The sequence below is a fragment of the Piliocolobus tephrosceles genome, chromosome 14, assembly GCF_002776525.5.
Source record: "Piliocolobus tephrosceles isolate RC106 chromosome 14, ASM277652v3, whole genome shotgun sequence".
Lineage (NCBI taxonomy): Eukaryota > Metazoa > Chordata > Mammalia > Primates > Cercopithecidae > Piliocolobus > Piliocolobus tephrosceles.
The window spans coordinates 31117999-31190087 of record NC_045447.1 but is presented as its reverse complement, the minus strand read 5'-3'; the positions used below and the strand labels follow the sequence as shown (position 1 = coordinate 31190087).

Sequence of the window (72089 nt, the reverse complement as noted above, 5' to 3'; positions counted from 1 at the left end):
CATTCTAATTTAAGCCCCTCATTTTAAAATAGAAAAACTGAGTTTCAGAGAGAGAAAGTTTCTTATCCAAAGTTGCATAACAAATCATAAATAGAGGAAACAATGGTCTGCAAAGTCCAGGTTTTTTTATTTTCAATCCTTCTTTTTTTTTTTTTTTTTTTTTTTTTTTTTTTTTTTTTTGCTACACTTTGCTGTGTAGCAAACATATGTTGAGAAAACATGTTGCTGGTGAGAGCTATTTCCATATTTCACCGGTTTTGACATTGGCAGTGAATAGCTGGTCCTTAGGGAAGCTTTTCTTTCAAAGGGAGATAAAACTGTTTTTAAATACTGAGCAGGAAAAGCTGTCACAGATTTTAGATATACTGTGAAAGAGGTTTTAAATAAAGACAAGTGTGTGCATGTTGAATTTTAATCGGGAAATGTAGCATTATTGAAATGCTTTCTTTTTCCTTTTTATCACCGTAGTTCTGAACTATTTAAAGAACATTAAATGATACTAATTTAGGTTGGAAAGTGGAAAAAGCTACAATCACTTCTCAGTAAACTAGGATCGGGGATTGGAGTAGAAAAATACAGAATATTGGTCGAGGGAACTCACAAAAATAAAAACATAGCAGAGACTTAAACAGTCATCACCCCTCTCCACCCACAGAGTCTCCCTAATATCTGGTTAACTTAAGTGAGAGACTTTTCTAAGACAGGAGTAAACTTTGGGGCTGGGCCTCTTGGAGAGGGACAAGGGGGAAAATCCCAACAGACAAAGCTCTGGGCTTTATCCCAAGCTTCCCTAGAACTGCTCCACTTTAATCTTCTCATATTTTGAAATATTTACTATGTATTAGGGACTTTTCCAAACATCATACACGTGCTAATTTATTTAATCTTTACAACCCTGTGAGGTTGACATTGTTATTATCCTCAAGGTCAAACGGCTAATAAATTGTAGAGCTGGAATTGAGACCAAGGCAATTCTATTCTGAGTGTATGTCCTCAACTGCATGCCACACTCACTCTGAAATTTGCAAGGATCATTTGGAGGCAACACTGTAGACTCAAGGCATGCAAGGATGGCTGTCTACATCACTTTATGGTGTTGCGTATGTTGGACAGCAGACTATGCCCTTTAGCCATGGGATGTGGCACTAGGGTAGCAGTGGGCATGGTATTTCCTTCTCCTTGAAATTCTTTTCTTTGGCTGGGGGTGGTGGTTAACACCTGTAATCCCAACACTTCGGGAGGCCAAGGCTGGTAGCATTGAGCTTAGGAGTTTGAGACAAGCCCGGGCAACATAACAAGACCTAGTCTCTACTAAGAATAAAAATAAAATCAGTCAGGCATTGAGGTGCACACCTGTAGTGTCCCAGCTACTCAGAAGGCTGAGGTGGGAGGATCCCTTGAGCCTGGAAGATGGATACTGAAATGAGCTGTGATCATTGCCGCTGCACTCCAACCTGGGAGACAGAGCAAGATCCAGTCTCAAAAAAAAAAAAAAAAAAAAAAAAAAAAGATTTTTTTGTTAATTCTTGCTCCTGAGCCTTAACCGTGGTGTATTTGGGAAGTAAGAAGAAAAGAAGTGTTCAGAGAGGTTGGTGATAAGCCCATTCTCCAGCAAATTCCTCTAGACTCTTCAGCAGATGTTGCAGTTTGAGTTAGATGGTAAGGTTATGAGATTGCCTGATTTCTGCTGTTTATCAGCTTTGAACTTTGTGGGTGATGCTTTTCTCTGAGCTGAATCTTGGTAGGGTATACAAACATTGACTTCCTGAGTATGTAAACCTGGTTAAACTTTTCAAACCAGGAATATAATAATTGAAAAATCTGTTTTACTCTGCTGTAATCACGCATTTCAGGAAATTCAGGAGCCAACAGAGAAAGATATTTCAGAATGGGAACAGATGTCAACCTTTTGCATTTTAAGAATAGTGACATAAAATGTTCATTTTACTCTGGAAACTAGCCCACAATGGGTGCTCAGTTAATGCTGGAATTAAAAAAATTTAATAGTCACAGACTCAAGTATTTCTGAAGGTTTTGATTGGCCGCTGACTTTAAGGACTATATTGACCATCCCAGCTATTTGCAATAAACAAAAACAAACAATGAAAAATAAATCTTAATAACAGTGTCCTCAGATTCCACTTATCTACTGTTTATTTTTTTCAAGCTTATCATTTGTGGTATATACGACACTCCACAGACCAGTGGCTTGGTATTCAAGGCCCTCACCATTTGATTTGCAACTGGTCTTACATCCGTTTTACATCTATTTAGTTAAAACTGTGTTGCCTGAAAATAACAGAAAATCCCACTGACAGTGGAACAAACAATTAAGGAATGTATTTGTCTCATGCAACAGGAAGTTCAAGGTAGACAATTTAGGGCTAGTATAGCAGCATGTGTACGCCACCAGCAACCCTGGTTCCTTTTTTTTTTTTTTTTTTTTTTTTTGAGACGGAGTCTCGCTTTGAGACTGGAGGGCAGTGGCCAGATCTCCGCTCACTGCAAGCTCCGCCTCCCGGGTTTATGCCATTCTCCTGCCTCAGCCTCCCGAGTAGCTGGGACTACAGGCGCCGCCACCTCGTCCCGCTAGTTTTTTGTATTTTTTGTAGAGACGGGGTTTCACCGTGTTAGCCAGGATGGTCTCAATCTCCTGACTTCGTGATCCACCCGTCTCGGTCTCCCAAAGTGCTGGGATTACAGGCTTGAGCCACCGCGCCCGGCCCTTGGTTCCTTTTATTCTCCTGCTCTGCCATTCACAGACTATAACGTTCTTCCCAGAAGATGAGATGGCCCCTGCACTTCCAGGCATGGCTTCGGCCTGGCTAAAATAAAGGTGAAGAGTGATGGGTAAAGGGCTTTCTCATAGTGGGGCTTTGGGAAAGAGTGTCCTGGACAAGAACTTCCACGAGATCTCATTGGTCAGAGTACCGTGGAGCCAGGAAGATCCACATATGTTTAGCTGGGACCATTGTCACTCAGAACAAAGTTGGGTTTTCTGTGAAAGGAAGAAGGAAATGGCAGTAGGAATGGTCATTACCAGTGTCTGCTGCACACAGCTGTGCTGCCAAAATAAATGCCTTGTAGTGCCCTGTTCATATCCATGGACCCCGCTTTCACATTTCTGCTTATACACTTCTTTCATCCTGAAATATTTTCACCTCCATTCTAATATTCTTTCTAATTTCCACAATTTCAAGTTCCCCCTGTCTCTGGGGTACCTTTTTTCTCAGCACCTTTCCTGACATCCTTATCCCAGTGGGTGGGGGTCTCCATCTTCCTGCATTCCCACTGCCCTTTACCATCTGAGAGCCTGAGGCTGTGATTTCCCTCCAGCCATCCCTACAGTTTGGGTACCACATTCAGCAAAGCAGGGTAGAGGGCTAGTTTTCCCTAGAGAAGCAACCCTTCTCCCACTGTGTTTTGTCCAGGAGAGACACTAAATGAGTGGGGGTAGATATTTACACATGACAACTAAGACACAAAATAAAAGGAGGCGTTTTTGTTTTCTATTGTTGGGGAGATCCTACTAACTAGTTTGCTTGGGACAGTTCTGATGTATACCTGCTATTCTGGAGAAATTATTAATAGCGCTCCTTTTCACCTTCAGAAGTGTCCCAGTTTAAAAAATAAATTCTGTGTTTATCAATAAATGACCTTATTTTGCAATGGAACTTCCACTCCCATTCCCTGGGGGATGGGTGGGGAGGAGAAGTTTGCCAATTAAGGGAAACTCTGTCTCTCTGGTTTAAAACACTTTCATCTGGATTAACTCACAGTCAATTAGACATGTACTTGGCTTATTCCAAATCTAAACTCTCTATCAGAGCTGTTTCTTCCCTTTGGTCTCAGGATCTTCTTTTTTCCAAAATGTGTCTGAGAGCAAGTCCCTTGTCCAAGGCACCAATGTCAACCATTTCTGAAAGTTGTCTGCTATGCCAACATTTGGAGTTCACAGCTATATTAAGAGTTTTGGTACTATCCTTTACTTCTTCTCCCATCTATTGCTTTTAATCTTATAGGGAGTTGGGGTGACATTTGACCTCCTCCTTCTCCCTCATCTTCCTTTGTTTTTGTCTTGTGAGCATCTTCTGTTTCTCCTCCTTTACCTTATAGCTTGTAGGAAACTCTCAATCCCAAGTCCACTAGACTTGAGTTTTGATAGGTAATGGAGAAGTATGCAATGTAGAAAGCCATTTTTTCCTTTCAATGAGGTTTAATTTATTGGTTTTTTTAAAATTTAATAAGGAATGTGTGCCTCTAGGCAAAAAGAGGGAACATCATGAACAACGGTGTGTGGGGTGAGAAGGGAAGGAAAAGACAATTCTGTATTTTCCCCAAAGGATGATCCCTGTTACAGATACTTACTGAGTGACTTGATAAACGTGTGACTTCACACAACTTTCCAGAAGCTACCTAATGCCGAAAACCATGAAGAAAGAGTATGTATGTGGTAATACTCTCATACCACAGTGGAATTTGGTGGCTCTACTGGCACTCCTCATGGACCCTCACCCTTTAAGAGTGGTTCTGGCTGTTGTTGGAAACCCAGATCATTTCACTCCTCAGCCAACTCTCTGGGCTTTGCAGTGGTTCACTTATAAATGTAGAAAACAGAATTTATTCTGCATTGACATATAAAGACTGAGCAGTGTAAAGAAAGTTCAATGCATTAAAACTGCTTTAAATCTTCCAGATTATGGCAAAATGGCTAGGTAGAGAAAAGAGGAGAGCTCTATTCTCTGTTTCACTGTGGCTAAACTGTGCACTGATTTCTAATTTTATTATTGCCTATAAAATAAGGGCAGTGTTATATGTATGTTTATATTTATGTTATATTTATGTATGTATATATTATGTTATATACATGTATGTGTTATATTTATGTATGTATATTTAATTTCCAAGAGAGCTTTAGAAAAATTCTGTAAGACAGCTGTGGAGTCGACGGAAAATACTGAACTTGAAATCTGAGGACCTGGATTTGGATCTTCATCTAACTCCCTATAAAATTGCTTAGTCTTGGTTTCTTCCTCCGTAATAAGGATTATACCTACCTCACAAAATTGCTACAAGAATTAAATGAGATAATGCAATTGGTGATGCATTGTAAAATAATTTATTAGATATGAAAGCATCCAGTGTTTTTAAGAGAGAAATTGATCTATGTAGCAAATGTTAAATCCAGACATTGTGAGCAGAAACTGTGAAAGCAGATCTAAGCGTCTAAATTTATAGATATACAATGGTACCTAGCAAGGGGGAATTGTGACAGCATGGAAGGTCATCTTTCCAAGGCTAAAAATGGGCCAGGCATGGTAGCTCATGCCTGTAATTTCAGCACTTTTGGAGGCTGAGGTGGGAGGATCACTTGAGCCCCGGAATTTGAGACCAGCCTGAGCAACATAGGGAGACTCTGTCTCTTCAAAAAATTAAAAACTTAGCCAGGTGTGGTGGCGCATGCCTGTAGTTCCAGCTACTTTCGGGGCTGAGGTGGAAGGACTGCTTGAGCCTGGGAGGTCAAGGCTACAGTGAGCCGTGATCATGCCATTGCGCTCCAACCTGGATGACAGAGCTGATTCTGTCTAAAAAAAACCCCAAAAAACCAAACCAAACAAAACAACAACAACAAAATGCTGAAGAGGCAAAAAGTTGATGACAAAGGTCAGAGGGGGACTCTGTTTTTTTTCCAAGCTCTGGGAAGGCAGTGTCTCCTGGAAAGAAGGATGTGTTCCTCTCACCAAATTGTAATTAAGGCAAGCAATAAAACAAAGTTCCCTGATGTTTGCACAGGCTTTTGTTTTTTTTTTTTTTTTTTCCAAGGACAGCCAGGGAGTCAAACCCTGCCTGTCACACTCCAAAACTTAAAATTGTCTTACTGTCCATGAGGATTAATACTTTTGTTTTCAAAGAGGCTATTGGTCCATGGAAGAAAGAGAAACTTCCTTTTTGAAAAGAAAACCTCAGTGCTGCAAAGAAAGTTCATGAAGATGGTATATCCATGAAGATCCTTTCTTATCCTAATAATAGCTAAGAACTGTTTCCAAGTGTGGATAGGGTGTCTGATCAATCTGGTGATTCTCTGAAGCTCCCTCTGACTGGGGTCTTGTCTGATGGTAGCTCAGCTTCTTGTATCATTGGCCTTTGAGACTGGCAATCAGATTTCATCTTTTCTTTCTTTCCTTCCTTCCTTCCTTCCTTCCTTCCTTCCTTCCTTCCTTCCTTCCTTCCTTCCTTCCTTCCTTCCTTCCTTCCTTCCTTCTCTTCCTTCCTCCCTCCCTCCCTCCCTCCCTCCCTCTCTCTCTCTCTCTTTCTTTCTCTCTCTCTCTCTCTCTCTCTTATGAGTTGGAGTCTCACTCCAACTGACTGGAGTGCAGTGTCGTGATCTTGGCTCACTGCAAGCTCCGCCTCCCGGGTTTACGCCATTCTCCTGCCTCAGCCTCCCGAGTAGCTGGGACTACAGGCGTCCGCCACCACGCCAGGCTAATTTTTTGTATTTTTAGTAGAGACAGGGTTTCACCGTGTTAGCCAGGATCATCTCTATCTCCTGACCTCGTGATCCACCCACTTCGGCCTCCCAAAGTGCTGGGATTACAGGCGTGAGCCACTGCGCCTGGCCCAGATTTCATCTTTTCAAGGAATCTGGATGTTTTGGGAGCTAGAGAGATGGTTTGCCTCAGTTTATTTGTGTGACCAAGGGGAGAGACAAAAGACCTTTCTTTCTAGGAATTCAAATTCCTAGAGTTCTGGGACTACGGAGAAGGAAAAGGAGAAGTACTAGTGGGCTACTTGCTCTTTACAGAGCTGGGTCTTGCTGCTCTTCTTGAAATGTGGTCTGAGGGCAGTATAGAGAGTTCTTTCACCTGAGGACCTGCAGACTCTGCGCTCCATAGGGGAATGAACAAATGATTGCATCCGCCTTGTAAACCTGTTTCCTCAAAGCCTGACCTCTGCGGCTGAGGCAGGAGAATGGCAGGAACCTGGTGAGGCGGAGCTTGCAGTGAGCCAAGATCGTGCCACTGCACTCCAGCCTGGGTGACAGAGCGAGACTCTATCCCAAAAAAACAAAAAACAAAAAACAAAAAACTGACATCTGGCATAGAGTAGGTGCTCATTAAATATTGAGTGATTGAGTGAATGAAATAATGCATTTCTGAACAGTTCTCAAAGCTGACATCCAGTGAGTGAGGTAGGGGACAGAGGCACTTACATTATTAGTAATATGTATTGTATTTGCATGTCTGTTACTTCATTCACTTTGGCTCAACTGCAGAAACAGAGAGAGAGACAGAGATAAAGATAGAGAAAGCATGTGTGTGAGAGAATTGCACATGATACATGATTCTTATTGACTAGATAAGGAAACTGAGGATTTGAGTGACTAAGCTTCTTGTTCAAGGTTACAACGAGGCAGATCTCAGGCTCATACATAGGCCTGTCTGGCTGGAAAGCCAGCACTCTGTGTCCCCACTCTCTTGTACTAAGTGATTCCCTTGGCGTGGAAGGGGAAGTCAACAGTGAGAGCAGAAAAATCAACATTCACGAAGATGGAAGACGAGGGGTGAAGTGGGATATAACCAGATACCCTGTGGAAGGGCAGTCATTGCATTTTCTAATTGCTTTGAAATCCAGGTTTACAATTCTTGAGAAGTGAATTTTATTTTTTGAGGCTATTGAACCTGCAGTTCAAGTGTGAGTCCCCTCAAGATCTGTCACTGATGTTTTGGCAGATATCTGGACATTTCTTGGCTAGCTGTTATATATCTAGAAGTGCTAGACTATTCCATGTACATTCTGTTATTCCATCCTCATAAGGACCCAGTGAGATATTTTAATCTCCATTTTATAAATCCAGGAACTGAGTTTCAAAGAAATAAGTGATTTCACTTGAGTTCTTACACTATAATTGGCAGAGCCAGTGTATGAATCAAGAAATGTCTGTCAGTTAAGTGTTCCTTGTTTATTTTTATTTTTTATTGATGTATCATAATTGTACATATTTCTGGAGTACATGTAATACTTGGATACAAGTATACAATGTATAATAATCAAATAAAGGTAATTAGGATATCTATCACGTCAAACATTTATCTTTTTGTTTTGTTTAAGACAGGGTCTCACTCTGTCTCCCACTGCTTGAGTACAGTGGCATGATCACTGCAGCCTCTACCTCCTGGGATCAGGCAATTCTCTCACCTCAGCCTCCCAAGTAGCTGGGACCACAGGCATATGCTACCACATCTGGCAAATTTTTAAAAACTATTTGTAGAGACAGGGTTTCCTTATTTTGCCCAGGCTGATCTTGAACTCCTGGGCTCAAGTGATCCTCCTGCTTCAGTCTCCCAAGTACTGGGATTATAGGTGTGAGCCACAGCACCCAGTCAACATTTATCTTTTCTTTGTATTAAGAACATTACAATTCTTCTCTTCTAGCTATTTTGAAATATATAATAAATAACTAACTATAATTTCCTTACTGTACTATCAAATGCTAGAACTTATTCTTTCAATCTGACTTATATCTGTACCCATTAACCAACTTCTCTTCCTCCTCCCCATCCCAGCTTCCCTTTCAAGTCTCTGGTAATTACTGTTCTACTCTCTACCTCCGTTAGATCCACTTTTTGTTTTTTAGCTCACACATATGAGTGAGAACACACAATATTTGTTTTTCTGTGCTTGGTTTCTTTCACTTAACATAATCACCTCTAGTTCTATCCATGTTGCTGTAAATGACAGACTTATTTTTAAGGCTGAATAATACACCATTGTGTATATGTACCATATTTTCTTTATTCATTCATTTATTGATGGATACTTGGGTTGATCTCATATCTTGGTTATTATGAATAGTGCTGCAGTAAACATAGGAGGGTACGGATACCTCTTTGATATACTGATTCTCTTTCTTTCGGAGATACATCCAGCAGTGGTATTGCTGAATCATATGGTAGTTCTATTTTTAGTTTTTTGAGGAACCCCCATACTGTTTTCCATAATGGCTGTTCTACTTTGCCATCAATAGTGTCCTAGCATTCCCCTTTTCTGCATTCTCACCAGCACTTGTTGTTATTTGTCTTTTTGATAATAGCCATTCTAACTGGGTGAGATGATATCACACTGTGGTTTTGATTTGCGTTTCCCTGATGATTAGTGATGTTAAGCATTTTAAGATATACCTGTAAGTCATTTATATGTCTCCTCATCCTCCTCCTTTTTCTTCTTCTCCCCTACTCCCTCCCCTCCCCCTTCCCTACCCTACCCTGTCTCTTTTTGCTTCTTGATGGGGTCTTGCTATGCTTCCCAGGCTAGCCTCAAACTCTTGGGCTCGACTGATCCTCCCACCTCAGCCTCCCAAGTAGCTGGGACTATAGGCGCACACTACCACTTCCAGCTTCTATTTCGATTTCTTCTTTTGAGAAATGTCTATTCAGGTCTTTTGCCCATGTTTAAGGAAGATTATTTGTTTTTTTGCTCTTGAGGTGTTTTAGTTCCTTATATATTCTGGTTATTAATCTCTTGTTGGATGGATAGTTTGCAAATATTTTCTACCATTCTGTAGGTTGTGTCTTTACTTTGTTAAGTATTTTCTTTGCTATGCAGAAGCTTTTTACCTGATTTAGTTCCATTTGTCTATTTTTGTTTTTGCTGTCTGTGCTTTTGAGGCCTTACACCAAAAAAATATTTGCCCAGACAAAGGTCCTATGGCATTTCTCCAATGTTTTCTTCTAATAGTTTTATACTTTTGGTTCTTACATTTAAGTCTAATCAATTTTGAGTTGATTTTTGTATATGGTGGAAGATAGAAATCTAGTTTAATTCTTCTACATATGAGTATCCAGTTTTTCCAGAGCCATTTATTTAAGGACACTGTCATTTCCCCAATGTATGTTCTTGGTGCCTTTGCCAAAAATTATTTGGCTGTGTGTGGATTTGTATATTGTTTATCTATCCTGTTTCATTGATCTATGTGTCTGTTTTTATGCCAGTACCATGCTGTTTTGGTTATTATAGCTTTGTAGTGTAATTTGAAATCAGATAGTATGATGCCTCCAGGTTTGTTCTCTTTGCTCAGGATCGGTTTAGCTATTTGAGGTCTTTCCTAGTCCAACATAAATTTTAGGATTATTTGTTTTATTTCTGTAAAAAATGTCACTGGTATTTTAATAGAGATTACATTAAATCTGTAGATTGTTTTAGGTAGCACAGACATTGTAACACTATTAATTCTTTCAATTCATGAATGTAGGATATCTTTACATTTTTTTTTCTGTCCTCTTCAATTTTGCTCATCAGTGAGAGATCTTTTACTTTTTTTGCTTAAATTTATTCCTAGGGTGTGTGTGTGTGTGTGTGTGTGTGTGTGTGTGTCTGTTGCAAATGGTATTGCTTTCCTGATTTCTTTTTCAGATTGATTGCTGTTAGTGTATGGGAACATTATCAATTTTTTTAAGTTGATTTTGTGTCCTGCAGCTTCACTAATTCATTTATCAGTTCTAAGGGTTTTTGGTGGAGCCTAAAGGTTTTTGTAAATATAAGATTGTGTCATCTGCAAACAAGGATAATCCTACTTTCTCCTTTCCAATTTGGATGCCCTTTATTTATTTCTCTTGCCAAATTACTCTGGCTAGGACTTCTAGTACTACGTTATATAAAAGTAATGAAAGTGGGAATCCTTGTCTTGCTCCAGATCTTAGTGGAAATGCTTTCAGTTTTTTCCCATTCAGTATTATATTAGCTGTAGGCTTGTCCTATATGGTCTTTATTGTGTTGAGATGTTCCTTCTATATGCTGTTCGTTGAGAGCTTTTATCATAAATCAATGTTGCATTCTATTTAAATTTTTAGCATCTATTGAAATGATCATAAGGTTTTTTTTTATCCTTGCTTCTATTTATGTGATGAAGTGTTCTTTTTGCTTCTCAGCTTGATGACATTGCAGTTGACTAAGAAAATAGTGAGAGAGAGAAAGAAAAAAGAAGAAGAAGAAAGTCTAGAAGCCCAACTAATTATTTGAGAAGCAGACAAACTGTGCCAGAAGTTATCTTGCTCCGACTTCTAGAAGAAACCTATCAGTATCTGTGGAATAAAAACACTAACATCCTTGTGGCTAATTAATGTTGCTTTAGTTTTCAAAGTTTCTTCTCACATGTTCATTCATTCAGCAAATATTTATTGAGTGCCTGCTTTGTGCTCGTGTTTCTCTAGACCTCAAGAAAATAGCTAGGACAGGCTGGGCATGGTGGCTCAAGCCTGTAATTCCAGCACATTTGGAGGCCAAGGTGGGCAGATCACTTGAGTCTAGGAGTTTTAGACCAGCCTGGGCAACATGGCAAAACCCCATTTCTACAAAAAATTGCTGGGCATGGTAGTATGCACCTGTAGCTACTTGGGAGGCTGAAGCTACTTGGGAGGCTGAAGTGGAAGGATTGCTTGAGCCTGGGAGGTGGAGGTTGCAATGAGCTAAGATAGCACTACTGTACTGTAGCCTGGATGACAGAGTGAGAACTTGTTTAAAAAAAATAAAAATAAAATAAAACAAAAACAACTCTTATTTGTCTCCTGGCAGGGGAGAAAGATGGCAACAACTTTTATTCTATTTTATGAAACAGTTATGTTGAGATAGACTTCACATACTATAAATTCTACCCTTTGAAAGTGCATAATTCAGAGGATTTTAGTATATCACAAAGTTGTGCAACCATCACCACTACCTGATTCCAGATCAATTTCAAATGGATATCTAATTTCAAATGGACAAGGTCAGTGAAGACAAATAAGTGGGATGAGGTGACAACATTGCTAGTTTACCTGCGGTGGTCAAGAGAAGGCTTGCCAGATACGGTGACACTGGAGCAGAAACCTGCATGCAGTGAGGGAGTGAGACCTGGATATCTGGAGAAAGAATGGTCCTTGGAGAAAACAGTGCCAGATCCCGAGGCAGGAGCACATCCAGTGTTCAGGGAAGAGTAAAGAGATCAGTGAGAGGCTGGGTGTGTCGTTCACACCTGTAATTCCAGCACTTTGGGAGGTTGAGGTGAGTGGCTCTCTTGAGTCCAGGAGTTCGAGACCAGCCTGGGCAACATGGCAAAACCCCGTCTGTACCAAAAACCTGAAAAAATTATCCAGGCATGATGGTGCACGCCTGTGGTCCCAGGTACTCTAGAGGCTGAAGTAGAAGAATCACCTGAGCCCGGGAGGCTGAGTTTGCAGTAAGCAGAGATGGTGGCACTGCACTCCAGCCTGGAAGACAGAGTGAGGCCCTCTCTCAAAAATAAAAACAAACAAAAAGAGATCAGTGAGAAGAGTCAGGGGCCCAGGAGGGGAGATCGTCCTATCTGAGTGTTATAAAGGATCATGTGTTGAAGCACCAGGTACAATGTCTGGTACACAGTACAGGAAAGGTGTGATTATTATTGCTGTTCTCATCTTAAGGACACCAGGCACTTTGCTTCCTGAGCACCAAGGCCCTATTTCACCTTTGCATGCCCCTGCAGACAAGACCAATGATGTGGCCTTAATGTGAAGAGTCATTAAACATCCATTGAGTGAAAGAAGGTTCTTTAGTCTTTAATAACCTTTGTTTGCTCTAGGAATGAGCAGAAATATACATGCTCAGATGGACTGATAAACCACAAAGACCAATTAATTTAACTCCTCCTACCAAAGGGGCATTATTTTCTCGAAGGCTTTAAAACTTTCTATTTCCTTGAGAGGTGGGGTGGGATGAAGAGATTTTTTTTCTTTTTTTCTTGGCCCCTTGTTGAAGGCGGCTCTGTGATGGGGTTTCTTTATAGTTGGGCAAGGGGGTGTGTGGGTCAAAGTGACAGCCAACGTGTGCTGCTATTACAACACATTACATAAATAGCTCTACGTAATTGCTACCATCCATCAATTTGGGGAGATCCGTGGTGAGAGACGCTGCCAGTTTCCTGGAATGAAAACTAAAGCTCCAAATAGCCCATACAGTCACACTCACTAATCAATGCCAGTTTTTCTAGGGGAGGGTAAAATTGGCCTAGTCACCAATTCAACCTTGAAAAGGATTCCCTTGTGTGTCCTTCACGTGGATTTGCAAGCCTGTTTGCTCAATGCTGTCTTTACATGTTTTTTCCTTGAATCTCTCCCAAACTCTTTTTATCATAGTATTTTTTGCTCTGCATTTTCCTATGTTGCAAGCTGAAGCCTTTGTTGAGCTGGCTAAGGCTGGTTCACTTTCTGATGGGTTTAGGTTAATCTGACCACCGTGGGCAGCAGGGCAGAACGTCTCAGCTCCATGTGCAGTTGGGAGTTGTCATTGACCAGCTTCTCTGTCTGCATGGGTTGAGTTAACCTGATTATTTCTCAATTTCTATTTCATTCTGGACTGGAAAAAGAGTAACCATGAGTTACAAAACAAACAAACAAGTGGAAACAAACAAACAAACAAACAAACAAAAACATGTTAGTCGTGCAGCATTCCAAAGTGTGGAATCTCTCAACAGTCACATCTTGCCCTTCAAGTCAGTCATTCTAAGACACTGGGCCGTAAGCACTGTGCAACAGGCGGGGCTGTATAGATCCCATTTCCGCAGGGCTAATGGCAGTGTATCTGACACGAAGAGGCAGGATAATCTTATTGAATTGATGTTGAAGTAATGAAGTCACATTCTTGTTGATTGAAAATACAATTAAACAGAAAATTCCCACAACTAAGGCCCTTCTGAGCAGCGCTATGTGGTCAACAGCTTGCCTTGCGATAACTCCGAGGGACTCTACAAACTCCTGGAATGTGAGAACCTTGTTTAGTTCCCCTGAGAATGGGCCATAGGGTCTCCTTAGCGGTGGTAATGGTGGAGGGTGTATGTGTTCCGCAGATCCATGTTACAGACACGACCGACATCTTTCAACCCCCAGCACATAGTCTGGTTTTCTTTCTCCATGAGAAGTGTGCTCTCTTAATAGGAAAAGCCCTTTCCATCAGAATGCCCCTTGAGGCATCAACCCCTATCAAAGGATGAGCTGGGGAGTCTGGGAGGTTCCCTTGGCTTCATGTTCCATGCTCTATCTGGATCCTCTAGTAATGTTTGAATGAATGAATGCTCCATGTTCTACAGAGTGGTAGAGACTATTATTATACTAGTCAGAATTATTTTTTTGTGTGTGGGTAATTAATAGGAAATAAAAGAATTCAAGGGTGATTTGGTGTTTGCAGAAACCCTTAGAAGTTCTTTAACAGGAAAAAAGAAAAGTAAGTCTTATTTAAAACCTTCAAGCCAAGGGGCATGGTTCTTTTTCATGGACAATTGCTACAGAGAAAAATGCAATAAAACATGCCATGCTTTCTGGTCAATAGACCCTAGGCATTTAAATTTTCTTTTTTTGTTTTTTTGAAGTGAACATACACTCAAGGTTTTATTGTCTTCATCATAAAACACAAAAATGACACTTAGAACTGTATCGCTTGGCCCTTTGTCTTTGTACCTCCTCCCAGTTCAAAACCTCTGCATCTCTTAACAGCCAGAACCCTTGCAGATCTGCAGATGGGCTCAACACACTCAAGTCACAGCACAATATTCTTTGTAGTTTTAGCCTTTTTCCTGAAAATGGGCTCAGTTTGCCCATGATAGCTACTTGGCTTCCTGTTATAGCACTTCTTTCCCTGGGCATACAGAGAATCTTTGCCCATCTCATTCTGTGTCACTTTGTGGGATTGGTGCTACACTTGTTATAGAAAGTCCGGCGGGTTGTAGGAACATTTGCCATATTTGCGAGAGTGCTATGGTCACAGAAGTGCATTTACATTTTCTTGGGCAAAACAGGATCAAGAAAAGGTAGTTTTACATTTTCTGGGTGCTAGCGTAAAGAGATGGTCAGGTAATTAACTCTCCCCTCCTGGCAGGCAGCATATAATAATAGCAGTATAGTAATGAGAAAGAGAGTGTGTTATATTTGAGTAGCACTCTATACTCTGAAACTGCATTCACCTGCATTTTCACTTGATCCTCCTAATAAGCCTATGAGGACAGTTAGGCAGGCATTATGCAGATAAGGAAATCAAGGATCACAGAGAAAGTGGAAAGCGACTTTTTCAAGATCACATAGTTAGATGGTGACCTTGAAACTTGGGTTTCCCTATTCTCCAGCTGTCACCCTCTCTGCTTGAAAAGGGGTTGTGAGGAGGGGAAGAGTATTTCCTCCCAATTTTTTTGTTTCAGTGGTTGATGGACCCTCAAGAGAGACTCCCTTTATTTTGGCTTCCAGGAGTCTGAGGTACTGTTTGCCCAAAACAGGCTTAAAAACCAAACAAACATAAAAACAGAGGCTGTGCACGGTGGCTCATGCCTGTAATCCCAGTGCTTTGGGAGGCCGAGGCAGGCAGATCACTTGAGGACAGGAGTTTGAGACCAGCCTGGCCATCATGACAAAACCTTGTCACTACTAAAAATACAAAAATTAGCCGGGCATGGTGGCCTGTGCCTGTAATCCCAGCTACTTGGGAGGCTGAGGCAGGAGAATCACTTGAACCCAAGAGGCAGAGGCTGTAGTGAGGCAAGATCATGCTGCTACACTCCAGCCTGGGTGACAAAGTAAGACTCTGTCTCAAAAACCAACCAACCAACCAACCAACCAACCAACCAACCAACCAACCAACCAATCAACAAACAAACAAAAACAAAACATTCTAGCTGGCTTGGCCAGGCCTGCTGCTTTGGGGCCAGTGAAGAATTGTGCTCACCTCCCATGCTTGTACAAGCTTCCCAAGAGCAGACCCCGACCACATCTCCATCACCACTTATCTCAAGCTTGTCCCATGCTACCACTTTCTATGGTGAGGACTTCTTTCCTTGAGGCTGCTAGGTATTATTGCCCAGCCTTAGAGTCATTTTCTTTCTTGTTTTGCTAACACTCGTCCTTAAAAACATCACTTTTTCTCTGCTGGGAAAAGTGCCTCTGTGCCTTTTTCACCATGGTCTCTGTCACCTAAGCCTATGTCATCTCTCACCTGAATCTTTCTTTTGGGGACACTTCACTCCTTTTTTCTCCTCTAAACCCCATCTTCTCAACTCTCCAGCATCTTTCTAAAGCATGGATCTGCCTAATGATCCCCATCAGGAAAAGTCAAGCTCTATGGAGGCAGCATTTGGGACTCTCAGTGGCCTGGTCCAAATCAGTTGCCAACCTCACCCCTCTGCTTCCCACTATTGACTTAAATAAGACTTCAATTCCAGCCACACTCTCCTGGCACTGCCTTCGTTATTTTTTTTTGAACTCTTCCACTTCTAGGATTTTGCTCACACTATTCTGTCTCCAAGTGTAGAAATTTAATAAATCAACTTTTAAGGATTATCACAAATGCTGTCACCTCCAAGAACACTTCCAGTCTTAACTCCTCCAAGAAAGGAGTATCCCTTCACCATTAATAGCTAGTGCCAAGACCTGTCTTGTTTGCAATATTTCCTCATCTATCTGCCTTCACTGGGCCATGAGTGCCCTGAAGCTCATGACTAGACCTTGGCCATCTTTGTGTCCCTGTATCTGGTATAAAATAGATAATCAAAGGTTTCTTTTGGATTGATTCTGGCACCATGTGAATTATAGTTCGATGGCTCAAATATCTAGCCCCTCTCCTCCAGGACAGGATTATGAAAGAATGTCGGAATATCTGTAGCAAACCAGTCAGTATCTGCTTGCAGGGGTAGCAAGAAGAAGACAGAGCAGATAAATGGATGCTGGGCTTGGAGTTCTTGCCCTTTGTAGAACCTGGACTGTTAGGATGGCCTGAGGCTCTGAAACACTAGTGGAAGGAAAAGCAAAAAAGTGGGCAAATCTGAAGGTGCTGCCAAAGGTGGAATTGGGCTGATGTTGCTCCCAAAACATCCACCCTTTGGCAGCATTATTCTTCCCAGAAGGGAAAGAAGTAGGCTTGGGCTCAGAAACTCTTATCTTCCAGTCCTTTTTTGTCCCTTGGGCAACAATCTTGGGCAAATCTCTTGGCTCCTCTGAGAGCTGGGGTTCATTAGGGCTCCCTCATAGCTTTATTGAAAGGGTGGTCCTTAAAAACTTGCACCAGGTTGGGTGCGGTGGCTCACGCCTGTAATCTCAGCACTTTGGGAGGCCGAGGCAGGTGGATCACCTGAGGTCAGGAGTTCGAGACCAGCCTGGCCAACATGGTGAAACCTTGTTTCTACTAAAAATATAAAAAATTAGCTGGGTATGGTGGTGCACACCTATAATCCCAGCTACTCAGGAGACTGAGGCAGGAGAATCACTTGTACCCAGGAGGCAGAGGTTGCAGTGAGCCAAGATCATGCCATTGCACTTCAGCTTGGGCAACAAGAGTGAAACTCTGTTTCAAAAAAATTAAAAAGGGAAAACTTGGACTGCAACTTTAAGCCATGGAGAAACAATGAGAACATTTGAGATAGAAAATGAGTTTGATAAGTTGGTAGTAGGAAGGTCAATTTCAGGGGATATTTACCTGAGACAAGTAAAAACATATGCTCACAAAAGATGTGTAAAATAGTATTTTCAGCAGCTTTATTCACAGTAGCATGAAACTAGAAACAACCCAAATATCTATCAGCAGGAGCATGGACAAACCAACTACTGTATCTTCATACCATGGAATACTACTCACCAGTGAAAAAGAGGAAACTACTGAGATAGAGAACAACGTGGATCAAACTCAAAAAACATGTTGAGTGAAAGAAGCTAGACCAAAACAAAGAAAATAATATTGCATCATTCCATTTACATAAAATTGAGGTCAAACTGGTGAGAGTTACTGGAACAATAGTTACTTATGGGATGGGGTGGGGATTGACTAGAAGAGGCATGAGAGAACATTCTGGGCTGATGATAATGTTGTAATTCTTGATTGAGATATTTACTTCATGAGTGTTTATGTTTGTCAGAAATCATCTAATTATATATTTAAGGCTGTGCAGGTTAGTTGTCCATTAAAATCGCTCTTGGGAAAAGTTGTTAAGATTAATTTTATTTTTAAATTTAATATAATTTTAATTAATTAGTTAATTATTTTGAGACAGAGTCTCTCTCTGTTGCCCAGGCTAGAGTATAGTGGCGTGATCTTGGCTCACTGCAACCTCTGCCTCCTAGGTTCAAGCGATACTCCTGCCTCAGCCTTCCAAGAAGCTGGGATTACAGGTGCCTGCCACCACACCCAGCTAATTTTTTGTATTTTTAGTAGAGATGGGGCTTCATCATGTTGCCTAGGCTGGTATCAAATGCCTGACCTCAGGTGATTCACCTGCTTCGGCCTCCCAAAGTGCTAGGATTACAGGCATAAGCCACTGTGCACGGTCTAATTTTTATTTTTAGAGACAGGGTCTTGCTTTATTGCCCAGGAGTGAGTGCAGTGGCACAATTTTGGCTTACTGTAGCCTTGACCTCCTGGGCTCAAGTGATCCTCCTACTTCAACCTCCTGAGTATCTGGGACTACAGGCACACGCCACCATGTTTGGCTAACAGATTCATTTTAGACCAGCCCTGTAAGTAAGCTTGTGGCATTGGGAATTGGTGAACTTAACAGTCAATGTCAGGCAACAGCAAAGCAACTTACCTGCAACCTAGGTTCCCAAGAGGAGAAGATATTTGGAATGAGCTATAAAACAGTAGAAACCCACCAGATGGACCAACGTGTAGAATTTACTTCAGGAAGAAGAGAAAGAAGATCATAGGCTACAGGTAGGAAAAAGAGGCATCTGAACCTTGCGGATGAATTGATGCGACAGGAAAGAGTCTGTGAAGGAGCAGGGGATAAGGCTACAAAGGCAGCGTGGGTGACCATAGGGATGGCTTAAGGGCCAGGAGATGGTGGTCCCTCACTGTACAAGGCAGAGGGATATGCAGGCCTGCATCTCAGAAGAGAAGCCTGGAGGCAGAGTTTGGGGAGAGTGGCCAGCATAGAGGAGGTAGAGAAAACATCTGGGATGGACAAGCTAACCCAGAAAATTAGAAAAGCATATAGTATATGTGGTATAAAAATGAATCATCTCTCAATCTTGCCAGCAAGAATAAAGTAGTGATGGCTGGGCGTGGTGGCTCACCAACACTTTGGGAGGCCGAGGCAGGCAGATCACCTGAGGTCAGGAGTTCGAAACCAGCCTGGACAACGTGGTGAAACCCCATCTCTACTAAAAATACAAAAATTAGCAGGGCATGGTAGCAGGTGCCTGTAATCCCAGCTACTAGGGAAGCTGAGGCAGCAGAATTGCTTGAACCCAGGAGGTGGAGGTTGCAGTGAGCTGAGATTGTGCCATGGCACTCCAGCCTGGTGACAGCAAGACTCCATCTCAAAACAAAAAAAAGAAAAAAAAGAGTAAAGTAATGACTTGACCTGTCAGCTTGGCTAGACTTTGACTTGGGTTCAGCAGCTGAAGATGAATATGAAGCTGGTTTCAGGTACAGAAGAATGGAAAGAAAGATCATTCTTTCTTCCTTGACATGTCCAGGGAAAGCAAACCTGGTAGCCTCTCTCTCTGAGCTATACAATATTGCCCTTGTCCAAGGTTTCTCCAGTGACAGAATCCCATACACTGTCTTGTTCAGACCAAATGGAAATGAAGCCATTCCTCAGCTAATGAAAAAAGAAGTCCCAGAAAAAGAATTACAACCTGTGATGAACAGACTTTGTGCTGTTTTATGTCTCCTGATGACTATTACCTAACTTCTCTATGCCTCACTTTCTTTGTTTGTAGAAAGGGGTTACTACTGTCATAGGATTATTATGAGGAGTCAATGAAAGATATTTAGAAAGGACCTAGAATGGTTCTTGGTACATAGTAAGTGTTATACAAATGTTTTTCAAATAAATTTGTGTAATTATTAGATGAAAGATAGGGTTCTCAATGGAAAGATCTATAAAAAAGAACTTGCCCACAGGAAGGGGAACATCACACACCAGGTCCCATTGTGGGGAGGGGTGGGGGGAGGGATAGCATTAGGAGATATACCTAATGTAAATGACGAGTTAATGGGTGCAGCACACCAATATGGCACATGTATACATATGTAACAAACCTGCACGTTGTGCACATGTACCCTAGAACTTAAAGTACAATTAAAAAAAAAAAAAAAGAACCTGCCAAGGGTTCCGGTGGTTCACTGGTAGAAGATCAATTCCCAAGGAAGATCAAATTAACTGTCTTACTCAATTTGTATTTTGGAAGAGTTTTAGATTTATGTAAAAGTTGCAAAGAAACTGAGAATTCCTCACAAACATCATTTTTGGAATGCATACCCAGTACTAACCATGTGCAAAATAGTAAACTAAGCTGAGTGTAAGGGTCGGGGGAAATAAGGAGAACCATAGAGTAATGACTCATCTAATCCTTCCTACCTGCTGATCGTGGGGGAATAGACGAGTTTATGTTCATGTATTTGTTTGCTATTAAGAGCCTGCTAGTTACTCAGCACTCTGATAGGAACTGAGGATACAGTGGACAAATTCCTACATCTGCCGAAGAATGTTCCTTTAACTATGCCAGGCACTAGGAATGCAACAGTGAAGGTTACTGTCCATGTAGGTCATCGTTATAAAAGCAGAAGGAGAGAAAGATGCATGTCAAGCACTATGTGAGCTTCAAGAAAGAGGGATCAGGTTCACTTGGGAAGAGGCTTCATGGATAAGACAACTTTTGAAAGACTGAAAGGTGGGTAATTGGGGAGTCTTATCCCCTTATAATAAGGGCTTTTAAAGAAGATATGTAGACTTTTAAAGAGCTGAGACACTGGCCAGGCGCAGTGGCTCATGCCTGTAATCCCAGCATTTTGGGAGGCTGAGGTGGTCGGATCATAAGGTCAGGAGTTCGAGACCAGCCTGGACAACATTGTGAAACCCTGTCTCTACTAAATATACAAAAAATTAGCTGGGCGTGATGGCACACACCTGTATTCCCAGCTAATCAGGAGACTGAGGCAGGAAAATTGCTTGAACCTGGGAGGTGGAGGTTGCAGTGAGCCGAGATCGCGCCACTGCACTCCAGCCTGCGCTATAGGGCGAGACTCCATCTCACAAAAAAAAAAAAAAAAAAAAAAAAAAAAAAAAAAAAAAAAAAAAAAAACAAAAAAAAAAAAAAAAAAAAAAAAAAAAAAAAAAAAAAAAAAAAAAAAGTTGAGACACTACATCAGTGTAGCATGGGAAAAGAAAAAGGGTTTTGATATTAAACCTGCAACTTTGATGACATTGTGCCATTGACTGGAGAGTAAAAGGATGAAACAAAATATTTCTTAGCAACTGCATTCTAGAAAGAGAGACAAGAAAGTATGAGAGAGAGAATTGGGGCAGGGGAAGAAGAGAGAGGGGAGAAGAAAAATTACATTCTGTTTTCTGCTTAGGTAGGAGCAGTGTCTGAAGGATTTCTAGAAGCCTGGATTAGGCTTCAAGCATTTAACGACTCAAATCATCTATGCTTGCTGATTTCCAAGTTGTTCCTGAAAGAACATAGGCACTTGTTCCTTAAAACAACCCAAAGAATGTTGCAATATACTCAAATCAGAAACCACGTTATTTTTAGTTACTTTCTCCTCTTCCTCCTGTGAGTGTCTTCTTGTATCAGATGAAGGCAGCACATAACCTGTGTGGCCTGCTGACCTTGTATCCCTAGAGAAGGTGGGCACCTGTCACCCAGGAGATGGGTGGGCTCTTCTTTTCTATGACTTGCATCCCCCACCCCCAACCCTCGTTCTTATCTACTCTTGTTAACTTTCTCAAGCTCAGATACTTTGAGCTTTTAGAGGACAAAGAACTTGTTGGTCACCTCTGCATCCCAGCACAGGCCTGACACACAGTAGGTATTCAATTCTTCATAAATAATAACTAGAATAATGGTGGAAGCTTCAATTATGCCAGAATTGTTGTGGTGAGATCCTCAGATGTATTGCTTCTACAAATACTTTCAAGAACAGGTTATTCTAAGGTAGTTTCACCATGAAAACAAAGACCCAATGGACCTTCTGGGTCCCATCCAGTTCACTGAAATTTCTCAGCCCAGTAATGCTCACTATACCCAGAACTAAATTCATAATCTTTAACCCATTTCCCTAAACCAGTCCCTATTTTCTTTTAAATGGCATCACCTTGTTCAGATACCCACATTAGAAAACCGAGCAAGATTCTCAACTTTTCTGCTTTCACTCCCCATATGAATTGGTTACCAACTCTGAATGCTGCTGCTTCAATATTTCTCTGAAACACATAATCCTTCATCATTCTGCTCTGAATTGTTCTTATGTCTCCCATTGAGCCTCTGATTCTAATCTTCCAGCTCTGATCTCTTCCTCAATATGGTCCTGCTAATATGCAGAAGTGACCATGCATCTCTCGGGTTTAAACCCCTCTGGGGGTATCTTTGCTTTCAACCAAGTCCAGAATTGAGAATCTACATGCTTCTTAACACAACTCACACGCTTCTCCATAGTGCTCCACCCATCCCCCCAACCTCCAATCTACTGTCGGTCATAACCAATGTCTTTATGTTTCCTAGAAACACCTGCCTGTTCCTCGTCTATTCAGGATGTGTCTTCTCAAAGCTCTGGGGAGGAGGCAGCTTAATGAGATTTGGCACAGCAGCTTATTCTGCTAGTCCCACCACTGTTGCTATGACTGACCCCCAAAAGCCCAAACTGAATGAATCCACTGCTCACTTTGTTGAAATACCATGGAGGTCAATTCAGGCAGCATGAACTCCGTGAGTTTTGTTTGATTACTGATAAGTTTTGGCTGCGTCCCCACTCAAATCTCATCTTGAATTGTAGCTCCCATAATCCCCACAAGCTGTGGGAGGGACCTGGTGGGAGGTAATTGAATCATGGGGTTATCAATGGTTTTAAAAAGTCCTGCTGCCATGTAAGCCGTGCCTTCGCTCTTCCTTTGCAGTCTGCCATGATTGTGAGGTCGCTGCAACCATGCGAAACTGTGAGTCAATTAAACCTCTTACCTTTATAAATTACCCAGTCTCGGGTATGTCTTCATTAGCGGCATGAGAACGGACTAATACAATTACATTGCCCACATATACCTAGCTCCTTAAGTTCTCATTTTAGCAGGTTTTAATGTCTTATTAATTGAAGAGTTGATTAAAATCTTTGATACTTTTGTGTGTGTGTGTGTTTTAATGTAAGTGGAAAAGTCATGTTTTATTTTGTTTTGCTTCTTAAAGCAGAGATGGGGTTTAGCTATGTTGCCCCAGCTGATCTTGAACTCTTGGAGTCAAGGGATCCACCAGCCTTGGCCTCCCAAAGTGCTGAAATTATAGGAGTGAGCCACTGTGTCCTGCCTGCCTTCCTTTTTTTTCTTTTTAGAAAAGTCATGTTTCTAACCCTTCAAAAATTATATTTTAATGACAGTCTTTAATAGCCATTATACTTTTAACAACATATGTACTCCTAAAAGTGGAAGTGACCTGTCATTTCAGATTTTTCAAGCTTAGCCTAGTCTTGTGTCTTCCCACTGGTAGAAACAATTTATCTGCCTCATCATGGGTCACCTCCTATCTCATAAGTTATCGTCTTCTTTATTCCCATAGCACTTTGAATTTAACCTATTTATAACACGATTGAATTGCATTCTGGGTATTTATATTTGGGCCCTGACCCCGTCCCTGTGAGAAGACTGTAAACCTTTTGAGGACAAGAACTATACCTTTCTTTCATCATTATATCCCCTCAAGTTTCTATAGACCCTAGTGGTGTAGACTTTAGAATTAATGAATGGATGGATGGATGAATGAACAAATGAATTGGGCAAGAAATACAAAGATGAATAAAATCAGTTTACTTGGTGGAGAGACGAATATATGCTGTCATTCCTTTTGCCTGGTGTTCAGAAAAGCCTTCTGGATCCATTGTTATATATGCATGCATTTTCCTCTTCATGGGGATGGCTGTTTGATGATTGACATTGTTTAAATAACTCCAACTAATCAGTTCTGCCCATGGGATTTGGAAACCCTGAACTACGTTCTTTGGAGTAGGATACAGCATTATTTTAAATACAGTACAGGTCAAGTATTATTACTAACATATCTCGTAAGAAACAGATGTTGCCAAGGTTTAGTCCACTTAATTCAAGTAATATTCAACATATAATTGTGTTTCGGCCAATAGTTTTGAATAGAGTTTTAGAATTTGTTGTAATGCGATTAACTCGTTATATTAATTATTACCTTGATTCTCAGGAAACTCCTTCTGTGTTCCCAGCTGGGGATGGGCTCTTCTCTCTTTGCTCCCAGCTTCTGTCTTTCCCTTTATCCAGGCAAACAGTCTGTGTCATTATGCCTCCCCATTATCCTGGGTGGGAGTTTTCTGGTGGAAAAAACCATGCCTGACTCATCGAAGATCCCTATCACCCCTCACCCAACACAGGGTCCAACACTATGTAGGTTTTCACTAAAGGTTGCCTGCATGAAGGGGAGGAGAGCAGAGATCATGGGCTCTAGGTCAGACCTCAGTCTGTTAAAGAATCATTTCCAAACAAGGATAACATCGCGATTTTCTTTTTTTCTTCTCGTTTTTATTTAAAAATAGAGATGAGGACTCACTATGTTGCCCAGACTGGTCTCAAACTCCTGGCCTCAAGCAATCCTCCCACCTTGGCCTCCCAAAGTGCTGGGATTACAGGTGTGAGCTACGATTCTTGGCCTAACATCATGACTTTCACACAGGTAGAAATTAAACACATGTTAAATATTTTATTTAACTTATTAATTAATGAGAGAATGAGGCAGGTGTTATAATAAGTTCAAAGGAGAATCCGAAGAACTAGCACATGGATACATGAGAAATATTGAAATCAATATGCAAATGAAAACAAAACTAGCTTCCTTTACAGTGGAAGAGGAATCAATGGAAACCTTGTGGATAAAACAGAATTTACATGTCCATAAACAAGAATAATTTTGCATCGCTATCAGTTATCTACAATTTCCAGAGTTGTAAAATAGCTCCCTTGGAATCAGAATCAGATAACTTAGAAGGTGTTCTCTAGACAATATAGAGTTTCCCGTTAAAGCACAAAATTTCCCTTTCAGTTCAAATCTCACCTGAGCTCACCTGAGGGAAGGGCATCTGGGTAGAGAGAACAGCACCAGGAAAGGCCTGGAAGCATGAAGCTTCATGTTTCTGTAAGGGGAGGAAATTTGCTAGAACAGTGAGAGGTAGGCAGTTGCCAGAACATATTAATAACCCAGGAAGGCTAGAATAAATATTTTTATTTTTTATTATTTTTTATTTTTTTGAGACGGGGTCTTACTGTTTTGCCCAGCCTGAAGTGCACTGGTGTGATCACCACTCACTGCAGTCTCTTTCTCCTGGGCTCCAGCGATCTCCCAACCTCAGCCTCCCAAGTAGCTGGGACTACAGGCATGCACCACCATGTCCAGGTAACTTGTTGATGTTTTTTAGGGACAAGGTCTTCCTAAGTTGCCCAGACTGGTCTTGAACTCCTGAATTCAAGTGATCCTCCTGCCTTGGCCTCCCAGAGTTTTGGATTTACAGGCATGAGCCACTATGCCCAGCCAAGATAAAGAATTTAAATGTAATCCAAACTTTAAAAATCACACAACTCTAACAAAAAATATATTTGGAGCACCTCATCCCCATTTGTGCATAATTGTTAATAAGTTATGCATATGTATTGCAAAATAGTGATACCAGAATAACTCTAATAGCACAAACTCAGACATTGAACAGCTGTGTGACCACAGGCGTTACTTAACACAGCCATGCCTCAGTTTCACCATCATTTTATTTTTAAGAGATGGGGGTCTCATTATGTTGCCCAGGCTGGAGTTCAGTGGCTATGCACAGGCACAATCATAGAAAACTATAGCCTTGAACTTCTGGGCTCAAGCAGTCCTTCTGCCTTAGCTTCCTAAGTAGCTGAGACTATGCCCAGTTTCAGTTTCCCCATCTTTAAAATGGAGGTGAGGCTGGGTGTGGTTGATCATGACCATAATCCCAGCACTTTGGGATGCTGAGGCTGTAGGCTTGCTTGAGCCCAAGAGTGTTGCTTGAGACCAGTCTGGGCAACACAGTGGGACCCCATCTCTACAAAAACGAAAAGGAAAAAAATATATATATACAATACAATACCATACAATACCATACAATACAATACAATACAATACAATACAATACAATACAATACAATACAATACAATACAATACAATAGAGATGATAACCTAAGGTTGTCTTTCTGTATTCAATGGATCAGGTTGACCACCCTACATGGGATGTGCACCCCATTTCAGAAATTATAAATGAGAAGCTTGATAAACTCTGTGGATTATAGAGATGAAGAATTTAGGATAAGAGAAGGGTTAAAGGCAATGCGATCAGAGAAGAGGCAGTATTGCAGCACAAGAGAGAGATGAAGGGGGCTTGAGGTAGGGCACCCACGGGGAGTTGTGAGTGGGACTCACTGAGGGTAAGGGTGGGTGCCTTTGTCTGGTAACTTTTGGACAAGGACTTGCAGAAAAAGACAGAATGAAGACATGGAGAAGATTCTTCGTGTGGTAGGCAGATGATGCCTAGAACGAGCTTCAGAGTTGGGAAGAGAGGCAGAGAGGTGCCAGAAAAAGGCAACAGTAAGAGGCTCACTGGACAGTGGGCTCATGTCCCATTGTCCCCAATGCTTTGGGAGACGCTAGTGGCTCATGCCTGTGTTGGTATTTACAACCAAGACTACAATGTGCTATGGTGTTACCCATGATTTATAGGCCCACTCTTCTGTACAGATACAGTGCTTGTTACTTTACAGACAGCGTTTACTGCATTTGGTTTTCCCAACAAACCTGTAAGAATGACTACCATCCCCATTTTACAGATGAAGAAACTGAGACTTACAGAGGTTAAGAGGCCTGAGCTGTGAAATGACATGCTCAGTATAAAGCACCCTGCTATATAATCCCAAAGAGTGTGTGCTCATTTTCTCCTGCACCTTATTGCTTCCCAGCTGAAACCTAGAAACCTAGAAAATTGCATTCCCTTTGCCCTGGTTATCTCACTTCTCTGTGCTTGGTAATTCTCAGTGTCCTTACAAGGAGGAGGCTCCTCCTGACCTCTGAGGTGGCCACCTGAAGAGCAGGATACATCAGCACCTGCTTGCTGGGAAGCACCACCCACTGTATCCCATTCCTTACCCCAGGAAGCAGACAAGGATGGGGAGAGGCCTGGTTGAGAAGAGAAAGCCTCATGTGGTCCAAGAAAACTACCGGGTACTTTTTTTTTTTAGATGGAGTCTTGCTCTGTCGCCAGTCTGGAGAGCAGTGGCACAATCTGCGTCTCCTACGTTCAAGTGATTCCCCTGCCTCAGCCTCCCAAGTAGTTGGGACTACAGGTATGCGCTACCACGCCTGGCTAATTTTTTGTACTTTTTTAGTAGACACGAGGTTTCACCATGTTGGCCAGGATGGTCTCGATCTCCTGACCTAGTGATCCGCCCGCCTCAGCCTCCCAAAATGTTGGGATTACAGGCATGAGCCACCACACCTGGCTCCCAAATATCCTCTTAAGAGTTACAGACTGTACAGGTTACTGGCTGAATAAGTTGGGGGAGGCTGGTAGGGAACCTAATCTTTTAAGATTTCATCCACAGGAAAACAAACGGAGACCCTCCAGAAATCACAGCCATTGCTAAGGGGGAGAATCAGTTGCTTTCAGGCACCTTCACCCCAAATGGCTTGTGTGTATCTTTCATGTCCTGCCCTCTACTGCACCTCCATTTATTGTAAAGTGTTACTACTTTCAAAGAATTGGTGAAAGACTAGAATAAACTAGGTAAGTCACAGGTGACTATTGTATGTAACTCAAAAATGTGCTTTACAGTTTTAAACTCTTCATGCAGACCTAAAATAAAGGATTAAAAGGTGAATGATGCCAGGTACGATGGCTCTCACCTGTAATGCTAGCACTTTGGGAAGCTGAGGTGGGAGGCTCGCTTGAGCCTGAGAGTTCAAGACAAGACCAGCCTGGGCAACATAGTGAGACCCATCTCTATTAAAAGAAAAAAAAGGTGAATGAGGAGAATTCCTGGAACTTGCTTTAATGAAGGGATCAAAATTATTTATAAAGTGAGCATGTACCTTTCTATGATCTCAAGAGTTTGCAGTTTCCCACCTATCCTGAATAATCATGTGAAAAGCCTGCATAAATGGTGCTTCTAAAATGCTTAAGCCCTTTCTCATCTGAAAGCTTTGCTTAAACTTCTTTGTGAAAGGTACTCTAGGTTTGTTGAATGAATGAAGGAATGACAAAGAAGAGTTTTTTATTTTTCTTCAGTACCAAAGGCCAGTTTAAGCCAAGCCCTTGACTGAATCATCACAAATTCCTGGAATCACACATAAAAATGAACTCTTACCATAGATGATGTGTTTGCCAGGACAGGATTAGAATTACTTTTGTTGAAAATATTTCATTTAAACATGGGAGGTGCATTTAGGGTTGTGCCTGTACATTAAGTTATATTCTCCATTATAATTGTGATGACGGTTACTCACATGCACTGGGCTCTGCAGAGTGTAAAACTCTTCCACAGTGAAATGTCAAAGAAATGAGGACACTGAAGTTCAGAGATGTTTCGGCTTGCCCAGAGGTTCACCAGCGTTTGTTCATAGATTAACAAGTAGAGGTTAGCCCCTATACCACAGCAGGGGTGGCTTCTCTTTAAAAGGGGATATTGTTCTTTCTGTTCTCTAAAGAGGCAACTCAAGCTCCTTGAGTGTTGCAGAGAAATCAGCTTCCCAATTCAGGAGAAATGGGAGCAGGGCAGGCCTCATGCAAGAAGCAGCTTTCGAATACTTGAATTTTTTCAGAGTTCTCCTCCTCCTCTGGGCTGGGCATGTGGCATTCTAGCAAATTCAAAATGTTTTAATTTCAGACCAATCATTCATTTGAAGCAGAACAACAAAACACACACACACACACACACACACACACACACACACACACACACACATAAAAAAAGCAACTAAATCCGAGTGTTGCAAACTCTTTTAGCAAATAGTTGTGAAATAGCATTGACTTTGCCAGTTCCTGTTTTCATTTTCCATAAATCTATTCTGGCGTAATTTTATTCCCTTGAAGTAGATGTAGCAAGTTCTTCGTGATACTAAATAAAACAACAAGATAATCAGTTAAAAAGCCCACTATGTATTAAATAACAGCAACAACTAAACTCTGGCCCCAAGTTAAACTTAGAAAAATTACTTTTTTGGGGGAAAATTCAAAATGTTTTAGAGAAGCTATAAGACTATTTAAAAGTGTCCTCAAACCAATGTTAAAACATTTGTAGGCTGGGCGCAGTGGCTCACACCTGTAATCCCAGCACTTTGGGAGGCCCAGTTGAGCGGATCACTTGAGGTCAGGAGTTCGAGCCAGCCTGGCCAACATGGCAAAACCCTGTTTCTACTAAAAATACAAAAATTAGCTGGGCATGGTGGTGGGCACCTGTAATCCCAGCTATTTGGGAGGATAAGGCAGGAGAATTACTTGAACCCGGGAGGGGGAGGTTACAGTGAGCCAAGATCATGCCAGTGCACTCCAGCCTGGGCAACTGAGTGAGACTCAGTCTCAAACCAAACAAACAACAAAAACAAAGAAAACAACATTAGCGGTGAGTGACTAAACATAGGAACTATACTTTTTTTTTTTTTGAGACCAACTCTTGCTCTGTCACCCAGGCCAGAGTGCAGTGGCGCCATCTCAGCTCACTGCAACCTCCGCCTCCTGGACTTGCCTCAGCCTCCCGAGTAGCTGGGATTACAGGCATACACCACCACACTCAGCTAAGAAATGTTTCGCCACATTGCCTAGGCTGTCTCAAACACCTGGACTCAGCTGATCCACCTGCCTTGACCTCCCAAAGTGCTGGGATTACAGGCATGAGCCACTATGCCCGGCCAGGAACTATAAATTGAATCAGCTCAGGAGAACCATAAAGATTCTAGTGTCTTTGAATTTCTGTAGCACTTATGATGGGAGTGGGAAACAGCGTGTTGGGGCTGGTAGGTTCCTGTGGCTTCAGGAAGATCCTTGCTCAGTTGACCACTACCCAGATGCATGACAGGTGGGTCACTCTGAATCTTTGCAGCCTCAGCTACTAGGGGATAGGATGTTACTGATGTCAAAGGGTTGTTGAGAAGTACTGAGGGTTGGGAGTCATCTTCACCCATTAGCACCTTAACATGGAGTTGCTACCATTGTTGTGAAGTTGAAAGACAGAAAAGATGAAGAAAAAAGAAGGGCGGGGCGCGGTGGCTCACACCTGTAATCCCAGCACTTTGGGAGGCTGAGGCGGGCAGATCATGAGGTCAGGAGATCGAGACCATCCTGGCTAACACGACGAAACCCCGTCTCCACTAAAAATACAAAAAACTAGCTGGGCGTGGTGGTGGGCACCTGTAGTCCCAGCTACTCGGGAGGCTAAGGCAGGAGAATGGCGTGAACCCAGAGGCGGAGCTTGCAGTGAGCCAGATCGCGCCACTGCACTCCAGCCTGGGTGACAGAGCGAGACTCCGTCTCAAAAAAAAAAAAGAAAAGAAAAGAAAAAAGAAACCAGAGCTTTGCTTTTGTGCAGGAGTGTCCAATTGTTTGGCTTCTCTGGACCACATTGGAAGAAGGCTTGTCTTGGTCCACACAAAAAAATGCACTAACACTACTCATAGCTGATGAGCTAAAAACAACAACACAAAATCACAAAAATGTCTCATAATATTTTAAGAGTTTACAAATTTGTGTTGGGCTGCATGTGTGGCCCGTGTGCCATGGGTTGGACAAGCTTGCTTTTGTAAGTGAGGCTTGAAGTTGGAGAGCTTAAAAAAAATATGAGGGAAGTCTGATCATAAGCAGGTTATTATGTAAGGAAAATACCCCGTTATCTGAGTGAGGCTTTTTGGATAAAAATCTGACACCAAAATTCTTTCCGTGTGCTCCTAATAGCACCCTGAGTGGAACAAATGGAAGGCATTTACATTTCACCAACTCCCCTCACCATCTTTTGATGGGGCAGTCAGGCCACATTAGGACCCACTCCAGGCAGCTCAGGCTGGAGTGCTCCAATTTGTAGCATCTTCCTGCCTGCTGCTTCCATATTGCAGGCCCACCTGGTCAACCCTGCCTACTCCTCTTTCAGTCCCTTTTTGAGTGGAAAGGCGCCTGGTCATGACTGCTCTGAGGGGCAAAGCACTTGCAGTCCTTCTGTTGTGTTCCTGGTTGTCATGCAGTTTTGCAGTATTGGTGAAATGAGAAGCAAGGATCCAAATATCACCCTGAGGTCATTTGTGTTATTCTCATTGCTACTCAGGCAATGAGAGTAGGCTGGACAAACATACAACAGCAAGAAAAGAGAGCGTGGCCTAAAACATTGTGTCTCTCTCATGCAGAGCTGTCAGCAGTCTTAGAGAACAAACTCTCAGAGCTAGCCATGGTCACAAAATAAAAAATCATGTCCTTTTGATCCTTCTTATAAGGCCGGATCCCGTTGCTATGCTTGCTCATGACATCCCAAGCATCACCTTCATCTCCTGTGTAATTCCTCAGTCTGTGTTGTTTGGTGGATCCCACCCCTAGCCTGACTGTCACCCCCAGGCTATTAGCTCCATGAGGAAAATCCTGTGTGGTTCCTAGGCTCTGTGATATGCAGTGGATAACACCGAATCCAGCACCAGTTGGTGCTCAGCATACATTCCTAGGATGAATGACTTGAAATGAATGTTATATTCTAGTTTACAGCTTTTTGTCCCAGGACGTTGGGTCCTCAATAACCTTTGAAAGCCTCTATTAAGTTCTTCCTAACAGACAATAAAAGCTTGCATCACAAAAGGTTTAGTTTTTGGTTTAGTCCACTTGTGAAGATATAGCACACACGGGAGGAGTGGAGGGTCCCTAAAAATCTAGTTCATTTCCTTTGCATTACAGATGAAGACAGGGACACTCAGAAAGGGGCAAGAATTTAAATAAGTGCAAGAAGGTGACATAATCACCACTGGACTCTTAACAGCCTGTATATTTAACAGGTGCTACTGATAACCCAGGGGCACTGTGGTATAGTGGTTAAGAGAGTGGGTTTTAGGTACCAGACCACCAGGTTCAAATCCTGTCTTGACTACTTATTAGTGTTAAAAGAAAAATTTTAGACAAATTAAATTTAACAGGGTTTAATTGAGCAAAGAACGATTTGCACTTAATCCATGCTTAACATTGGATTTATATCCTCTTAAATACCAACTTTGTTTCTGCAATTCAGGTATATAACATTGCTTATTAAATGGGTTATCATAGGTAATTTGCCTTGGACTGTGGAGCTCATTCAAATTGAGTATCTTAATAATTTTGGTATGGCTGCTTTAACATGAAAATCTGGCAAAGTATTTCTTTGGTATTTAATTATTATCATGCTTGAGTTAGCAGTTCTATAAACCAGTCAATCTTTTCATTAGAGTTCTACGAATTCTTACTTGGTCCAAATGATCCTAAAGTAATCAGAAATCTGTATTTAAGAGTTTTTGTCAGGGTCCTTTCCATCCTTTCCAGGAGCCAACCTGCTTAAAGATATAATGCTTTAGAATTTTACTTGCTTGTAAAGAGCTTTCAGAAAATGCATAAACATTAAGCAATTAACTGCGGACAAGACTTAAAATGGTCACGGTTGAAGATGCAATTGACAAGAAAATTTGCTTATTTGTGTGGCTTACAATAATTTAACATATTAGGCACAATTATGACTGATATTATATCAGAATTTTGTTTTATTTGAGACAAACTCTCGCTCTGTCGCCCAGGCTGGAGTGCAGTGGTGCAATCTCAGCTCACTGCAACCTCCGCCTCCCAGGTTCAAGCAATTCTCCTGCCTCAGCCTCCCGAGTAGCTGGGACTACAGGCACGTGACACCACGCCCAGCTAACTTTTTTGTGTTTTTAGTAGAGACAGGGTTTCACCCTGTTAACCAGAATGGTCTCTATCTCCTGACCTCATGACCCGCCTGCCTCGGCCTTCCAAAGTGCTCAGATTACAGGTGTGAGCCACCGCATCCAGCCATCAAAAGGTTTTAAAAAGCAAAAAAATTTATTCTTTGATGGAGAGGAGAGTCAATTTTCCAAATAATCAAAAGACCTAATAAAGATAGCATGAAACACAATCTGTCTCTCCTTCTCTTCGCTCTTTTTTTTCTTTTTTGCAGCTTACTTAAAGGGTGAACAATATTTCTTTTGCTGTCTCGTGTATTAACACTTCACAAACTCCTTGTTCAAAGGAGAAAATCAAATTTTACTTTTGTATTAGTGTATTATCAATACTAAAATTAATTTTAAAAAAGTTTTATAAACACAGGGTGGGTACGGTGTCTCACACTTGTAATCCCAGCACTTTGAGAGGCTGAGGCAGGAGGATCACTTGAGGCCAGGAGTTTGAGACCAGCCTAGGTAACATAGCAAGACCCTTATGTCTATAATAATAATAATAATAATAATAATAATAATAAAATAAAATAAATTAGCCAGGAGTGGTGCACACACCTGTAGTTCTAGCTGCTCAGAAGGCTGCAACAGGAAAATCCCTCAAGCCCAGGAGCTGGAGGCAGCAGTGAGCTAAGGTTGCCCCACTGCATTCCAGCCTGGGTGACAGAGCAAGATCCCATCTCTTAAAAACAAAAACAAAAACAAAATATCCCTCATAAACAAATACATCTAATCTCAGCCAGCTTTTCAACACAAAAAATAAGATTTCCATACAATGGACACCTTACATTTTATAAAATAATCTATTTTAATCTCTTACATAATATCTTATAATCTTAAAAGATTATAATCTCTTACATAATTCTTTTTATCTTTCCCCCCAACTTTTTATATTCATTTAGTTTTATCTATAACATGTTTTCCTTCATTTTGAAACAACTTTTACATAACCTCAAAAAGAAACAAAATTACTTTTTCTTTAACAACATACCCATCCTCTTTTTTATAAGGTTCTTCACCAAAAAACACACATCTCACTTTATTTATTTATTTGAATTACAATGTGACTTTTAATAATTTGGAGTGAGCCCCACAGGAATAAAAAACACTGGGAAGGGATAACCACTTGACCCCGAGGAGTGGCCCAGAGGGAGAGAGGCTACCTGAGGGGCAGGAAGCACAAAAGAGATGCCCTGCAGACTCAGGGCAAAGGCAGTGCCATCGGTGCTGGGACCTGTGAGCACTACAGGAGGAAATGTGAGTCTGGTTGGACTGGCTTCAGGCACACTGGCGAAGGTCAAAGGGCTGGACACAGAGCCACAAATCTACTTGGATCCTCCTCCTCCTCCTCCTCCTCCTCCTCCTTCTTCTTCTTCTTCTTCTTTTTTGATACAGAATCTCACTCTGTGGCCCAGGCTGGAGTGCAGTGGCGTGATCTCAGCTCACTGCAACCTCTGCCTCCGGGGTTCAAGTGATTCTCCTGCCTCAGCCTCCCGGGTAGCTGGGATTATAGGCGTGTGCCACCATACCTGGCTTTTTTTTTTTTTTTTTTTTTTTTTTGTATTTTTAGTGGAGTTAGGATTTTGCCATGTTGGCCAGGCTGGTCTCGAACTCCTGACCTCAGGTAATCCACTTGCCTTGCCCTCCCAAAGTGCTGGGATTACAGGCATGAGCCACCGTGCCCAGCGTGGGTCCTCCTTCTTCTCATTTGCCTTTTTCTGCTTCTGCTGAATGGTCTCCAAGTCCCTCTGCTTGCAGAAGGAAACAGAAAGTCCATCACATTGGTGCTTTCCCTTAACCAAGTCACTCTGCTTTTTCATATTCTTCTGGGGGGCAAGTTCACCACAGTCATGGCTATGGCAGGGCAGCAGCTCTCACCTGCCTCTTGTGTCCCCTCCTTCCGTCCGTATCTCACTTAATACACTCTGTATACCGAATTGTTTCTTTTATATCTCGTAGTTTTAACTATAGTTAACTATTACAATTAAAATTAACTACAATTTCAACCCTTAGTAACCCTAATTTCCAGTGAAAAACCTAGGACGTAAGTTGAACTGTTTTATGTCAGTATTTTAGATAAAAACCATTTCATAATTTTTTAGAAAGATATGTTCCCAGCAGAGCACGGTGGCCCACACCTGTAATCCCAGCACTTTGGGAAGCCAAGGCAGGAGGATCACTTGAGCCCAGGAATTCGAGACCAGCTTGGGCAACACAGCAAGACTCTCATTTCAAAAAATAAAGATAAAATAAAATAAAAGAGATATGTTTCCTCAATTTTTTAATTTACTGACAGATCTAAATGTATTTAGCTTTTCTATGTGATATAAAATAAGATAAAGTATAGAAACTTAAGCTTATGTTTAACAATGAATGTTTTGGTATTTTATAATAACTTAGAAATGACTCAAACATTTTATTATTATCTATTACTTAATTTAACATAATGTGTCTTTAAGATTTTTAAATTACTGAAAAGAATGTTCAAACTATGACACAGGCACACTACTGAATGTCTTCTTCAGTCATACTGAGTCTCGAATACCACATGGCACCCAGGACAGCTATGAAAGGCAGGGACTTTCTGAAACCTGAATTTACACAACAGGTGTAGACGTCAGAACACAGGACGGAGCTGTAAAGAGAATGCCTGGAGTATCTGACTCTTCCTAGTATAACTAAGAAGCAAAGCTGGGCCATATCGGGTCTGGCTCTGCCTTGGAGCTGGTGCCCCAGGCATTGAGAACACAGGCTGTGTCCCCAAGCCCACAACAGCCACTTGGCCATGTCCAAGTATCCAGAGGCTCAAAACCAAATACTTATGTAAGCTCATAGTACGATGTGTGCAAGGCTTCAGGGAAGCCCAGCAGCCAGCCCTTATAACTTTAGCTTACAGATAAATCAAGCAAGCATCAAAAATATTACAGAAGCAGCAATTTTGTTACCTTAAAACATGTATTAGTGACAGCATAAACCTGTCTGATCAGTAGATCCAGGCAAAAATGTTTGAATTATATTTAATAGTGACAATTCTGGAGATATTCCTATTTTATTATACCAACAATTTTAAAACTAGTTTTATCTAGCCAGTATCATTTTAGAACACATAGAAATATCACATACACCCAACATATATAGATACATAGATATACAGACACACAGAAGCACATCTTATTGCTTTCATGAAGGTTTTTCATTGGCCAGTTTACAAATAGTTTTTCTTTCCTCTATTCAGACTATCCATTTTCCAATTACCTATTTCATTGTCCTAAGTAATTGTTAGTTATGGAACCCTACATTTACACTTCTAAAGGGATGCCTCTTAGGTGAAACAAAGGAGAGAAAATGTATATCTCAAAAGCACAGAGACTTCAGGCCTAATCATCTACCATCATTTGCTCAAATCAACAAAGGAGGATGTAGGTAAGGGCCTAGTTAAGACAAGATGGCCAGGAAAATCACCTTAAAGGTAAGACATGTTATGTAAATCTAAACTACCTTTCAGACTCAGTCCTCCCTCTCTTCCCAGTGCACAGAGTAGTCAATCTTAAAATAGAAGATTTCCTTTATAGACATATTTTTAAAAATATAAAATGGTTTTAAAATAGCTAGCTAAATGCCAGAAAGATGTATTTTGGAGACCAACTTAGTTCAATAGGTGGACTTTTAAACTTAGTGTCTGTTTCTTAGCTAAAATTACAGACTGCAGGGTGAAACCCATTAACGAATAGGGCAGGGAAAGCATTCCCTGTGCCTGAACTCAGCATGGATAGCTCTGAAAAAGAATCAAGCCCACTTTACCTGAGGGCCTGCCTTTTATAAATACTACAACCAACTTACTTTTCACCTTCAGGGCAGAATAGAAACTAAGCCAAAAAGTGAGCAGCTTCAATTTTTCTTATCAATTAGTTGCTTAAGCTTTCTATTTGCCTCTCAAAAAGGCTTTTTAAAAAGATAATACAAATGTCAGAATCTTTTTAGAAGCTTCTGCCCATCACTAGGCATTCCTGGATGAGCCTAATGGAGCCCTCACTTTTAAATGCCTTTCTTAAAGTGCAGCATTGTTCATTTGGAATGTTCTACTGTAATTTTAAATTATCTTTAGTAAGATTTCATCAACTTTGTAAGTGTTTTCTGCTTCTGTAGCTGGAAGATGGAGAGCTCAGTTCTTCAAAAATTAAGGGTCCTATTGTTGCAGTACTTTTCCTTAGCTCAGCTAAAGACAGGGTTCTTGTTTCATGGCCACGAAAAATTAGGCTTGCAGACAATTTGAAGGGTGAGTAAGGCAGGGTTTTATTGCGTGAAAAGGGAAAGAATGGGAAACAGGGGCCCTTGGCAAAGCCAGAGTCCCTGCTGGTGCGCTTCCAGCTTCGCAGTTTGAATCCCAAGTTCCACACAGGAGGAGGAGGGACCAGGCTCCTCCCCACTGCAAACCGTGTGAACTTCTGTGGCTCAACTTGGTGTGCACTCCTCCCAGTGCGCAGGCCGGCTGAGGTCTCTGAGGACCCCTTCTCACCTGACTGTCTCACTATTTTTACATTGAATCTTGGCTTTAGCTTTCAGATCCCTTTGATCAACTTAGCCAATAATTCATTCCTATCTAAGCACAGAAGAAAAAGGATTGGTTACAGCTGGATGTCTGTTTAAACAGTTGGCTGCCTTGGATTGGCTGAAACTCTGTAATTGGTACAAGAATAGGTTACTTTGTGTGTGACTTTGAAAAACTTACTTAAAACTCAGTGGGGCCGGGTGCAGCGGCTTACCTGGGAGGCGGAGCTTGCAGTGAGCCGAGATGGTGCCACTGTACTCCAGCCTGGGTGACACAGCGAGACTCTGTCAAAACAAAAAACAAAAAACAACAACAACAAAAAACTCAATATGCCTCACTTCCCATATCAGCAAAATGGGAATATTAATAGTTTCGGCCTTGAGGGGTGACTGTGAAGATAAAATGAGTCAATGCCTTCCTTGCCTTCCCAAACTACCAGGCCAAAGCCATATTAATATATATCTTAATATATATTAGAAAGATATATATCTGTATGTGTATATATATATATTAAGACAGAGTCTCTCCCTGTCGCCAGGCTGGAGTGTAGTGGCGCAATCTTGGCTCACCACAACCTCCAACCCCCTGGTTCAAGTGATTCTCCTGCCTCAGCCTCCTGAGTTGCTGGGATTATAGGCATGCATCACGAAGCCCAGATAATTTTTGTATTTTTAGTAGAGATGGGGCTTCACCATGTTGGCCAGGCTGGTCTCGATCTCCTGACCTAGTGATCTGCCCGCCTCGTCCTCCCAAAGTGTTGGGATTACAGGTGTGAACCATAGCAACCGGCTTTTTTTTTTTTTTTTTTGAGACGGAGTCTTGCTCTGTCGCCCGGGCTGGAGTGCAGTGGCACCATCTCAGCTCACTGCAAGCTCCGCCTCCCGGGTTTACACCATTCTCCTGCCTCAGCCTCCCGAGTAGCTGGGACTACAGGCGCTCGCCACCTCGCCAGGCTAGTTTTTTGTATTTTTTAGTAGAGACAGGGTTTCACCGTGTTAGCCAGGAGGGTCTCGATCTCCTGACCTCGTGATCCGCCCGTCTCGGCTTCCCAAAGTGCTGGGATTACAGGCTTGAGCCACCGAGCCCGGCCGCAACCGGCTTGTATATATTTTTTAATTCATTTATTCATTGATGGACGCTTAGGTTTACACATTCAGTTATGTACAGTTAGGGATGTACGGAGACAAAATCTCGGCAAATTTCTGAATGCTAGAGTTCCCAAGGCATTTTCTGCAGGATTGTCATTTACCACTAGTTTTCGTGTGACCCAGTCAGACACCTAGGCCTGTAACTGGATCCAATCTAGTTAATTACTGGATCCAATCTCATCCTAGAACCAGGCCAGTTTCTGTTGGGAATACTAAACTCGGTTTGGATAAAAAATTTACTCAAACAAACTCGAATAGGTCAAAACACAAATCTATGGTGCCTCAAAATCCAAGAGAGAACTTACCCACCATTCCCAGCTGCTATGAGAGAGCAATGGACACAGTGGGCCCAGTGAGAACCTTGCTTGGTCACTCAATGCTTTTAGGGCTCACTGGAAGTTCTACCTCAAACCCACTTCTGATGCCATCTGTTGAAAGAAAAACTTTAGACAAATTAAATTTAGCATAGTTTAATTGAGCAAAGAAGAATTCATGAATTGGGAAGTTCCCAGAACCAGAATAAGTTCAGAGTAACTCTGCCCCATGGTTGGATAACATTTATGGACAGAAAAAGGAAAGTGATGCACAGAAAATGGAAGAAATGTACAGAAACAGCTGGATGGGTTACAGCTGGATGTCTGTCTTATCTGAACACAGTCTAAACAGTTGGCTGCCTTGGATTGGCTGAAACTCTGTAATTAATTAATTGGTACAAGAATAGATTACAGTCTGTTTACACATCCAGGTTTTTCTTTTTTTTTCTTTTTCTTTTTTTTTTCTTTTTTTTTTGAGACAGAGTCTTGCTCTATCGCCTAGGCTAGAGTACAGTGGTGTGATCTCGGCTTACTGCAACCTCCAACTCCCTGGTTCAAGCGATTCTCCTGTTTCAGCCTCCTGAGTATCTGGAATTACAGGCGCCTGCCACACATCCAGCGAATTTTTGTATTTTTAGTAGAGACAGGGTTTCACCATGTTGGTCAGGCTGGTCTTGAACTCCTGACCTCATGATCTGCATGCCTCAGACTCCCAAAGTGCTGGGATTACAGGCATGAGCCACTGCGCCCGGCCCACATCCAGTTCTGTACAGTTCAGGATATATAGAGAAACCTTTGCGTTGAGCTTAAAATATGTAAGGAGGCAGCTTTAGTCAAAACATAATTTAACATTAGTTACCTGATATTGGACAAGTCATTAAACCTGTCTGTGCTTTGTCTTTTTTATCTGTAAAATGGGGATAATATTAGCTCCCACCTCCTAATGCTCCTTGGAGGATTAAATGAGTTGATATCTCTAAACACTTACAACAGTACCTGTATTAATAAGCACTATACAAATGCTAATTCAGATCATCATTGTATTCTATAAGAATCTAAATAACTTAATAATCCCATTCAATAATTCAATATTTCTGAGTCCCATTCTGTATCAGGAGCAGCACATGGATGGGAGGCTGCAGATAAGCAAGTCCTGACTTTGGACCCCAGGGTGCTTACAAAATGTTTTTAATGGGAAAAACATGAAGGAATAATTTACCTGATCCAATCTTGGGCTTAGAAAAGAACAAACCTCTATGAAAAAGACCTGGGCCAGACATAGCAGCTGTATCTATCTTCATTATATGGGTAGAAAGGTGAAGGCCTCGGGTGAGAAATATCTGCTGCTACCTGTGGGAGATTGTAATTTCCAAGAATGACAGCAATAATACCTCCCATTCCACATGTTTATCTGGAACCTTGGCACTTCCCCATCGTGAAGTAGAGTCTAATTCTCTCCTCTTAAACCTGGGCAGGGCTCCCCGCTTGCTTGGAAGAAACAGAATGCTGTGAAAGTGACACTGAGTGACTTCTGAGGCTAGGTCATCAAGATCAGGAATAGGGATTGGAGGGGGCTTCTGCCTTTGTGGCTGCAGCATTTGCATTTGGACTTCAGAGCTGACACTGAAGAAGCCTGAGGCTGTCGTGCCATGGGGAAGCCCAGGCCACATAAAAAGGCCATGTGCAGGTTCTCTGGATGACAACCTCAGCTGTGGAATGAGGTCCCTACTGGCAGCCAGATATGTGAGTGAATATACTTCCAGATGCCTCCAGCCCTTATCTGCTTTGTCTTCCCTAGTCTTTGAGTTTTCCCAGATGAGGCTTCAGACATTGAGGAATAGGGTAAAACTTAAAACTTGTTCCCTTTGCAAATCTCCAACCCACAGAATCAGTGAGCATATAAAAATGGTTATTCTAAGTCACTAAGTGTTGGAGTGATTTGCTATGCAGCAGTGAAACCGGAACACTGCAATAGGCACTTCTTTCTCTAGAGATCTTGGAGAAAGAAAATGTATTCACAGCACAGTTAGATTTATTTCTTAATGAATCTAGAAAATCCTCAGTGATTAAACATGTTGCAGCTGGAAGTTTCTAGAGCTGCCATCCTCGCCAACATCAGACTGTGATGGTGCCCTTAGAGAGTCATCACCAGCATCACCAGCAGAGAGGGCAAGGAGGGTAATGCAGACTCCTCACCTGCCCAAGACTGTTTCACAGCTCTTCTGTGGAGCCAGTGCAGATTACAACAGCGCATGCAGATGAAAGTACCAGGTTAATAATGGTAAATGTTAAATCCACCTGGAGGAATGCAATTCCCCTTAAAAGAAGAGAGGAGCTTTTCATTTGGTTTGTGAGATGGTTCTCACATTTTCCAGCTTCTGTGATTCATCTTACTGTCTGATGTTTTCTTAGAACTCTATATTTCATGTCTATTATTTAGTTCTATTCTCACAATCAAAGTGGGTAGTAGTTTGTCAACCTCATTTTAGAGATGTAGAAACTAAGATTCAAAGACTAACGCAGGCCGGGTGCAGTTGCTCACGCCTGTAATCCTAGCACTTTGGAAGGCCGAGGCAGGTGGATCACCTGAGGTCAGGAGTTCAAGACCAGCCTGGCCAACATGGTGAAATCCCATCTCTACTAAAAATACAAAATTAGCTGGGTGTGGTGGAGCATGCTTGTAATCTCAGCTACTGGAGGCTGAGGCAGGAGAATCACTTGAACCCAGGAGGCAGAGGTTGCAGTGAGCTGAGATCATGCCACTGCATTCCAGCCTGGATAGCAAAGTGTGACTCCATCCCAAAAACAACAACAAGAAACTAACCCAGAGCACATTTATCTAATCAATGGTAAAGCTCAGACATAACCCCATATTTTCTGATTCTGAATTCAGGTCTCTCTTATCATTGTACTCTGGAAAGAATTCCTGTCCTGGAGCCAAAAAAAAAAAAAAAAAGATTTTTGTTTGTTCTAAAGTCGTCAGAAGAGTGCTCATTAAAGGTATGGCGTTTCTTACTTTTTAGTTCCGTCCAAAGTAATATAATTCTGCACTTCATCTGTGCAAAGAATTTAGTTTTCTCTTCTGAGTGCCGACTTCGTGTACTTCTTCCCAGGAGTGAGATGAAACAAATGTCATAATGGTTCATACACTCCTGCCCTTCCCCAACCCTCTGAAAATGATTTGAAGTATTTGCCAACACCCATGGTGTAAATGCTCCTATCATGGTTGTCTTCAAGCAACTAAGTTGATGTCATTTACCATTAAATTGAGAAGAGATAGGCACATTGAGCTTTTGAGAGCCAGCACTAGCCCCCTCTAGCAATGGATGAAGCCAGTGCAATTATAGGCAGTTTGTAACTGTTTCTTCCAAAGCAATCAAATGTCTTCCACTCAAAATTTTCAAATTATTGAAGACAGTGAAAAAAGACAGTGCTGCTATTCACATGTGAGGACAGGACTATTTTTGCTTCTATAAAAGGTCACACTCTGAAGCAGCCATCAACTCTAGAAAGCTCCTTGTATCTGTCACCAGTAACACAACCCCAATGATACAAGTACTGAACACATACCTTAGTGTGGTGTGACCATCTTGCTTACTTTGGTGTGGGGGTGGAGGGCAATATTGTAGGGCTGAGTTGGAGCAACCGACAAGTCTGGAAAAGAATCCCACAAACTTCAGTCGTGCTCCCCAAGTCAGTTTTGATAGGCCTGAAGCTTATTTGGTTCCCTTGGCTCCCACCTAAGGAAAACATTGAAGGGGAAGAGGGTCCCCAGTGTTTGCTGGGACTGCTCCTCCAAGGCTTGACTCACTTAACCAGGAGGGAATGCACAGACCTCCTTCTTGCCCCACTGGTCTCTCCAGTGTCTCCCTCTCCATTTTCTTCTTTTTCTCTTCCCTGTCCTTTTTGTCCCTAGATGTCTAGTAGCATGTCCTTCTTCTCCCACAAAAGAGCAAATGGAGAGAAGTGGGTGGAGACCTCAAGAAGGAGATTTGGTTCAGATGGAGCTAAAGATCTGAGAGGTGTTGGTGCCTGGAGGCAGCTGATCCCAAGGGAGTGGACAGTGAGTTTCCCAGCATGAGGATGGACAGCTGGTGGGGATTTGACTACACTCTTCAGGAGTCAGAAACTTGCTTGAAGGAGGTAGAGGTGGTTAGAATACATGTGAAGGTTTATGATCTGGCTCCTGCCCTCCTCCCTCCCAATATCTACTCATTTCCAAACTGAACTTGCAATTCTTTCAAACCCTAGCCCAGTCACACTTTGCCACTGCTATTCTCTTGCAGTAAATTTCCTATGCTGACCCTGCCCTACCTTTGTAATTCCTGCTCACCATTTGACACCCAACTTAGGTGTCACCCCCTGAGAAATCCTTTTCTGACTTCAGCCTCACCTTGACACACACACACACACACACACACACACACACCACACCATACACACCACAATATGAGCTAGAAGTGCAGCCTTAAATTCTGGCCAACAGTTGCCATGGTCTGAATGACCCCAGTCAAGACCTTCCACCCTCTCAAGTCACATTTCCTCATCTGTAAAACCAGGGGTTGGGTAAGCACTTCAGTTATTCTGAAGTTCTGAGGAAGTGTACACCATGAATATGTGCCCACACTGGTACAACAAACAGCACAGCCTCTTCATTCTATTCTAAGTAGAAAAAAAAGCACCTGAGGTCAAAGCAATTTATTTGCAGGTACTCACAATGCAGCTTTGCCCACAGTGGCTCTAATTCCATGCTGACATTTTCGAGGAGGCTGGCTTAATAGAGAAAAATGACTCTATTGCCTAAACAAGACAGACTTTAGTAGGAGTTGAGATGGATAGTGGGGGAACTTTTATTTACATGTCACATTTCTCTAATTCTAAGGAATTTAAGCATCCTCTTTGCTTTCCATTTCCATTTCCTACCCATCCCATTAATAAAGATTAATGAGAAGACTAGAATTGGTTGAGAAAAACAAATCAAAATAACAATTTTCAGTCCTTTTGCCTAAAAACATGGCATGCTCAATTTGAGCAACTCATAAAATTCCATCCAGTTAAAACTGTGGCTATTAGGCAATTAATACTTAGTTTTGGTTCTGCTTACTCTCTGGAAAGTCTGTTTTCCAAAAGCATAAATGTGACAGGAAATTTCTTCACTCCGTTTATCCCTAGTAGTTTAAATATTATTTCATAATTGCAAATGGGCTTTTCCCCACTTCTTGCATAGGCAGGCTATGGCTGGTCTTCTTTTTGGTGGTATGGGCATGGTAATATGTTTTTTTCCAGAATGACAGAGAGAAGCAATTGAGCTCATGGATGAGAAAACTCTCTCTCCAAACTCCAAGAAAAATGCAAGGAGGCAACATTGCCAGCAGTGGTCCCGGACAGGCTTTAAGTTCTAGGAGGTCAAGTGTCTTTTGGTCAGGATTAGCCTGGGCTCTCTGGAGAGAATGGGGTGATACTCAAGGAAGGCCTGTCAGATGGAACTAGGGGAATGCAGACCCCGTTAGCACAGTTTAAGAGGAGTCTCAAATTGAAATGTTTGCACAAGACAAAGGTTTCTCCATGTTCTTTATTTCTCCTTTTCTTTCACAACTTTTTCTAAAGGAGTGATATTTCTTGCCAGTCTAGTTCCTCAACCTCAAAATTCGAGGAATTTGCAAATAGCTATCTCACGTGGCCCTGCCTCAAAGTTTCCTCGTGAACACTTCCATCCCACGTCTAAAAGTATGTCTATAAGGAGTAGATCTTTGGGTCCTTTGGTGCACTGGAAAATTTTAAATGCCAAAGCAGTATTATTTATACTTACCCTTGAGTGCAAATGTTCCTCTGAGAATAACACTTAAGGATTCTTTGTATATAAGGAATGGCTTCATTAGACATTTAAGACTTAAGGGACCAGGGCATCGTGTTTTCAATAGAGGCTTCTAGATTTATGTATTTGCTTCTCAGCCTGACAAAGTTCTGGCTAACTGATCTGTTGAGGAGGAATAAATTCATGCACATTTACAGCTCCTTCCAGTCACACTGAAGACTGAGCTACACTGGTCCTGTCCTTACCATTTATGCTGCCAAGTAAAATGCAGTCCTTCATGTTTTACTCACATGTACCAGAAAACCAGCACCAGAGAAGGACTAACCAGGTTAACTCTCCATTTAGAAGAACGTGTCTCCTAGACTCATGCAAAGGGATGGATCTCATTATTCAAAGTATCAAACAGGCAGAAGATTTGAAATGCCAATAATTTTTTTGTGTATGCCAATAAATGCTTTCTTCTGAAGAGTATCAGGAATTCACTTTAATAAGACCAAGTGTTTCTTGATCCGTTACTTTGTATTAGGCATAAGGATGAGAGAATACAGAGCTGATTAAAGCCCAGCACCACCGGTAGAAATATTCATCTCACATCTGAGTAGTGTCTCACAGGTCATTCTGTATTTGCCGATCATCTTTAAATTCCCTCAGTACTCTTTCTTAGAAACTAAAGATCAAAGAGGAGACTTGACTTACAGAGGATGCACAAAGAGTCTACCTGTGAGTCCATGTCAACTCCCCCAGGTTCCTGCTTCTCAGGTTTTCCCTAGGGCCATGGGTTGTGTTTCTAGGAAGCAAGAATCTAGAATCTGGACTACTTGGGGATGACAAATGTTGAATTGAAATGAAGGAGGAAAACGTCCCTAAGATCTCAACACAGGGCAGTGCAAAAAGAGAGCGTGGCCAGATGGTGATCTGGGGAGGGGATAATTGCAGCAAGCACAGAACCTCTGACGTGGCTCTGGGCAAGCCCACCTTTGACAGATTGGCCAGAGGGTAGCCTTACGGCAGACCCAGACTTCAGTTATATATCAGGTGTTTTTAGGACATCCAAATGTCTTCCCAGAAACCAAGAGCTTTAGACTTTTCCCAGACTCTTCTGAGATACTGGAGGTTCCAGGGGTTACAGCAACTGAGGTTTCTGGTCAAGGAATATAGTCCCAGCTACCTGGAAAGAAGGCCAAAGATTTCCTGTAACTTTTTCTCCCTGAGCAGGCTTCACAGACGCTGTGGTCATCATCTGACTGCTCAGCACTTTAGAATCCATTACCAGAAGCTTCAGTGGACCTGTCAGAATTCACCCTTAAGATCAAGAAGAGTAACAATAAAAAATGAAAGAGAAATTGGTTTCTCAGTAGAACTGAATAATTCTTTTTCCATTTGCACAAAAGTAAACACCTGGGTGAACTCCTGCTGCTACCTTACACTGCAGCATCCAGAGCACTTACTTATATATTATTGCATGCCATTTCATGTTGACATTAGTAATTGTTGTTTTCTCTGAGTGACAAGGAAATTGAGACTCAGAGAAGTTAATATTTGAGTTTCTGTATCCAAAGCTGCTGCTTGTTCTATCACATTAATGGTGGTTCCATGATACTTGATGAAACTCAAGAGACCCCACGAAGATAATTTTGGGATGCTTTAGTAGAGAAAGAGAGGGCCAAGAGGCCTGCACCCTAACCTTGATTCAACCAAAGCAGTTACAGTTTTAATTTATTTTATACAGTGGATTTCATGTATTATTTCATTTGAGTCAAGAGTTCTGGACATTTAAAACTTGTTGCAATTCATGATTCCTGAACTTTTAACTAACACTTTCAAGTGAATAGGCCCAAACACCTTAGATCTATATCCACCTATATCCAACTCTGGAGTTGTTTGAACTTTGGATCATCCTGGGTGAAGGCCCTTATAGTAACTTGGGCCTCTTTGTCATTCATGGCAAACCCAGCTGGGGCAATGAGAATGTTTTTATTCTTATTGTGCCACTGACTCCCTGTGTGACTTTGAGCAAGTTTCTTCTTCTCTCTGACTTCAGTTTTTTAATCTATAAAATGAGGACACTGGCTGGGTGCAGTGGCTCATGCCTGTAATCCCAACACTTTGGAAGGCCGAGGTGGGAGGATCACGAGGTCAAGAGATCAAGACCATCCTGGCCAATATGGTGAAACCCCATCTCTACTAAAAATACAAAAATTAGCTGGGTGTGGTGGGGCGCACCTGTAGTCTCAGATACGCAGGAGGCCGTGGCAGGAGAATTGCTTGAACCCAGGAGGCAGAGGTTGCAGTGAGCCGAGATCGTACCACTGCACTCCAGTCTGGCAACAGAGCAAGACTCTGGCTAAATAAATAAATAAATTAAATAATGAGAACACTGAACAGGATCAGCTTCCAGGCTGGCATTCTGCAAATGTTGAGGGGGGGTGGAGATTGTTGCAGTCTTCCAAAATAAAGTACTCGTGTACTGGCTGGAGGCCTGGCAATAAGGTTGCCAGATTCAGCAAGTGAAAATGCAGCACTCTCATTTAAATTTGAATTTTAGATACAAAACAAAGTCTTTTTTTTTAGTATAAGTATATCCCATGCAATATTTGGGACATACTTACACTTCAGAATATTTGTTGTACATCTGAAATTCAAATTTTGTCAGAGTGTTCTATATTTTAATTGCAATTCTGCTTTAGAAGTATGTTTCCTTTAGCAAAGAGTCGATATAAATAAGCAAACAAATGAACAAATGAAAAACTCTTTATTAATTATGGTCTTGTTGCCTTGGTAAAATCTTCCTCTTTCAATTTGTAACATCATAGCACCCAAAAATATTAAATGTAGAAGGTGATAACAGTAACATTCCCAGAGTTTCCTTTAATTTTATTGACTTATTTTTTAACAAATTTTTTCTTATTTTGACAAATTTTTTACAAATTTTTACAAAGTTTTTACTTGTTTTAATTTACTTATTAATTAATGTACTTATTTGTGCTTAAGAAACACAATTCTGTGCCTGCATATAACACTTTGTGCTTGCATTGGGGATATCTCTTTTTTCATATCTGGTGATTTAACAAAAGCTCTTGACTTGAACAAGCCTCTCTTCTCCCTGCCCCAGACATGTTCTTTCAGCCTAGACTCACACTGCCATCACAGGGAATTTTATTGGCTGTCTGCATTTCCTTCAAATTCTGTTACTTTGTGTTTTAATATGCACACATACATGCTCACACATACACGCTCCTCCAATCCAAACTCTTGCCCTTTTTGCTTCTCAACCAGTGATTGCATGTGGCTGGTGGTTTGGTGATTGTGAAATCATCTTGAAATATCAGTGAAGAAAGTGTTCCTCCTGCATTTGTGGCTAAACTCCCCTCAGGAACTTCAGGTTTCTTTCTGCCTCCTTGGGCAGAAGGAAGCACTCACTTGGGGTGGCCCTGGGGCAGGGAAGCAAAGAAGCTGTCAAAAGTAAGCCTTGTGATAATGTGCTCCTGGCATTTTTTCAGATGTCTTTTGCAAACATTATTTGGTCCTAATGGAAATAGCATGCATCCTGGGTAGAATCACTGGTGAATCTGGGCACTGCTGAACCTGTAGATCAGAAGGTATAGAGGGACTGGACCCTAAGCCTAGGCAGAGAGCCTCTCCAGAGCAAGAACTGAGTAGCAAATGTGGCCCTGACATTGGCTCAATCCTTTGCGGGAAGAGGAGAGCTTTTCAAGGAAGGAGGTCAGTGCAGGGGGAAAGTTTGTGCTAGGAGCCACCAGATATGCAAATGTACAGTGAACTGGACCCAGAGTGGGTGTCAGCATTACTTCAGCGATGGCCCCTCCATAAAAGAAGTGGCAAGGGCCTTGTACACAGGCCTTACCTCTTGATTTGGCTGAACATCCAGCTACAGCCCCTCCACCCAAAGCCCCTACTAAAAATACAAAAACTACCCAGCCCCTATATGTGCTGCACATCCTGCACTGAGGATTATATAAAGAGGAGGTGTGTGGAGGGAGGGCCATGCCTGAGGGACTGGAGATTTGCACTTTCTTCCCGTGTCTACCGGAAACTTACTACAAGACTTCCGGTGCAGAGATCCATCTGGTCATAGAGCTTGGTTGAGCGAATTTCTAAGAGATGTTCCAGACTTGCCTTTCTGTGATTCTTTTAAAAATTATTATTATTGTCACCATTATTGTGCAACAGTTCATTCATCCAAACATAGGTCTAGAAATAGGAAATTCTGCAGCTTAGGAAGAACAGCAACAGAACATATAGGACATACTTTTTTCCATGCATATTCACCCAGAGAGACTTTAAGAAATTAAGGTATCAAAACACAAAGGTATAGCCAACTTTCATTATATTCTATTCATATCTAATAAACACATATCTACTATGTACCATGCTCTGCTTATGGGACAGAAATAAAGCAGGCAGCAGCCCTGTCCTGGGAAGCTCACAGTCCCAAGGAGCCCTGGCAATCCCAAGAGCTGGGGCATTTGTGATAGAGAGGAAGGGCAGAGCCCTGCGGGGACCTGAGGAAGAAGTGGTGCATTTACCTCTGCTTATTTCTCTTGTGGAAGTGATATGTGGGGGTGGAGGTGGCTTGAACTATTGGGGCAGCAAATAGAGGAAGTATATGCTATCAAAAATAGAGGGGCAAGGAGGAAATAAAAGTTCTTCTAATCTAACAGAAACACAGAGGGGCCTGACAAGGCCAAGGAATGAGTAGTTTTCCCTGGTGCTTTTGGACCTGAGCTGTCTCTAACATAGAACAGGGTTCAGGAAAGGGAACCTGCCACAGCCACATTGTGACACTTGCTTGGTGTCAAAAGGCAGACCAGTGGGTGCTCCGGAATCCCTTAGTAAGGGATATATAGAGGGGCTTCCCATGGGAGGATAAGAAGTTTGCTCCCAGAGGTTTTGTGTTCCTCTTTAGGCCACCTGGTGTAGCCACTATCACAGATGGGGACAGGCTGGGCCCAGAGATGCCTTCTGTTCCGTTCTTGGACTCAGTGCTGAGGATGTGAGCCTCCCATCCCAAAGAGGGCCTCTGCGTATCTCGGCTGCAGCAGTCCACGCAGAAAGGGAAGACTGACCAGGGAACCAGCGGCTATCCTGCTGTCATGACACAGGGCCCTCAAAGGCTCCCTGCCATGGAATGTGGGCATGGCATCTGTAACTGTCCTTTGTTTTACTTCCCTGGGACCCCCAAGTTAGGTCCTTTGGCCCTTTACACACAAGCTCAAACACTCTTCCACCTGAGAATTCACAGAACAATCCATCCACTCATCATCTCCAGCCATTGCATGTTATACACAGTTCCTGCCCCATAGTCAGCAGTCAATAAATATTTAATGGGGCTGACTAAATACTCAAATGAATTTAATAAAGAAATGAAGAACATATAGAAAGTGATCATAATGAAGTGTAACAGAGGGCTCTTTGGGATGGCATGTGAGCTGGGGCCTTAGATGCTCAGGGTCTCAGTAGCTCTCCCTTCTGCAGGCACAAAAGTCAGAGAGACACCCCAGCAGGAAAGAGAACATGTACAAAGCCATGGATGTGCTAAGTCATGAGATCTATTTAGGGAACGTCAAGCTAGTGCCCAGGTTTTAGGGAAATATGAACCTAGAGAGACTGGCTGAGGATATGTCATGAAAGCATGCAATGGAGTTCAGATTTCACCTCATCAGAAAAAAGAAACTATATAGATAGTGTAAGAACTTTATTTCCATTGGAGCTCAAGAATCTTCTTCTAGACAAGATGCAGTGGCTCCCACCCGGAATCCCACACTCTGTGAGCCTGATGAGGGCAGATCACCTGAGGTCACGAGTTTGAGATGAGCCTGGCCAACATGGTGAAACCCTGTCTCTACTAAAAATGCAAAAAAATTAGCCGGGCATGGCGGTGTGGGCCTGTAGTCCCAGCTACTAGGGAGGCTGAAGCAGGAGTATTGCTTGAACCAGGGAGGCAGATGTTGCAGTGAGTCGAGATTGCACCACTGCACTCCAGCCTGGGCAACAGAGTGAGACTCTGTCTCAAAAAAGAAAAAAAAAAAAAAAGAATATCCTTCTAGAAGCCTTTTCAAGTTTGTCTAAAACATTCTTGAGTTGACTTTAATATTTCTTTGTCACCCTTAAACAATGCTGTGTTTCTGCAGAACACTCTAGACTTTCCAAATGTGGGTATGCCCCCCTTTTGTTTCTGCCTCTGCTGATGCTGGCCCACACTGATGCCTCTCTGCCACCTCTTCCCCCACACTGTAGCCTCCAAAGTCCAAAAAGCAGGGATAGAATCGGTCATGGAAATTATAAGTCTTGGGGAATTCCATGCTCATTTTATTTCAATGTTGCTAAGGCCAGAGCAACAAGGGGCTAATAGAGCATCATAGAACTCAATAGCTCTCAAACTCCAAGTCAGACAGCTCCTCAAAAAATCCTCATTGAGACTATTTCTTAAGTCAATCCTCATATCTCCTCTTCAAGGCAATTCCAGGAAAGAATTTCAGTGGCTGGGTCCAAGCCTCTAGAATTGACAGAGAATACATGTTCTTGGTTTAAGCCATCCAGTTGTGGCACCCTGTCGCAGCAGCCCTGACAAACTAGTACCCACACATATTCCAAAACGGACTGAGAGCCTTTAAAGCTGTCTTATCTTCTTGTCCCAGGAAGTAAGGAATACATACTCTTGCCTGTATTCGAGGTGGACTGTATTCCTGGGCAGCAAAGTCCAGTGAGTTCTTAAGAGCATTCTGAAGTATCTGCAATCACATCGCTGCATCCCACTGGTGCTCAATAATGCTTTAGTTTAACCAGATTTTAAGTTGTGGCTAAAGCTTCATTAGAAAAATGATGATGGGAATTCAGAATATGGGAAATATTCATCATATTCTTCTTTTGTAAAACTTTCCATTTTCTATGGCCCTTGCCATTTCTCTGCCATTTGTACACATACATATGTACTTGCAACCTTAGTCCACATTCATCTTTGTGAAGTCTCCTCTTTACCCTGCATGGTATTGTTATATCATCTTATAATGTCTGCCTAATATTCCATCCGGTCGTTATACCACAATTATTTCCCCATTACACTCTGGCTGGTCATTAATTTGAACTTTTTTTACTCATTTAGATAATGTTACAAAGAACATTTTGCATGTATAAGCATTTTATTCTTTTGTATAATTTCTTTTGGATACATTTCTAGGATCCATTTACTGGCTCAAAGAGTACACGGAGTGTCAAGGATTTTGTTACATATAGTTCACTTTTATTTATTTATTTTTTAAGAATCTAGTTGCTGTTTTAAAAAATTTCTTTCCTTCTTTCTTTCTTTCCCTCCCTCCCTCCCTCCCTCCCTTCCTTCCTTCCTTCCTCTCTCTCTCCTTCTCTCCTCTCTTTCCTTTTCTCTTTCCTTCTCTCCTTCTCTCTTTCTTTCTTTCTCCTTTTTTTTTGAGACAGGATCTCGCTCTGTTGCCCAGGCTGGGGTGCAGAGGCCTGATCATGGCTCACTGCAGCTTCGACCTCCTGGGCTCCAGTGATCTTCCCATTTCAATAGTTGGCTCATTTTAATAGTTTATTAAATGGCCTCCTGAGTAACTGGGTCTACAAGAGTGTGCCACCACGCCCTACTAATTTTTGTATTTTTTCTAGAGAGAGACAAGCTTTCACCATGTTGCTCAGACTGGTGCTTTTATTTTTATCCTTTAAAAATAAATTATATTATGATTATTTAAGGTATACAACATGTTATGCAATACACATAGCAAAAAGGTTACTATAGTGAAGCAAATTAACATACCCATTATCTCCCATAGTTACCTATTGTTTTGTTTTGTTTTTATGATAAGTGCAGCTAAAATCTACTCACTTAGCATGGATTTCACAGAAGTACAATTTTATTGCCTATTGTCCTCGTGTTGTACATTAACTCTTTAGATTTGTTTATTCTACGTATTTTATTAAACCATTTTTTCAAAAGAAACCCCCCCTAAAAAAAATACAGGGGTACCAGAAAGTATGTATCAAATAGTGCTTCCTTATATTTCATATTTTTATTTCCTGGATTAAATGTATGTATTTATTCTGTAGGACTGTCCTTGTGTTAATTGATATTTACCAACTACTCTATTGGGTCCTAATTACACTGACTGTTTATACATCACAGATACCAAGTCAAACTATCTGTGCCATGTTTTTGAAAATAGTTTTTCTTTTTGCTTCAGTGGCACTTATTTTCTTAAAGAGAGTTACATTTTATTCACAGGAAATTGTTAGAGGGTTGAATTTTTCATTCTTTTGAAACTTACACTATTTGTTTGCTATTTACCAAATAAACATTCCTCTAAAAATTACAATTAAATGTTCAGTTCTGTTATTTTTGTGGCTCATTATAATCGTTTATTTTCAACCCATTTCGAGTTTTTTATATAAGGTGTAATCTAAATAAATTTATCTCTAAATTGTGATCCAGTTACATAAAATAAGTACTTACATGTGTTAATTATCCCAGTTAGTTTTGATGCTGACTTGATCACATGGCAAATTATGCCATGGACTTTTTTCGTTATAAAAATGTATGTTCTTTACTCTTTAAGTATTATACATTTTTATTATTGTTGCTTTGTGATATGGTCTGCTTCTATTATTGCTTTTTTAGCATTATTATTTTTTAGCATTATTTTTGTGTGTATGTTCTCATGCATTTATTTTTCTTAAGAGTTTTAGATTAATCTGTGCAGTTCTAAAAGGAGATCATTTGATGTTTGGGTTAGGGCCTATATAAGCTTGCATCCGTTATTGGGTGGGTCAGGATAGAATGGCCTGGAGCAGTTTGTTCTAAGTGGTGTGGTTGGATGGAAGGAGCTGGGCTTTACGATTGGATATGTCTAGGGATGAGCCCCATCCTACCACCAGCTAGCTTGTCCAGGTTGAGTAACCACCCAGAGCCTAACTCCACTCCTAACCACATAGTGGTAGTACAGCCCACCTCAGGTGGAGTTGTTATCTTGGCTCTGCCACTGCCTGCCTGTCGCTCAATCATTTCCTTACATCTCTCTCAAAGGGGGGTCATTCTAATTAAATGAGAGAAAAGGACATGTGAAACATTCAGCATAATGTCTACCACAATATCGGCCGCTAATTTTCATTTCCTTTTTATTTTCTCCCAATCACAATTTGTAGCTTCATTTGAACTTCTTAAGCTTCCTCCAAATGTGGATGTGTTTGAAACAGATTCCTCTGTCTCTTTACAAGTGCATAGCTGTTTCTGACTGACACTCAAGGATGTTGTAGATTACTGTCCTTTTGTTTTGTTCCCTGCCCCTTTGTGAAGCTCTTGTATCACTGTGGATGGTCCATGGTTCTTTTCAGGCTCTTATGGATTTTTTAGGTAGATGCAGAGCTACTTTTTGGCTCAAGGTTTCTGAAAGTCATGGTTGTGTTCCTAAAAAGATGCTAGAAACTGTCAGTTCCTTGAGCCATGTGAAGGGTGGCCTCTACCCAAATTCAGGAGTTATTCTTGGTTCGCTCCCTCAAGGACTGTACTCTTGGGTACCCAATCTTTGAACCTCTCATCAAAAGAGCTAAGTTCTTCCACAGGAGGATTTCAGGTCTGATTTCCACCTCTGCCCTACTCCCACCCTGTCCTCAGCCAGAACCCACACGACCTATGGTATTTTCAGATTAGGAGTCACCTTTTGGCCTCCTGTGGACTTTTCTTTTTTTTTTTTTGAAACGGAGTCTCGCTATATGGCCCAGGGTGGAGTGCAGTGGTGCAATCTCGGCTCACTGCAAGCTCTGCCTCCTGGGCTCACGTCATTCTCCTGCCTCAGCCTCCCAAGTAGCTGGGACTACAGGCACCCACCACACGCCCAGCTAATTTTTTGTATTTTTAGTAGAGATGGGGTTTCACTGTGTCAGCTAGGATGGTCTTGATCTCCTGACCTCGTGATCTGCCCACCTCAGCCTCCCAAAGAGCTGGGATTAGAGGCGTGAGCCACCGTGCCCGGCCCTCCTGTGGACTTTTCACTATTGCAAATGCACATCCACCAAGCAAGTAGTCCACTCCAGAGCAAGGTAACATGTGATGCAGCTGACTCAGGAATCTGGGGATGGGGTTCTCATCTTGGTTCTGCCACTGCCTGGCTGTAACTCATTCATTTATTTACATATCTCTCTTATCCAAAAGTTATTTGAAATTGCTTTACAACTACAGGAAAAAGCAGAAATCATAAAATGAGGAGGAAGAAAATAGGAAAGTAGGGGCTGGAGAAAAAAAATGGAGTCTGAAATGACAGAAACGCAAGTACGAACCCCTGTGCACTTGTATTTGACTGCATTTGACCTTGACCTTCCTAGCAGTCAGAAGAAACAGAGAAATGTTTTGGGCAAATTAGTTTATCTCTAAATCTCGATTTCATCGTTGACAAAATGGAAATAGAAACACCTGCATCAGAAGATTTTTCTGAAGATGGCATGAAATAAGGGATGCAAAACCCTTATGTATAAATGTACAACACAGAGTAAGGACCTCCCGGTTGCTAGTTTTTGTTGTTACTGTTATTTCTGCTAGCAGCTGCTTTGGGGTTAGACATCAGCACTATAGCTGGTGCATAGGTTGACTCAGCTCCAGAGGTCCTGTCCCCTTTTCAGAGTGGCGCAGTCTGAAAAATGACGATGTGAAGTTAACTATACCACTGATATAAATGTGAGGCGTGAGAAATTAAACTGCTTCCAACAGGTATGATGACAGGTAAGGACAGTGATGTCACTTTGTGTCACAGGACACAAAGGAACGATACCTTTTAGATGGAATAGATGTCCCACATATTCCAACCCACTGGCCAAGAAGTGACCTCAATAGAAACAAACGCTAGAGCTTAAAGGAAGCCTCCACAGCTCAACCTCCTCTCTTTTCAGGGTGAGGGGGAGAGTTGAGTTTTCCGGCATTACACAGATAAATGCTCAAATTCCAGTTCCTTCTCTTAAAGTATGCATGGATGGGAGGTGACAAACGTGGATTTGAAGTAAAGAAAAAAAGATGCTGATTTATTTATAGTTTAGGGAAGTGAAAGTCAGCTTGAGTTCGGACAGTTCATTGTTTCATTGTTATTACTTTCAGCGCAGTGTGCAGTTGTCCATCCTTCTTTCCTCTGCTGGCCCTGGCAAGTCAGATCCCCTGGAATGTGTTTAGATGTCTTGTGCAATTTCTATCTGATATGAAGGAATGTAGGTATTTAAAGGGCCTTGTTTTCCTAAATGCTTTTATACTTTGACAGAGAGTCTCACTCGAGCACATCTTTGGGCTATTTAAAACACACAGAGGAATGCCTTCCGCATGTGCACATGTGCCCTGGAATCTAGGCAGAACACCGGTTTATTTTGACTGGCGGTATTTGACACTCTGAATCACAGGCCAAGTTCGTCACGGGCTCCTCTCTGCCTATTCCTAGCAATTGAAAGCCCACATGCATGTAAGAAGCAGTCAGAACGGTTATGATGAAATGATGTAGAAAGAGAATCTAGCTCCTAGCACGTGGTTACATTCCTCGTATCTAGGCCACTTTGTGCCAAATGTTTGGCTCGCAGTTTCACACGCACCCTCATCTTCCCCTCCCATCAGCTTGGGGAGGAGGGCGATATTATCAGCCTGCGCTGTTCACAAAGCCACTCGGAGAAGTGGGCTGACGTGCTAGGATCACGGTCATAAGACAACCCAGGTTCCAGACTCCAGCAAAGCCTAGCCCCACTTCCTTGATATCACTGCCATCTACTCTTGGCGAAAAGAAAAGGAAAGGAAACGAACAACTCCAAACCCCAAATTAAATCAATGATTTCCAAACAAGCTTTATTTTCTCCAGTCTCTGGTGCAGCCTTTGGATGACCACTTTGGTATTAGCTCTCCCTTAGTCAACTGTGTGCCTGGGAGATGAGTGTTCATACTCTTTGGTACAATGGCGAAGCAATTGGATGATTTTAAATCATTTATTTGTGAGGTCCAAAGCAGTGGTGTCTGTGTATCTGGCGAGTTGTACTTCCTCTCTTCCCTCTCCTATTTCCCTTTCTGAATTGGTCACTTGGAATGCTGGGCTCCATGCGCATCTGTGTGCACTTGAGATCTGAAACCCAAGCCGGTGCCACCACCAGCTGCAGAAGCACGCCACTCGCTGTCATTTTTGGAAACCAAAAATGACTGGTCACATAACGGTGATTAGATAAAGCTTGTAATTTGTGTTTGCTGTAGTCAGCGACGTGGTATTTTGGGACAAACAGCCACTCTATGCTACATATAGCTTGGAATTTGCGGCTTTTTTGTAACCTGCCATTGTATGGTCAAGGAGGTAACGGAGAAAGAGGGGAGAGAGAATGGATGAAGGGAGAGAGGTCAGGAAGCCCCCCTCAGCAGACAGGCAGAGGACCAAGGAAGCTTTAGAACTCAAAGAGCCTGCAGAAAACTCTGTAGGTGACTCACTCTTAAGAGGGACCCCATTCTATGTCAGGCACTGCCTAAATTCCTGATAGTACAACTTTCCTTTCCTGACACTTGGAGACTCTTGACTCCCAGTGAGAGTCTCAGCCTTACTCCAGGCTCAAGAAACCCTAAGCTGAGCCAGCACATGACTGAAGCAGCTCAAGTTCAATTCTCCAGTTACTAAGCTTCTTAGTCTGGTTGATGGATATTCTCTGATTGGCTGCTCAGCTCTAAAAGGCTTTCCTGTCCCCAGTTGTAGAAAAAATGCCCTTGCCTTTCCCTGAGTCCACGTCTCAGCTGGATAAAACCTTTTTTTGTTCACCAAACATTGACCAAGGGCCTTTACGTGTCAGGCCAGAAAGGATATTGGGGATGTGGAAATAAGTCAACCCTGCAGTCACTTGTAAGCCAGAGAAAAGCCAAGACTCTTTAGGAAGCTGCCAATGTTGTTTTAACCAGACCCCATTGCTCCAAGCAAACTGGGAACCACCGTCCCATCAACATCCCCTAGGTGGAGTGGGAGAGAATCAATTTCCCAGGAAAGCGTGGTGCTGCAACTGCAATATAGAGAGATGGAGGCAAGAAACAGGAGACATGCAAATCAAGAGATTTCTGATAGTTGCTCATCAATACTCCCAGTTAAGGGCTTAAAATTAAAAGCCCAAATCTCAAAAGCTCATTAGCCTCTTGAGGTAACATGAATATGCAATAGAATTATCAATACTTGGTGAATTGTTTGTCCGGCAAATAAAGAACAATTTGTGTTCCAATGGGAATCTTCAAGGACTTACAGGTACTCCACAACATGAAAAGCAACACTGATTACAACAAGAAATCATACTTAGGGCCAGAGTGGTGGCTCACGCCTGTAATCCAAGCACTTTGGGAGGCCAAGACGGGTGGATCACTGGAGGCCAGGAGTTTGAGACCAGCCTGGCCAAGATGGCACAACCCTGTCTCTAGTAAAACTACAAAAATTAGCCAGGTATGGTGGCTCAGAGAGGCTGAGGCACAAGAATTGCTTGAACCTGGAAGGAGAAAGTTGCAGTGAGCCGAGATTCCACCACTGCACTCCAGCCTGGGACACAGAGTGAGACTCTGTCTCAAAACAAACAAACAAAAACACCCGAGAAATGTTACTGAGGAAATCATCTTTGTATCTAAAAAGTAATTCTTTCTCTTCCATTGGCCAGGGCCCAGTAGCTGTGTAGGAATAGCACTCTACTCCTGAAGGTGTGGGTTGGGAGCTACCGGGGACCTGCCTCTCATGGGTTCTTAGAACAACCACTCACTGCTTCAGGTGGAGGTTCTGCCTTTGCCATCATTTCGGTTTCCTTTTGGGCTTCCAAACTCATGCCTTGAAAGCATTTCCCAGGTGCCATTTCCGACTCTAGCTCAATTGTCTCTGCTGTTGACACTGCCATTTACTCCAGAAATAGACAATGGGGACTAGAAGAAAGGGTTTTCTGTAGCATTAGCATTCCTTTAAAAATTTTAAAACTAGAACCCAGGAATCCTTATTAGGTTACATTAAAAAGTCTTTTAGCCATCCCCGTGTCTAATATTTTGTGAAGTGTGTTCCAGGGAACCCAAGTTCTATAGGATTCTGAGGATTACATGAGAAAAGGGGCAAGGATATGATGGAGACCTCTAAGTTCAAATAAGTTTCTGGAATGCTGACTTTAAATAAAGTTAAACAGGTGTCTTTACTGTAAGAGTTCTCAGACTTTCAAATGCCTCAAATCTGTGGTAGATCTCTAAGAGGGGCATGTAGTTACAATGATTATAAAAGTTATTTGATAACGGAATTTTTGTTCTGAGGTGAGACAGAGTAGCAAACAGATTTGAGTTTTATATTAAGCCAATATTTAGCCAGTAGATGATGATGATGATGATGATGATAATTATTATTTGAGACAGAACCTTGCTTTGTTGCCCAGGCTGGAGTGCAGTGGGATGATCTTCGCTCACTGCAACCCCCGCCTCCTGGGGTCAAGTGATTCTCATGCCTCAGCCTCCTGGGTAGCTGGGATTACAGGCACCTGCCACCATGCCCAGGTAATTTTTGTATTTTTAGTAGAGACAGGGTTCTGCCATGTTGCCCACGCTGGTTTCCAACTCCTGACCTCAGGTGATCCACCTGCCTCGGCCTCCCAAAATTCTGGGATTATAGGCATGAGCTACCGTGCATTGCCTAGTCAGTAGATTATGATCAGATCTTTCCCACTTCTTCAACTGATTGCTTGAGCCCCAAATGCCCTGTTAGCAGAGAGTCTCATTCCCTGGAATTATCCAGGAGCACTGTGCCTATCCAGGCCCATTGCTGCACTGTATTTCCCTGCCTCCAAGTTGCTCTTGAGAATACTGGCCTGCCCATTCTGGCATGCCATTGTTAGTCCCATCCTAAGTTCCTTTCAAGGTGACTTCTGCTTTTACTGGTCTTTTTGTTCTGATTCTCTCATGCTCAGTCATTGTTCCCCAAAGCAGAACAGCTATGTCTGGGGCTCTGGGTCCAGGGGAGGTCCTTGCACTAAGAGAACACCAGGACAAGATCAGCCCTTCCCATAGACACTTAGGTTCTCCTGCTGAGCCTCTCTGCTCATGGTATGGACACCTTATTACTCTAAGATGACTTCATTTGAGGAATCAAGTTTGTTCCACTTTGCTACCAGGTCTTGGCTGAGGCCATCCTGCCCACTCCAACAGGTCTTCCCTACCTTAAACACTGGGAAGCAGGTCCTGGATTCTTTTTAGGATTCTTTTTTTTGAGAGAGAGTCTCGCTTTGTCACCCAGACTGGAGTGCAGTGGTGCAATCTTCACTCACTGCAGCCCCCACCTCCCGGGTTTAAGCGATTTTTCTGCTTGAGCCTCCCAAGTAGTTGGGATTATAGGCACCTGCCACCATGACTAGCTTGGACCTGGATTCTTTATGCAAATTGATCCATCTCCTTCTGGAAGACTGGATCTGTTTTGGCAATAGGTATCTCAAGGAGTGCCGTCTTTGTTCAAAGTCAAAAAGGCACAATAAATTTTGTTGTAACTTCTATCTCTGTGAAATTTGCATACTGAAAGTTGAACAAAGAAGGTATTTGCATACCCTGAACAAAGAAGGTATATCCCAAAGTAATTACTCATCTCTAATCTCAAATAGGAAAGAAAAATGTTGATATAATTGAGCCCCCCTATTCTGTTACATCGGTTTTGGGGACACTGACTCTACTTCAACTCTGTTACTTAACAGATGGGGAGACTGAGGCGCAGAGGGTTGAGGGAACTTGTCTAAAGACAAAGAGCTAGGATGTGGCAGATCCAGTGTGGAATCAGGTTGGCCTGACTCCTAAATCCAGAACTCTTTCCACTGTTCCCTCAAACTTAAGACTTTCTGATTATGGCCACAGGTCATAAATAAGAATCATCACATTCAATCAACCAGTATTTTATTTGACTGTGATTTTCTTTGAGGACACAAATATATGTAAGATATAGATTCTGCCCTTAAAGCCCTTATTATTTGTAGAAGGCAGTAAGACATACACAAAAAGTTGTGCTAAATTGTAGAAAATGCCATGTGACCCCTATAGGAAGCAGAGATTGTTGGAACAACTTGGCATCTGGGTAGCTCAACATCACTTCTGTTAGGGAGCAAGCATTTGAGCTGACTCTTGGAAGGATTTGGACAGAGAGAGAGAGGAGATTGAGAAAGGAGGAAAAAAAAAGAGCACTTCTAAGTAGGGGCATCTGGGGAATTGAGAGGAAAAGAATGGGCTGGGTAGGAATTGGGAAAAGGCCTTTTAAGCAATGGAGTTAGCATAAGCTCAGGGTTAGAGGGTGAAGTGCTTAGCATGTTTTGGGAAAGGTTGCTGGTTATTCATCATGTCCAAGGGGAGCTAGAACAACGCAGGAGGATGACTCCTTCACCACATAACTGGGTGATCAATGGAAGCATGCTGACGAGAGAGCTGTCCAGAATGACTGGGTTTTGATAGCTTCACATCTCAGCTCTATCTTCTGGATTCATCTCTGGGCCATATCTCTCAGGCATCGTTTAGGGTACTGTGAGTAGATCAAAGTTTCTGCTTTTGGCTCCATCTTTACTGAATTTACAACTCAATCCAAGCTCTGTCTCCATAATACCAAATATCTTAATACAATGTGACGAAGATACAGCATTGTTTGGGTCATATCAGGAAGAACATCTGGATATTTGAAAACATGTGGACAGTTTGCCAAAGAAAAGTAAAACAATACTTTGTATCTCAGAGTTTAGTATTATGGGACATAGACAATGTCTGAGTCACCAGTATGTCTTTTAGAATTTGGGAAATGCATTCCTTTGAAAAGAGAAGAAAATTGTCACCAATAGCCCCACTTCTGTCTCTTGTTCACTTTCATCTTTCCTATTTGTTGCAGATATGACGAGCAATTGCACTTGAAATGTTACAGAACTAGAAGGTTCACCTCTAATTGCTATTTCTCTAGGGAGAATAAAAATAGGCCATCCCTTCTGTTTATTTAAAATTTAGTTTATTCATAAACCTGATATATATTTATTAAGCCCCTTCCTAGTTTGAGGCCCCGTGTGTAACTTGAGGACAGAGATGACCAAGACACATGCCCTACTTTGCAGGAGATCACTGTCTCATAACCAGGTCATTTCTTTTTTTGAGATGGAGTCTCACTCTGCAGCCCAGGTTGGAGTGCAGGGGCATGATCTTGGCTTACTGCAGCCTCTCTGTCCTGGATTCAAGCAGTCCTCCTGCCTCAGTCTCCTGAGTTGCTGAGTTTACGGGCATAAGCCACCATACCTGGCTTTTTTTTTTTTTTTTTTTTTTGTATTTTTAGTAGAGACGGGGTTTCACTGTGTTGGCCAGGCTGGTCTTGAGCTCCTGACCTCCGGTGGCCTGCCTGCCTCAGCCTCCCAAAGTGCTGGGATTACAGGCATGAGCCACTGCACCCAGCCATCAGGTCATCTTAACCAGATATAATCATGATTTCATTCGTTATTGCTGTTAAAATATTCTATTATATGAATATACTGCAATTTATTTGTGCTTTGATTGATAGACAGTTGGTTGCTTCTGGTTTGGAGCTCTTATGAACAGAGGTGATGTGAACATTCTAGAACATGGACTTGTAAAAATTCTGTTTAGAGTAGCTTTAAAAATAATCACTGGTTTTGTTTTATTTTACCTTTTTGAGTTAAAACATACATTAAGTGCACTAATCTCACTGCTGTTGATTGTTTACATGCGAATACACTCACATTCCTACCACCAGATCAAGATATAGAACACTCCCAATGCCCTCAAAGGCTCTCTTATGCCCCCTCCCAGTAAACACTCCACTCCTCATAACCCCTGTTTGGACTTCAATCACCGCAGACTAAGTCTCCTGTTCTTAAACTTCCTGTAAATATGATTATATACAAATGGCTTGTTTTGGCCCCCTCCCTCCCCCCCAACCCCCCAAAATATGCAGCTATGCAGCTGAAATAGGCAATTTCTGGCAGGGCCTTTTTTTTTTTTTTTTAACTTCCACTCCTCTGGTGAGCAGACACAGTTATCGAATCCACCTCTGTGAATGCTTATTATGGAAGAAATGACTTGGAAGCCAACAAAGGTTGAAGGGAAGGCCAGCTGGACCACCTCCCAGGGCACCAATCCATGGGCTGAATTTCCTGGGAATGAATTGGAAAGATGGAGGTCATTTATTTAGAAATCCGGGTGCAACAATGTACTTAATTGGCAAAATGTAAATCGGTCCCTTTCTCACCCAAGACAAAATGTCTTTGAGTGGAAGTTTAAAAAAAAAAAAAAAAAAAGCCCTGCTAGCAATTGCCTATTTCAGCTGCATAGCTGTATATATATATATAGACATGCTCAGGCAAAAGCAGTCAGCGGAGACTCTGGAATCAAAGAGTATGTTGATGTGGTGTTCTTTTTGTTAGTGACTCATTTCATTATCTCAATTTAAGCCCTTTAGTAGTTCTCTTAGTTTGCTTCAGAAAATCACAAAAGACAACTGCAGGTAGTTTCAGAACCATAGAAAAATAGGAAATGTCTTTCATTTTTTAGAGACTAGGTTTTGCTCTGTCACCCAGGCTAGAGTGCAGTGGGACAATCAGAGCTCACTGCAGGCTTCAACTTCTGGGTTCAAGCAGTCCTCTCCCTGAGGCCTCGCAATGTGCTGGGACTGCAAGTGAGGGCCACTTTCCTGGTCCTCCCCCTTTTTTTTTCTTAATGAACACTGAATCTCCTTTGGTCTTAGGAGTGAATTATCAGGAGACTATTTTACTGAATGTAATCCGTATTAAGAGAAAATAATTGGTTTTGTCATTCCCCCTTTAAAAATGTTGAACATTGGCTGGATATGGTGGCTCACACCTGTAATCTCAGCAGTTTGGGAAACCGAGGCAGGAGGGTTGCTTGAGCTCAGCAGTTCAACACCAGCCTGGGCAATATTTAAAGACCTTGATTCTACCAAAAATAACAACAACAACAAAAAAAACCTTAGCTGGGTGTGTTGGCGTGCACCTGTGGTCCCATCTACTTGGGAGGCTGAGGTGGAAGGATTGCTTGAGAGGTTGAGGCTGCAATGAGCTCTGATGGTGCCCCCACACTCTACCTTGCGTGACAGAGTGAGAATGTGTCTTTAAAAAGTTGAAAGAGTATTTGAAGAAAATTGTTTGGTGTCACAAATTATAATCCTGCCAGTCCTTACCACCTACCCCATGAAGATGAATTTAATCCTAACGGATTTTTCAATGAGGTGAGAACACATGGAAGAGAAAGCAAGGTTGTTCATTTCCGATTAGAGGGGCAGTTGTGATTGTCAACAGGGCTGATCAAGTTTGGGAAAGTGGCTGCACAGGGGTGATTGTTTACCTTGCCTGCATTTTGGAATTGTATGAGCAGTCCCTAAGGCCCCTGATGGCTTGTAGACTGGGTATGGGGTTATGTACAAGCTCCCCAGTTGACTACAGAAAACAGCCAGGTGGAAGGTTGCTGCTTAGGAAACGGTCCAGCAGCTAAGAGAGGTATTTTTCCTGAAAAGGATTCCAGGGCCCAGGTTCTCAAAGTCTGTTCCACAGGCCAACAGCATCAACATCACTTGGGAACTTGTTAGAAATGCATATTCCCGGGTTCCACCCCAGACCTGCTATATCAGAAATGCTAGGGATAGGGAGGCCCCGCAATCTGCATTTAATCGGCCCTCCAGGTGCTCCTGACGCACTAAAGTTTGATAATGACTTATGTAAGGAAAGACGGCTTTTATCGTGTCTGGAATTAGTGGGTTCTTGGTCTCGCTGACTTCAAGAATGAAGCCGCCAACCCTCGCAGTGAGTGTTATAGTTTTCTTTTTTCTTTTCTTTTTTTTTTTTTTTTTTGAGACGGAGTCTTGCTCTGTCGCCCAGGCTGGAGGTGCAGTGGCTGGATCTCAGCTCACTGCAAGGTCTGCCTCCCGGGTTTACGCCATTCTCCTGCCTCAGCCTCCCGTGTAGCTGGGACTACAGGCGCCCGCCACCTCGCCCGGCTAGTTTTCTGTATATTTTTAGTAGTGATGGGGTTTCACCGTGTTAGCCAGGATGGCCTCGATCTCCTGACCTCGTGATCTGCCCGTCTCGGCCTCCCAAAGTGCTGGGATTACAGGCTTGAGCCACCGCTCCCGGCCTGTTATAGTTCTTAAAGATGGCGTGTCCCGATTCTGTTCCTTCAGATATTCAGGTGTGTTCAGTTTCCTCTTTCTGGTGGGTTAGTGCTCTTGTTCACTTCAGAAATGAAGCTGTAGACCTTTGCTGTGAGTCTTACAGCTCATATAACTAGCATGAACGAAAAGAGTGAGCAACAACACAGCTTCCACACCAGCGAAGGTTACCAGCGTGGGTTGCCACCACTGGCTCCCACAGCCTTTGTTTATTCCCTTATCTGACCCCACCCACATCCTGCTGATTGGTCCATTTTACACAGAGCTGATTGGTCTATTTTACAGAGAGCTGATTGGTTCACTTTACAGAGAACTGATTGGTTCATTTTAGAGAGCTGATTGGTCCATTTTGACAGAGTGCTGATTGGTGCATTTACAGTCCCTGAGCTAGACACAGAGTGCTGATTGATCCTTTAGCTAGACACAGACTGTTAGAAAAGTTCTCCAAGTCCCCACTAGGTTAGCTAGATACAGAGTAACAATTGGTGTATTTACAAACCTTGAGCTAGACACAGGGTGCTGATTGCAAATCCCTTAGCTAAATATAAAGGTTCTCCAAGTCCCCACTAGACTCAGGAGCCCAGCCAGTTCACCTAGTGGATTGTGCCCCAGAGCTGCAGGCGGAGCTGCCTGCCAGTCCCACGCCCTCCACCCGCACTCCTCAGCTGTTGGGTGGTTGATGGGACTGGGCATCGTGGCGCAGGGGGTGGTGCTTGTCGGGGAGGCTGGGGCCACAGGAGCCCACTACTGGAGCAGGGGAGGCTCGGGCATGGTGGGCTATACATCCCAAGCACTGCACCAGGGGGAGGCAGCTGAGGCCCGGTGAGAATTCGAGGGCAGTGCTAGCGGCCGGCACTACTGGGGGCCCCAGCACACCCTCTGCAGCTGCTGGCCTGGGTGCTAAGCCCTTCACTACCCGGGGCTGGCCACTCCGAATAGGGGGCCAGCTGAACCCATGACCACCTGGAACTCGCGCTGGCTCACAAGCTCCGGGCACAGCCCTGGTTCCCACCCGTGCCTCTCCCTCCACCTCCCCGCAAGCAGAGGGAGCGGTCTCCCACCTCAGCCAGCCCAGAGAGGGGCTCCCACAGTGCTGCGGGCGGGCTGAAGGTCTCCTCAAGCACCGCCAGAGTGGATGCCGAGGCCGAAGAGGCACCGAGAGTGAGGGCTGCTAGCATGTTGTCATCTCTCATTATGAGAAGCTGGAGAGGAAAGCAATGTAATGGTGACGCAAGGGAGTGAGGCAGGCTCCCATCAGGTTGCAGAGACAGCAACCTGGAAGGACTTCCCCTAAGGAACAGACAGACAACAAATACAAGGGGAGTACTGGAGGAGAATGAAAGCAAGATCTAGAAAGGTCAGACTTCAGCACAGTATGATGCCAACTGGTCCTCTTCCTCACCTAGGAACCTGCCGTTGCCTCTTGGCTACATTTAGGGGACTTAGAGCAGTTTTCTCCGCTAAGTGGCTAATGGTGAATGTGACACACTTTGTGCAGGGGGCTCTGGGCTGCTGTGGTGGTCTCATAAACGGGGCCCGATTTCCCCTTGCAGTAGAAAGAGGAGATTCCTGTCCCTATTCTGCAGTTGTTCCACCCCAGTGCAGCGAGGAGGACCTCTTTGATTTCTGTCTTGCTTTCACTTCTGCTTTCCCCTCTGACTCACACACAACACGGTGGCTCTGGGGACAGTTGTCCCTTTCCTTGGAAGAGTCAGATTTAGAATTAATGACTTTATGGAAGGCATAGTGAAGGTGAACTCAGCAGCAGGGAAGTTGTTTGGCTTACTTAATATAGTACCATTTAACAAATATTCCTAGTGTACCTACTCTGCATCAGAACTTGGGCCAGTTACACCAGGAAAACAGAGAGAGGACACACAGACGTGGCCCTTAGGAAGCTTATGGTCAGGTGGAAGATATTTGCTGGTGGAGGAGAAAAATCATAGATCAATGTCTTCTGCCTGAAAGGTGCTATCATTAGAGCAATCTTTTAGGTTTATACACAGACCAGGACATGTTTGATAGCAAAAGTGTGAGCTACTAACAGTTATGCCAAGAAAACAGGTCTCAAGTGAGATTCTCCAGGAAGACTCAACTGGAAGCACGGCCATCATAGTCATGCTGTGCAGAGCCTGCAGTGTTGGCTGGTTGTGGTTTAGCTCACAACCTAGGACTAAACCCCACTTTGTGGGTTGCCCCTCTCAGGCTCCCTTGTGTGTATCACACTTCACCCCATACCAGCTTTTAGAATTAGCAGCCATCATAGTTAGAGGGAGGCAGCACGTCCCGCCCCATACAGAGTACCATGCCACTCCTGTGAGGACCTGGCTGTGGTTCTGACCCTCAGGTGTAATGCCCAGGCTTCTTTCTTGGCTGCCATCACAGCTCTGCTTCATTTTCTGAGTGTGCAACACTGGGCATGTTACAAAACTTCTTGGATCCTCATCTCTCTCATCCATTAAATGGTACTCGTATTTTATAGAAATTTGTTGGATCTGGAGGGTCCATTAATGCCGGTTTTCGATAGATATCTTTTCTCCTCTTAAGGTCAAAGTTAAATGCCTGCATTTTTGTTATACTGTGCCTTTTGTGAAGATGTCCTACTGAATTTCGACATGAATTTCCCCTGCTTAATGCCTACACACAACGATGTGTGAGCATCACTAAAACTGACCTAAAATTATTTCTCTGGTTCCAACATTTCTTGAGTACTACGTTCCAGGCAGTGAACTAGGTGTTCTAGCACTTTCAAGCTCTTTTATATTTTTAGATTTTAATTAATGAATGAATTAATTTATGTAGTTTTGAGACAGATCTCACTCTGTCACCCAGGCAGGAGTGCAGTGCCACCATCTCAGGTCACTGCAACCTCTGCCTCCTGGGTTCAAGCGATTCTCGGGCTTCAGCCTCCCTAATAGCTGGGATTACAGGCATGTGCCACCACGCCTGGCTAATTTTTGTATTTTCAGTAAAGATGAAGTTTCTCCATGTTAGGCTGGTCCTGAACTCCTGGCCTCAAGTGATCTGCCCACCTCAGCCTCCCAAAGTGCTGGGATTACAGGCATGAACCACTGCACCCAGGCTTTCTTTTATCCATTAAAAAAAATTACATTGTGTCTATTTAACATTTTTTATCTTAAGCCTCACAGTGACCTTGTGATGTAAATGATATTAGGCCCATTTTACAGATGAGGTAAAACAACTTCCCCAAGATACACACTGCAGACAGCAAGGCTGGGTCTTCTGACTCCCCATCAGGCACCTGATACAAGGCTTCACAGCTACAAAATGAAGAGAAAAGGGCCAGGTGTGGTGGCTCACGCCTGTAATCCCAGCACTGTGGGAGGCTGAGACGGGCAGATCACAAGGTCAGCAGATCGAGACCATCCTGGCTAACGAAGTGAAACCCCGTCTCTACTAAAAATACAAAAAAATTAGCCGGGCGTGGTGGTGGGTGCCTGTAGTTCCAGCTACTGGGGAAGCTGAGGCAGGAGAATGGTGTGAACTCAGGAGGTGGAGCTTGCATGCAGTGAGCTGAGATTGTGCTGCTGCACTCCAGCCTGGGTGACAGAGCTAGATTCTGTCTCAAAAAAAAAAAAAAAAAAAAAAAAAAAAAAAATCAAGAAACAAGAATAGAAAGATCATAATTTTGAAAGGACTTAAACTTAAGTACATTACATAATTCTGTATCAAGCTGACATGCTAGCGATCACTTGTCTTAATAAAAGCACCATGCCATGGATGAAAAAAATATAAAATAGCAAAGTCTAATAATCTCTTAACATTGGTATCACCTGGCTGCTTGTTAGAACTGGAGAACCTCAGGCCCTGTTTTGCACCTACAGAATCAGAATCTGCATTTTAACAAAACCCCTAGATCTTTAAAAATATCTGTTAAAGTTTGAAAAGCACTCTGATTTTCTTAGGCACAGGAGAGACCCTTCTTTTTTTTTTTTCGAGACGGAGTCTCACTCTGTCTCCCAGGTTGGAGCGCAGTGGCCTGATCTCGGCTCACTACAACCTCCGCCTCCCAGGTTCTAGCGATTCTCCTGCCTCAGCCTCCGAGTAGCTGGGACTACAGGCGTCTACCACCACCCCTGGCTAATTTTTGTATTTTTAGTAGAGATGGGATTTCACCATATTGGCCAGGCTGGTCTCGAACTCCTGACCTTGTGATCCGCCCGCCTCAGCCTCCCAAAGTGTTGGGATTACAGGCGTGAGCCACAGCGCCCAGCCAGGAGAGACCCTTCTAAGAGATCTTAGAAAGTTAGAGGCAGGACAAGGGAACTGATTTAATTAGCAGTGTTAGAGAGACTAACCAATCCTGGCTGAATAAAAGAAACATCTGGGAATTTTTTTTTTTTTTAAATGCCTTTTCCCCAGTCAAGCCCCACCCCACACCAATTCCATTAGATTCTCTGGGACTTGGGGCCGGGTTGGTATTTTTAAAATTCCCCAGGTGATTCCAATGTGCAGCCGTTGGTAGGGAGTATTGACCCATTTGGTTCTAGGCATTTTTCACTTGATCTCATTTAATACTAAAAAAAATCAACTTGTTTTGCTCATTTTGCATACAAGACAACTAAGGTTGCAAGCAGACCAGCAGTGAGTAAATTGTAGAGCTGAAATTCTAGCCCAGATCTCTCTGACCCCAAGTCCTGAGTCTTGAGCGACTGAGGGCAATCAGCTGCCTCTCTCTGGCTGGCTACTTACCCAGGGCTCTTCCGAACCCCTCCAACTTCTCCCACGTCTCCACTTAGTTGCATGTTTCTTTCTTCAAGGCCAATTTTCTCAGTAAAGCGGTTTCCCATCACCTGAATCCAAACTGATGTCTTTCTGCCACACTCCTGCCATGTTCAGTCATGGATAGCTGGTGACCTCTTAGTGGCTCTGAGTTAAAGTGTATGAAAATGTCCCACCCAGCCCAGGGGGCCACCAGGTACTTTCTATGCTCAGAGCAGATAAGCACCACAGACAAGCACCCTGCCAATCAATTGGTGATTATCTCATCTCATGCAGTCCACTCCTGACTTTGCTCATTTCCAAACATCAGAAACATTTCCTGGAGGCAACTTCCCATTCCCTAACCAGCAAGGGTCTGTTGCATGACTGTTGTTCCACAGATCCCATTTTTGAAAAGAGTTTGACCACCAGACAAATAATATTTAGTGAATAATGGTTGATTTTAAGTTAAAAATCAATCACATCACTCAGAGTTTTTTTCATGTGAGAGACAACCAGGGCCTCCAGGCTGATTTGATACACTTTATACCTCTTAGCCTGGACTTCTGGCATGTTCTTCATTTCTGAACATCCTTCCTCCCTATTGCCATGTCTTCTCCTAGCCGCTTCATGCTTCAGCTCCAATTAATGCCAGTTCCTCTGTGAATTGATCCCAAATTCCTAGACTATGTTGATGCAACTCCTTTGTGTCTCTATTAGTCTGTTCTCACACTGCTAATAAACACATAAGTAAGACTAGGTAATTTATAAAGGAAAGAGGTTTCACCATGTTGGCCAGGATGGTCTCGATCTCTTGACCTCATGATCTTCCCACCTTGGCCTCCCAAAGTGTTGGGATTACAGGCATGAGCCACCATGCCTGGAAATTTTTATTTTTAAAAGCACTGCATTACAAGGGTATTTTATCTTGATTACCGGGTTTTGGCACTCCTTTAAATTTTGTGCCTGAATCCAGTGCCTACTCGTTACCCTACTCCTGGCCCTGTGAGGACATCCATACAAGGCAGGATTTGACTTAATATGCAACGTAGTCACTCACTGCCTGCTCCCCCAGCTCAGTGTGGATTTGTATTAATAAACTTCACGGTCACGTCTCAGGCCCTTCTGTTTCCCAGTAATTTGTTCAAGCTTCCCCTGCTCTGTGAAACCCTGATCAGCCCTCTCCTTCTGCCCAGGGCCTGGTCAGCAGGGCTATTTAGCACCAAAAGTGTGTTGAGTAATGCTCCCCAATGTCCTCCAAGGCAAAGATTTGGCTTTCTTTTCTTCTTTCTTTCTTTCTTTCTTTTTCTTTTTCTTTTTTTTTTTTTTTTTTTTGCCCATGCAGCCTTCTGGAGTATAAATGAACACATTCCTTTGGACTTTGTAAAATGCTGATGAAAACTTCTGGACCTCATATCACCTTGGCACAATCCTTCCTGGCCTCCTGCCTTCAATTGCCTACTACCCTCATGCCAGCTGGGATCTGGAATGTCAATGCATGTCGTAATTGGCCTGTGTTTAGCACTTATTATTGTGAGAAACCCAAAGAATGGACTTAGAGACACAAAGAACAGCAAAAGTGAGACTTTTAACAATGGTCTTGCAAGATCAGGTGTCTGGTAGACAGGCACACACAGGGCAGCTACAGAAGATAATTTATCTTTTAGCATGCAAGTCCCTCCCACAGTTCCTTATTGGTTGAGTACTATGGGGTTACAATTTTCCTGGACATTGCCTAAGTTTCATTATACCCCTTGTAAGGTTAGACCCCTTCCCCTTTCCCACTTAAGTTTTGATTTCCCAATAACAAAACGTTTTTTCCTTTTATGGACTGACCCCTCCTCTACATTCTGTTTGCTTATTGTGACCTCCTAGGTGCATGAGCCATTCAGTTTGTCACATTCTCAGGCTGGCTGCCAGTACTTAGATTTATCATGCCTTGAAAATGGACCATTTAAAATATTTTCTCACATTATGTACCAGGCACTACCTAAGATCTTCACATATATAGTTGTACCTTGGTATCCATGGGGGATTGGTTCTAGGATCCCCCCAAGGATACCAAAATTTGTGGATGCTCAAATCCCTGATATAAGATGGTATACTATTTGCATACAACCTATGCACATCCTCCAAGATACTGTAAATCATCTCTAGATTACTTATAATACCTACTGCAATGTAAATGCCATGTAAAAACTTGTTATTCTTTTGTTTTTTTTAATTTTTTTTTTTACTTTTTTTCAAATATTTTTGATCTGCAGTTGGTTCAATCCAGGGATACAGAACCTATGGATACTGACAGTCAACTGTATTTACCCAGTTAATCCTCATAACAAACTTATGAGATGGCTATTACTGTTAATCCCATTTCATAGATGAGAAAACTTGGACACGGAAAGAAAAGTAATCCTT

The 72089-nt window shown here is 42.5% G+C and overlaps 1 pseudogene; it reads right to left on the bottom strand.

The window, feature by feature from the left end:
- Positions 1-31760: 31760 nt before the first annotated feature.
- On the bottom strand, positions 31761-34778 carry LOC116418430 (annotated as a pseudogene).
- Positions 34779-72089: the final 37311 nt, after the last annotated feature.